The sequence below is a fragment of the Platichthys flesus genome, chromosome 3 (assembly GCF_949316205.1).
Source record: "Platichthys flesus chromosome 3, fPlaFle2.1, whole genome shotgun sequence".
In the NCBI taxonomy this organism is placed as follows: domain Eukaryota; kingdom Metazoa; phylum Chordata; class Actinopteri; order Pleuronectiformes; family Pleuronectidae; genus Platichthys; species Platichthys flesus.
In genome coordinates, this window is record NC_084947.1 from 16,721,790 (window position 1) to 16,792,054 (window position 70,265).

General features: G+C 41.7%; 7 protein-coding genes across 10 annotated transcripts; 4 read left to right on the forward strand and 3 right to left on the reverse strand.

The window, feature by feature from the left end:
• Positions 1–2,973: 2,973 nt before the first annotated feature.
• On the forward strand, positions 2,974–14,902 carry gda (guanine deaminase). The gene is made up of 14 exons (XM_062382225.1): positions 2,974–3,311; positions 3,964–4,052; positions 4,923–5,094; positions 5,369–5,456; positions 7,372–7,477; positions 8,779–8,806; positions 8,901–9,008; positions 9,344–9,451; positions 10,376–10,473; positions 10,683–10,750; positions 11,540–11,686; positions 11,948–12,066; positions 12,187–12,214; positions 13,135–14,902. Exons 1-14 carry the CDS (start codon positions 3,183–3,185, stop codon positions 13,206–13,208), a joined length of 1,362 nt encoding a protein of 453 aa, XP_062238209.1. The 5' UTR covers positions 2,974–3,182; the 3' UTR covers positions 13,209–14,902.
• Positions 14,903–16,619: 1,717 nt separating this feature from the next.
• si:ch211-214j8.12 (uncharacterized protein LOC100000539 homolog) lies at positions 16,620–21,171 on the forward strand. The gene is made up of 5 exons (XM_062384790.1): positions 16,620–16,744; positions 17,322–17,638; positions 17,952–18,118; positions 18,482–19,716; positions 19,895–21,171. Exons 2-5 carry the CDS (start codon positions 17,410–17,412, stop codon positions 20,277–20,279), a joined length of 2,016 nt encoding a protein of 671 aa, XP_062240774.1. The 5' UTR covers positions 16,620–16,744; positions 17,322–17,409; the 3' UTR covers positions 20,280–21,171.
• A 634-nt stretch (positions 21,172–21,805) lies between these two features.
• On the forward strand, positions 21,806–28,438 carry entpd4 (ectonucleoside triphosphate diphosphohydrolase 4). Of its 3 annotated transcripts, none has more exons than XM_062382227.1 (13): positions 21,806–21,956; positions 22,284–22,408; positions 22,520–22,717; positions 22,809–23,014; positions 23,187–23,337; positions 24,237–24,340; positions 24,632–24,691; positions 24,881–25,035; positions 25,557–25,723; positions 25,802–26,126; positions 26,559–26,644; positions 26,764–26,925; positions 27,417–28,438. In XM_062382227.1, the coding sequence occupies exons 2-13, from the start codon at positions 22,401–22,403 to the stop codon at positions 27,670–27,672; spliced, it is 1,878 nt and encodes a 625-aa protein (XP_062238211.1). In that variant the 5' UTR covers positions 21,806–21,956; positions 22,284–22,400; the 3' UTR covers positions 27,673–28,438. The 3 variants fall into 3 exon arrangements, with proteins under 3 accessions (XP_062238211.1, XP_062238213.1, XP_062238212.1); XM_062382229.1 differs by having other exon boundaries at positions 24,881–25,011; XM_062382228.1 differs by having other exon boundaries at positions 21,809–21,960.
• A 2,470-nt stretch (positions 28,439–30,908) lies between these two features.
• On the forward strand, positions 30,909–38,553 carry slc25a37 (solute carrier family 25 member 37). Of its 2 annotated transcripts, XM_062382231.1 has the most exons (5): positions 31,082–31,222; positions 33,366–33,478; positions 34,378–34,606; positions 34,941–34,997; positions 35,631–38,553. In XM_062382231.1, exons 2-5 carry the CDS (start codon positions 33,440–33,442, stop codon positions 36,125–36,127), a joined length of 822 nt encoding a protein of 273 aa, XP_062238215.1. In that variant the 5' UTR covers positions 31,082–31,222; positions 33,366–33,439; the 3' UTR covers positions 36,128–38,553. The 2 variants fall into 2 exon arrangements, with proteins under 2 accessions (XP_062238214.1, XP_062238215.1); XM_062382230.1 differs by lacking the exon at positions 33,366–33,478 and having other exon boundaries at positions 30,909–31,222.
• Positions 38,554–43,928: 5,375 nt separating this feature from the next.
• nkx3-1 (NK3 homeobox 1) lies at positions 43,929–45,979 on the reverse strand. Its single transcript, XM_062382024.1, has 2 exons — positions 45,754–45,979; positions 43,929–45,503 (listed from the first exon to the last, which is right to left on the reverse strand). The coding sequence occupies exons 1-2, from the start codon at positions 45,947–45,949 to the stop codon at positions 45,100–45,102; spliced, it is 600 nt and encodes a 199-aa protein (XP_062238008.1). The 5' UTR covers positions 45,950–45,979; the 3' UTR covers positions 43,929–45,099.
• A 5,698-nt stretch (positions 45,980–51,677) lies between these two features.
• nkx2.7 (NK2 transcription factor related 7) lies at positions 51,678–53,510 on the reverse strand. Its single transcript, XM_062384679.1, has 2 exons — positions 53,228–53,510; positions 51,678–52,337 (listed from the first exon to the last, which is right to left on the reverse strand). Exons 1-2 carry the CDS (start codon positions 53,508–53,510, stop codon positions 51,775–51,777), a joined length of 846 nt encoding a protein of 281 aa, XP_062240663.1. The 3' UTR covers positions 51,678–51,774.
• A 13,247-nt stretch (positions 53,511–66,757) lies between these two features.
• Positions 66,758–70,066, reverse strand: stc1 (stanniocalcin 1). The gene is made up of 4 exons (XM_062380301.1): positions 69,886–70,066; positions 68,101–68,243; positions 67,751–67,962; positions 66,758–67,276 (listed from the first exon to the last, which is right to left on the reverse strand). Exons 1-4 carry the CDS (start codon positions 70,022–70,024, stop codon positions 66,976–66,978), a joined length of 795 nt encoding a protein of 264 aa, XP_062236285.1. The 5' UTR covers positions 70,025–70,066; the 3' UTR covers positions 66,758–66,975.
• Positions 70,067–70,265: the final 199 nt, after the last annotated feature.

Sequence of the window (70,265 nt, forward strand, 5' to 3'; positions counted from 1 at the left end):
ATTGTTGCTGTCACTTGCAATGAGCCTCTCATAATGACACTGATAAAGACTGTTGTTGTGTATTTGTTAGAGTAAAACATGTTGGCATGTGCTTACAGTTTTTCACAATTGTTAACACACAAAAAGCGATAATTCGGCACAATTTGCACAACCTTCACTTCATGTACCAATCGCTCTACCAAATTTGGCACTACTTCACACTTCCTTATCTGCATTAGACTTCCACCTTATTCTCCTTTCCTGAATCCCATTGAGGAATTATTTATCGCTTGGAGGTGGAAGGTATATGAACGGAACCCACAGGACCGGGTCCCACTGCTCCAGGCCAGGGAGGAGGCTTTTGGGGACGTGAGTGTCTGTCAGCATTTTGTGTGTAAAGTTTTCAGCTGCCTGTGTGCAGTTTTGAGAAAGCCTTTATTGTTTTGAAAAACGTGTGTTAACAATTGTGAAAAACTGTAATTTCTGTGAAGGGGGGGGGGGGGGGGGTTGAGCAGGCCGGTTAACAGTACTGTTCTCTGTGTGTACCGAAATAAAACTTTTTATGCTGCATATTTGTGTGCTGTTTTATGTTTGACTATGAATAAAGTGAGCCTACACTGAGACATTTACAAAAGGAGAAATGACTCATGCTCCAGAGTCACTGTCATTCATATGGTGTGATCTATTTTGATGATTGTGTTTTCAGTTTTGCACTACAGTGTGCTGTAAATGCTTGGTAGTGTGCAAGCAATTGCTTAGTTGTGTGTAATCAATGAATGGTATGTGTGTGTCATTTGAAAATATGGCTGTGTGTACCAAATGAAAACACGAGTTCCATTTTGTGAACAGGTAAGAGATTTGATAGCAAAGAGTCATCTTGCAAAGGGAGTGTCAGGTTTAGCATTTTGTGTGTGAGGTTTTCAGTTTTCTGTGTGCAGTTTTGAGAAAGACGTTATTGTTTTGAAAAACGTGTTTTAACAATTGTGAAAAACTGTAAAACATTATGACAGGCTTACATTTATGATGCCTGCCCTCTGGACCCTCAGACAATCTCAGAGAGTCCCCTAGATGTTCATCTTATTTGCTCTCTACCTTTTTGGGATGACCTTTGACCTAGGGAATTATCTCAGACCAGCTAATGGATGGGATCAGACTATACAGGTTTTTTCATCTTTAGGTACAAAAAAATATCCTTATTTCATCAGAAATCCCATGTGGGATGTGGTTTACCTGAAGTCATGGGCGGAACCAACCTCCCTATATAAATGTGCTTTCGACCCCTGCAAGTCAGATTTCACTTTTGGCTTGTGTATCTCCGGGTATCTAGATGTCCGTACCGACCTGTAATTTCTTGTAATAAACGTTGTTATATTGAAAGTACTGGGTCCTCGGAGTCTTTCCTCCATCATCAACAACTTCAACAACAACACCGACCTCTCGGCTGCATAGAATATACCATACTGTCAAGAGCTGTCACATGCTTAATATAAGGGAAAGGTCTCAAACAACATGTTGAACTGCAATATTCACAACATATATGTAAACTGCATTACAACAAAGAGGAACAAGCTGGTACGTACAGGGATATGACTGGTGTGTGACCTTGTTATTGTGAAATTCGAATCCACTTTCAGGAAGATGTCACTTATTTTAGGCTTATTTTTCGACCCCCTGCTGCCACTCAACATGCTACAGAATGTCTTGAAGTTCTACTCATAGACTTCTCATACACTACCCAAAATGAAATTTGATGATTATCAGGAACCCAACTAAAAAACATAAAGATCCCCTTGAAAATTGAAACTCTGGATTAGAAAGATCCCCGTGTGACGATGACAGGGACCCTCACTGAGTTACTCATCATCCATAGAGTAGACTCACTAAAAAAGGAGATTCACAAAATAAATTTTCACAGATAGATGCATGGATACAGAGAACTTTTTATTCAGAGAAGGTTTATCACAGCTTCATACCAACAGAGGTGTTGTCTTCAAAGACAGCCACTCAATATTTTATTTTAGATACATAAGAAAGGGATAACGAAAGAAATAATAAGAGACAGTAAGAAAGAAAGAAAGAAAGAAAGAAAGAAAGAAAGAAAGAAAGAAAGAAAGAAAGAAAGAAAGAACAATTTATTATTATTAGCGCGCGAGCACTGACAGGCACTGACAGACAGTGAGGCCCTATTGAAATTGTAAGGATTATTATTATTATTATTCATGCGATTGAATTGGCTTTTGCTCAAATTCTGACCAAAATTTGCAGAAAATTTGAAAGTGGTGAGTGGAGAAGCGAACTGTGCACATCCTGCGCAGGATTCATTTTATTTAATTAATTTTAATTCAATTAAATTTTTTTAATTCCCTTTTTTTTATTTATTTTTGTTTTTAGATTTAAAGAATGTAAGATATTGTGCAATTAATTGGTGATTGATGTCCTGTCAATTTTAAGGAATTCATTATCTTGCATGCAGATGGAGCAGGGTGGGAAATGAATTGGCTTTGGGAGGGCTTTAACATGCTCAAATTCTTACCAAAATTTGCAGAGTTAGAAAGTGGTGAAAATGTACGTATTCTGGAGGAAACAAACCTTCTGCTTAAGATTGAAAGGTCCTTTATTATTTGATTAATAAATTAATTCTATATGGATCTGGAGTGACTCTGCAAAAATGAATGGATTACCGTGCACAGACATGTTTGTTTATATTAAAAATGGGGTCTTTCATTAGGCCACATACATTTACGCAGGAGTGCTGGACAGCCAGAGCGCAGGTTCCCTTCATTTGACCTGAAGAGATGTGATCATATAAACGCATGAGAGCTGATTAGTTTCTTGGCACAAGAGGAGCAGCATGGTAATCCTGCAATATTGACCTCTCTGTGATTAAAACTGAACAGCCACAGTTCAAAGGGTAACTCGATGTAAAACGTCTGGCACCTGCGCGTCAACATTTGCTGTAAAAGAAAAACTTGTACCCGCCTCCTCTCAGTCTTGGGAAATCTGTGACCGTGGGATATTTGAACCTATAATGACTAGTGTCTTCTCAACACGCACGCAGAAGAACACCCTTTCTCCTCATTGGCTGCGGATGGTCGATGCAATCAGGTGGAGCCGTGCGTCCTGCTCAGCGAAGCTCAAAACCCCCGTGCGCTGCCGCCGCTGCAGGTATCCGACTGCTGGACTCGGGCTGATCTGCTGGAGGGATGGCGCACGCTTACAGACCCACCGCCGCAATCTCGCACGTCTTCAGGGGAACCTTTATCCACTCGACGCAGAAAAAGGCCGTGCAGATTCTGGAAGACGCGCTCCTCGGAGTGAACGCGGAGGGAAAGGTTTGACAGTCTTTTTGTAATATCTGATTATATGATCCGTATTTAAGAGAAGCCGCGCGGTCACCTCTTGGTATGTCGTTTTTTTTTATTGAATTCTGTTATCTGTTGGTTCACTCACTGGTGACTATTCTGTCTGTGCGTGAAAAACACGAGTAGGCAGACGGCTGAGTTGGACGGACATAGATCTGTTACTTCAAACTTTGTCTCCCATACAGTGAGCTGTCGTTGAGCAGCTTTCACAATTTATCCCAAAAGCTCTGACACTTACAAAAAAATGAATGATGGTCTGAAGTAAAGCCTCCGTAACCAGGCTATAATAAAGGAGATTTAAACCAATAAAACATCATTAAAAACCAAAGGGAAATACATAATTAATATATATGGTAAGGGACATTATGGAAATCAAATCAATCGAGACTGCAAATGAAGTGAAGCATCAACACAGTGGTGTATAGGCTGACATAAGGAATATATTTGAAGTTAATGATATACTATGAGATTAATGTATGACAAATTAATGCTCCTTTAAGTAGACCGGTGTTTTCATGCTTCACTGCTACGTGTGAAAACGTGTTTGCAGTTGTCTGCAAACACGTTTTTGTCATTATGCTTGATTCCAGCAACTGTTGGCTTCTTTCCATTCCACCTTCAGATCGCATTCATTGGAACAGGTGTCGAGCTGCACAAGCTGTCTCAGGCGTTTGGATTCAGTCCGTCTGAGGTGACGCAACTGACACAACAGTGAGTATGATTAGGGATTTAATCACTGGATAAGCACACTTGTGTTTCACAGCAATTATTATGCAATGACCTCAGGCAGTCAGTGAGTATAGCTAAAGATAGTGAGGACATTTGGACTCAAAATTTCACCTCTCATCCAAGAGGCTTCTTCAGTCCAGACTGACTGATGGAGAGCTGCTGTTGAAGCTCTGTGGCGTCAGCTTCAAGAATGTCCCCTAGTTGGTTAGTGATGCTGTCTGTTGGATTCATTGCAGTCATTTAAATAAGTCTGACTCATCCATTAGGGTGTATGTAAATTACTGAGTCATGACCTAAGGGGGGAACTTTCATTGTTGAGCCATAGGTTTATGTAATGTTGGGATATTTTCACTGTTACACAAGTCTGTGAATCCGTCACTGCTTTGGACTGCACACTTGCGGTTTTGTAGGTGTGTGATGGTTTGCATGAACCGGTTTTTGTCTCAGGGTGTTCACTGCATGGGTGTGAAAAACACAGGAATGTGATGCTTGTTGAAGATTGAGGCTCCAGACATATGCACATTTTAAACCTGCCCATCCTGCAGGGATGGTGTTCTTCATAGATCTTGCTGCCATTATCACAAAGGTCCAGTTTTGGTATCCGCAGGATTTAAGTGCATCCTTCAGATGTTTGTGCTCCTGGTGCATATGTTAGAACATTCTCTGCCGGGTGCTGAAGGGCGGTTGTTCCAGTGGGTGATGACAGTCAAAGTGTTTATCAAGAGAACTGAATTTGTTACACCACTTGAGTTCCAAAGATGCAAGTGGATCATTTCCCCATATGATGGTTGTTTATTGCATTGGACATAAAAGCAAAATCATTAAACAATTTCCATACTTGCTCCACTGCAGTGAGTTCTTCATGCCAGGAATGGTGGACACCCACATCCATGCATCCCAGTACAGCTACGCAGGTACGGCGCTGGACCTGCCCCTGCTGCAGTGGCTCAATACCTACACCTTCCCTGTGGAGTCCCGCTTCAAGGATTTGGACTTTGCCAACCGGGTCTACACACAAGTAGTGGTGAGTTTCCTGGTTTCATGAAATAATTCATGTGAATTAAAGCCACACAGTAAACCCAAACGGAGCCTTGCTTGTGGCATAATGCAATGATTATGATATTGCCAAAGGGGCAGTCACCCTGTGCTGTGGGAAAAATGTCAAAGCGGTTTCTCTGACAATTAGACGCTAATCCCTGAGTTGACAAGGGTGTGACCAACTCAGTGACATAACAATGTACAAAAGAATTGAAGGAGTTTAAACCTTTAACCTGTAATGTGATCCCTGCGCATTACAGAAAAGGACCTTGAGAAACGGAACAACCACTGCATGTTACTTTGCTACCATTCACAGCGACGCCTCACTTCTGCTGGGTCAGATTGCAAGTAAGACATCAAACACACACAAGCACACACACAAGCACACACACACACACACACACACACACACACACACACACACACACACACACACACACACAAACACAAACACAAACACACACATTTTGACCTAAATCTTCTCCGGAGTGTTTTCTATCTGTGATGTGGACTTCGGACTGAAATGTTGATTCATGTTGTGAAACCATTCAGGTGACATGAGGCTGGTAAAGGCTTCAGTCCATACATAAAGAGATGTCCCTTGAAATAAACGTGATGTAAGCCTGTCAACCCAAGCACATCGTTTTCTACATATGTCAGTTTCTCCACAGTACAAGTTATATCAGGACCTTTGTCTTTTTCCAAATGTTAAGCTGGACATGTGGTGTTATAAGCAGAGCTGAAATAACAATGTGCCGGACAGAGGTTGTGGGTCCTGTATGATCACTTATTTTGTTCACCTTTATGCCTTGTTCCTTATCATGTGAGGTTATGCAACATTGAACAGACCCTAACCCTAACCCTAACCCAAACACACACACAGGCATGCACGTAGACATATGCATACACACACATCTCATTTCCTAGACCCTTACCCTCACCTTAACCATCACAACATAATGCCTAACCCTAACACTGACCTAATTCTAACCCTAAAACCAAGTCTTAACACTTGAATAAGACTTTGTTGTGAGGACCAGCCAAAATGGCCTCACAATTATGGTATTTAACCAAAATTGTCCCTTATAACTATAGAAAGATGCATACACACACACACACACACACACACACACACACACACAGATACAGACTATTGTACTTTTAGTGAGGACTCTCATTGGCATAGTGCATTCCCTAGACCCTAACCCTAAAACTATTCCTAACCTAGATATGACTGTAGGGACTCCACAAATGTTTTTTAAACACCCACGATCTCCTGTGCCCCTCGGAGTGCTCGTTCAGACTACTGTGCTTTTTACCTAAAATAAACCTAAACCTAAGTTTTTACCCAAATCCTAATTCTAACCTAATTCTGACCCTAAAAGGAAGTCGTAACCCTTTGATAGCTCTTGCGAGGAGCAACAAAAATATCTTCACTTTTTCATAATAACACAACCATACTGAGCACTGGCAGGTTTACGTAGTCCTTTTGTGTAACCAGGTTCATTGAACCCTCACCTTTGTCCTGTTCTGAGCAGCTGTTCCATTTTGCAGAGGACTGTTGCAATTCAATGATCATAAAGTACGTGTGCGTGTGTATATGTGATTATATTCAAGTCACATCTCTTTTCTGTGTGCGTAGCCTTATGTATGCAGTATGTCACACCGAAAGAGATTTAACAAGAGTATTTGTGGAAGGACTGAACACAAATACACTATGATTCAGTGGGGTTTTTTTGTGAAGCACTTTGTAACCTTGCTTAGATAAGTGCTATACAAATGAATGTATTATTATTATAATGATACACACTGATATCCGAGAACTCTGAAGTACACACAAGACACATATGATGTAAAGGTGTTATTGATCTGCATTTAGCAAAGGATTGTTGATTATACTCATACAAGGTCAAAACTGAACAAAGGATTTAATTGATGGGACCTTATAAATTGAAGAGTGCTATTGAAATTTCCATTTCAATAGCACTCTTCAAAACCAGTTGCATGAGATAAAAGAACAACATTAAAACACTAACATAAATAAAAATAAAATGGAACAATAGAAATGGGATGTTGTATATCAAACATCTCTCAGATACCTAGTTCACATGTTATGATCATGTTATCACGGTCAAGTTAAGTGGTTAAGTGAAGCAAGTCGTATTTTCATGCTCAATACGTCCAAAGTGAAAAAAGCTGTGACACGTTGCGCGATTGTCTTTCGAACTCAGCGTGATCTCAATCATCCTTCTTTTTCCTGCAGACGACTTTGGACAGCGTGCCTTGGTGGGTAAGGTGTGCATGGACAGGAACGAGGGTGTGAAACACTACAAAGAGACCATCCAGGAGTCGCACGAGGAAACCTCTCGGTGGGTATATGCAACCCTACTCCACTGTGGAAGGGCAGATCAAATATATACGTGTCGGCTCAAGCTGTAAAAGTAACAACAGCATCACTCAATTTAGTGTTATTGACATTTTGCTTTCATTTTCTTTTCTTGGTCCTTATGTTTGACACACATGCCACTCTAAGGTTACACATCTCTTGTGAGGTTACGCCCTGTGGAAGATGATTTATCGGTTCTTGTCAAGAACGGTCACGGTCAATAGACATGCATACCTCAGGATATTCTCTGTACAGAGGCTGAACACTTTCCATGCGTGCTACATACATGGAAGGAAAGAAACATGGCTTTAATTCCTCATGAGCTACATCTCACGTGTAGTGTGTGCTACCCCAGAGAACTGCAGTGTATATAAACTCTGCACATCTCTTTGTCTGTGACGATCTCTTCTTGAATGCATGCTGGGAACAAACATTGACCCAGCGCTGTATCAAAGTGCCTCAGCTGAGAGGCGCCCTCAGACCTTGCTGACCGAGATGAATCCTTCTCAGTGTGTTCTTTAATAACTGTGACCGTCAGTCAGCGCCTGACATCTTCTGGACAATATCCTGAAGATGTGGCGAGGTGCTGTATATAAGAGCACAAATTTGCTGCTGAGATCTTTTGAATCTTTTCCTGCCAGCCCCCTGGTGAAATGTCAGCGTGAGCCCATGTGAGAACACAGCGGGACATTTTCCAGAACGTTTACCGCAACAGGCAAACAGGCAAACAGGCAAACGTCAGGAAAATTAAAAAAAATATCTAAATCTAAAGATGTCAACATAGAAAGACGTGATTTGAGGTCTTTTGTCAATTAAGCCCGATACCGGTGTCGATGTGTATAAACAAAAAACCCTCAACTCGACAGCAGAATTTATATGTTACATCGTCGTGCTGGACAATTCCAGCTGTTTTAAACACAGAATTTGTTTGTCTAAAAACAGCTTTATGATGAGGCAGTTTTTAGTTTACAATATGTTACAGACACAGATATGCCACAGATATATGCTGTGATGCTCAATAACTGCCACCATGTCTGAATAAATAAGAGAAAATCTAGTGGGAATTCATCAAGTTTCTCTGAATGGGGAGCATCAGAATGAAATCCATGGTTTCAGGGCATCTGAGTGGCATAAGACCGAAATTAGCATGGTCTTGATGTTTAAATTCCTATCCTGTTCCTATTGACACTTCCTAGTATTACCTCTACAATACAGATATGCTCATCACAGAGAGTGTACCCGTCTCTGACGACCTATTTTTAATCGTTGTTTTGTTCCCTCAAGGTTCATTGCAGAGCTTTTAAACAAAAAGGTAAGGTTTTTATATTAAGATAACCAGGACAATTCAACACTGCAAGTTAAACGATCAAAGGTCTGCATTATATTCTTCTATTCTCCCCTCCCAGTACCCCCTTGTGAAGCCGATAGTGACTCCTCGCTTTGCACTATCCTGCACAGGAGCCTTGCTCGGACAGCTGGGAGCAATCGCTAAGAACAACAACCTGCACATTCAGGTGAGCTCACTGTGGCAACCAAAACCAGGCCGTGTCCACTGGGGACTGTTGCCATGGAGACGGTTTATTGTTTGGACCTGTGGGGGTTTTGAGCAATGACATAAAAACAGACTTACACTTCAGATGAATGAAGAACTTACTTTCAGAAAAGCATTCGGATTGAGTTCATCCTGTCACCTCAGTGCCTCAGGCTCCATGTAGATGCTACAGCTTTATGGAGTTGAATTTGTACTTAAATTATATTTTGAAGAGATATTGTATGCAAATGAAGAATATTTAGATAGATCCAACGAAAACATGTTTGTGATCAATAAATGTACTTTTGTGTTTGACAGAGTCATATCAGTGAAAACGTTGAGGAGGTGAACCTTGTAAAGGAGCTGTTTCCTGAATCAGAGTCGTACACGGACGTCTATCACAGACACAACCTGCTCACAGACAAAGTGAGAACACATCACTGCCTGCACACACACACACACACACAGACACACACACACACACACACACACACAACTTACCAACATCTGCCTACATCTATCTTAGTCCTTTGACTTTTACCGTAACAATCACCACATTCTAACCACAACCCTAAAACCAAGTCTTGACTCTGAATTGGTGGTTTTTGAAGGTGGTTCAAAAAGTGAGGACACACACGCACGCACACAAACACAGACACACACACACACATCCACACACACATTTCTGTGCAAAATAGAAACTGTATGAATGCTTAAAGGGGACATATTATGCCCATTTTACCACAGACGATATGGTTCCTTGGGGTCTTAATGAAATGTCTGTAACATATGTTGGTCGAAATACCACAAGGATCATTTAAAACAGCACCCTTTTTACCCTGTCTAGAACAGCCCTCCTCAGATTGACCTGTTTTGAGTGCCCCGCCCCACCCACCCCCGTTGAGCCTGGCTGCGAGAGCCCCAGCTCCCCAGCGCAGCCCCGCAGTGGGAGCAGTGGAAGCTTGAGCTGGTGCAGCAGCAGCATCCTTCCACACTGTTGAGTCAACGTTTAGAGGTGTCTCGGGGGGTCCCTTGTTTATAAGACCACTTAAATGTCTGACGGGTAGCAGATCGTCCAAGGCCATGTAGCGAGACTCCCTACATGGGCATGGTGTGACTATGACGTTTATTTCGGTCGTAATCCCATTCGACGCACTCTAGTGTATCGTTTCTGACATAGAGGAACCACAACAAATCGCAGTATTGCTTTTTTCCAGAGGTTTACGGACGGTAGAAATGCCAGATACCCAAATTAACGTGTAGAAGCACTACAAAAGTGGAATTTTCATAATATGTCCCCTTTAACTGCTGAACAGGGTTGATTTTAATTGTAACGGGAATGCTTCACAGACAGTGATGGCCCATGGCTGCTACCTCAGTGATAAAGAGTTGGATCTATTCAGAGAGACGGGAGCCTCTGTGTCTCACTGCCCCAATTCCAACATTGCGTAAGTATCCAGGTGTTTCTCAAGAAATTGACCTATGCCCATGATGATTGACATAACACAGATTTAACAGTAAAATAGCACTTTAAAAGTGTGAGGCATTATCAAGAATGCCTAAATGAAAATATGTAATACAGAGGAAGCTTAATGGATCATTGTATTAGTCATCTCTCTATCTATCTCTCTCTCTCTCTTTCTCTCTCTCTTTCCAGATTGTGCAGTGGTTTGTTAGATGTCCGCAACGTCCTGAACCACAAAGTGAAGTTGGGGCTGGGAACAGGTGGGAAAAGATTCACTTTTTGCACATTTTCAAGTGCCATGATGCTTTTTGACAAACTTTTGACCCGCTTCATTTCGAGAGCTCCTCTGCTCTGCGCACACAAGCATGCGTGTGAGCATCACATGATAGCATCATCTGGTTTTACAGAAGTCTGGTTGTTTTACTGACGTAGGGAGTTCAGTCAGCTGATGTGTCTGACAGCCTGGTCAGCTGATCACTCTTCATTTAGCTGGTTTTGTCATCCATCTTTGAGTAAATCTTAACATCTGAGTTCAGGGTTTCTGTAGGGTCAATTCAATCATTGAAATTTTTGGTTTTAAATATTTTTTGAATATTACATTTAAGAAGTTATTATATTATGCTTGGGTAGGTCTCAGTTGTGTCAACATTTGTGTAATGCTACCGTAGATACTACAAACAAGATCAATGTGGAACTCATATTAGTCTATAAGCATCACCCTGCTTAGAATGTATCACAGTTCCCTCTGCCTGTCTCTGGGGAGGATAAAGGACTCTCTCTGCTTTGGGGCAAAACATAGCATTTTGAGGGTAATTCTCTACTAGACTACTTCCCTTTATCTTCAGTAAGGGGGAATCTTAAGGAATTATGTGAAAGTCTTAACTTTAGGTTGTTGAAACATGCACATCGGAAATTTGAAAATGCACATTCTGTATTCATATTCCCACAGGCATTCACAAGTCTGTGAAAAAGTCTGTGAATGCCTGTGTTTGTGTCTTTATATGTGCCTTTTTTCATGTGACCCACCTGTGTTTGTGGTCCTACATCAGACGTGGCGGGGGGGTACTCAGCCTCTATGCTGGACGCTGTGAGGAGAACCTTGGACACATCCAAAGTCTTGACCATCCAAGACCCGGAGTACAACACACTCACCTTTGAGGAGGTGTTCAGACTGGCCACACTAGGCGGCAGCCAAGGTAACGCACATAACCAACGGTCACTCAATATGTAGAAGAAACCATGAAAACACTTGAGTGTTCAGCCCCTTTTGCTCCTCACAGTTTCAAGCAGTGCTGATTTTCTTGCTCGAGTGCCTGCACCCACGCCAAGTGACTCAGCAGAATCAAAATACCAGTCGCTTTCAGAACATGATGTTTTTGTTGATGATGGCTGATTGCAATTTGACAGAAGTGCAGAAAGAGTACAACAGGGTATTTGACTGTGTGTTTCGTCTACAGCCTTGTCCTTGGATGACCAAACAGGGAATTTTGAGGTGGGCAAAGATTTCGATGCCCTGAGGGTGAACGTAGCTGCTCCTGGTGCACCCATCGACCTGATCCAGTGTGAAGAGCCAAAGGTTGGTGGATGAGCACCTTCTTCATCCAGCACTCAACAGAAACCAACACATTCACGTAAAGATTTATAAAAGCAAAAATACACCCATTTTCAGACTAATTTATCTTCATTTTACTTTCAGATTCTGTTGGAAAAGTTCTTGAATTTGGGTGAGTGTCCATTTCAGTTTATATTTCCTAGTCAATTTATTTGTGTAGCCCATGTTCACAAATCACATGTTGCCTCATAGGACTTACCAAGTTGTGATATCCTCAGGCCTTTAACCCTCAGCTAGAGTGAGGTAAAACTACAACAAAAAAATTGAAATGCACAAACTTAGGGGAGAGCTGCAAGTGAAGGAGATCTCTGCCAGGCCACAGACTTAAGTGCAATAGATGTAGCCTGTAACAGAGCACATCAACATAATAATAATATCTATAGTATTCATGAGAAAAGAAGAAGAGTCTACTATAAATGGAGAGGTACACAAAGTATTTCTGAAAAATAAAAAGTCTGACAAAGAGGAATTTGACATTTAAGCAATCTAGTTGTCGTCATAATCCACAATCACCTGCCACCATGATTAACAATGTGGAGGCAACAGTGATCCTGGATCTGCAAACGAGAAAGTACAAGGACTCTGGTAAATAAGTCAATTCAGTAGCATGTATTGATGAGAAATTAATGTGATTAAGAGGGAGAGGAGGAAAGAAAAACAGAAGCTCTATGTGTCGTATGTCCCTGGCATAGGCCTATAGCAGCATAACTGGTCCAAGGCAGTCCTGAGCCAGCTGTTACTAAAGGCTTTATCATACAGAAAGGTTTTAAACCAACTCTTAAAAGTAGAGAGGGTGTCTGCCTCCCAAACTAAAACTAGGAGATGATTCCACAGGAGAGGAGCTTGACATCTGAAGGTTCTGGCTCCTACGACAAGTAAGCCTGAATTCTGCGAGTGCAGTGCTCTAGTGGTGTGATACGGTACTATGGGCTCCTTAAGGAATGATGGCACCATGTCAAAAAGAGCTTTGTAGATGAGGAAGACTATTTCAAATTCGATTGTAAATGCATCTGTGTTGTTCTTCTGTTCTAGGTGACGACCGTAACATAGTGGAGGTGTTTGTGGCCGGGAGAAAGGTGGTACCTTTTACAGAGCCAGCGGAGTAAAGCTTTTGGATTCTCTGCACATTTCAATCTGTCTCGCAGCTTAAGATACTCTGAAAGTTGTGATATACTGTATGCAGCAAAGGCCTGATCAACTGGAACTACATATGGATGCAAAATAGTGTACTTTGTATTTTATCTGTAAAGACGAATAAGTCAAAAAGGAAAATTGATGATGAATATTTGAATGTTAAATCCAGAGGTTAGAATAGGTGCGATTAAGTGAAGGTCATACAAATAGTGTTAGTCTGAAATGTAGACTTATCCTCAAGAATTCAAAGTAGTGACTGATCAGTACAGGGAATAAGGGATTTATCAAGTGCACTTTTACTGTTAGTTATTACAGAGATAGTTAGTTAGTTGCTCATTTTTGCATAATGAAATACATTTTTAGGTTCTCTTTGTTTATGTTAACACGATTGTACACTAACACTTTTTACATAGACACATTCTAACTGACAAAGATCAAACTACTGGGGATTTAAGCCTGTGTAGGGTATTAACAACTACATATTTCACTGATTCATTGATTGAATAAAGTGAAGAAACTAACTAACTAAGTGATAATAGCGTTGGACTAACGTAGACTGCAATGATTACTTACTGTGGGTTCATGGTCCCATTTTCATTCTAGTGTAGCTAGAAAATGTATTATTATATAACTGGTTTTGCCTAGATTTGAATGTTCAGAGATGATTGTTTGTTTTTTTTCACTGCACACTCCATTCAAATGCATCCACGAGTGTTTAAAAGGACACAGTACTAGACTGTGTTATTTGCTGCGTCCGCTGTCACCTTTCCATTTGTCGGTCTGCTCCGTGCACGAACTGAAACTAGAATCATATATTATATTTAGCTGCATTAACACATTTCTGATTTGGTCATATCCATCTCCTGAGTTGACCTTAGGGAAAAGAGAAACGAGCCTGGTTTGTTATTGTGAGAGTCACGACTATAGTTTTTTATACTAACCTTATATTTACATATTAATTCTAATGGTTTAACCACTGTTATGGAAAATTCCTCTGGCCAGTGTCTAAGGTTATGGAAATCCCCGGACTAGGTGTCTCACTGCTGTGACCTTGGCAAACAGGGAGTTTGCCTCAGCGGAAATAGCAGATAGACACAGAGGAGGAGTTCATATCTTTTTTCATATTACGTTTTATGAAGCACCTCTTTGTATTAGTTCTGGCATGACTTTTTTTTCATATTATGTGTTATGTAAAGCCTCTTTGTATAAGTTCTGGCTTTTGTGAACCTGCGGCCAGTTGTTCCATTTTGAGCATCCGTGCTTGTTGTGTAAACTCTGCAGAGCTTACTATTATAAAGACTAAATGGCAATTCCAGTCTGAGCATTTCATTATTCCAAATCTCAAGATGAATTTCCATCACACCACTGAGATGATTTTAAGGACCACCCATATTAAATACACTTTATTTATACACAATATTTATAGTCCTCACTGTCTCATAATTGTCAGGAAATCAAGGGAAATGAAATGCACACACTGATGAGTATGTTTTTGTCTTGATAAATTAGGATGTATTTAAGACAAGATTCCTTTTTTTTACTGAAATATCACTAATTATTTTATTATCAGAAAATATAACAGAAAGATCAGCAAATTGTATATGTTAAAGATTCTCTTCATGCGTCACATCATGGGGGATTGAAATAAAAAATACCAACAAGTCTACTTTTTTGTTTTGAATGCAGTTTTTTGTATTAATTCTGCAGTATGTTACCAAGCAGCTACTGATCAATGTCGATGGAATGATATATATGGATGAACAAACTGCCCTTGGACACCTCCAGACGACTAACAGAGCAGCTCCGCTAATAGTCCATCTTCTCCATCTGGCTGAGACAGCTCAGACAGGGAAGATGGCAGAGAGACACGAAGATACTCACGTCCTGCTGACCCCAAGGGCCCTACTCCTCTTCTTCAACTAGACCATTGGAGACTGTGTGCACTGCGGGGGTGATGTTAATAGAACAAGAAATATTCTCTCACTTACCTCTAGTGGTAAAGAAGCCATGAAAATAGTTTCAACAGTCATATATTTTAGAATTGTTTGTGGATCAGCAATCCTACAGGCCAGATCTACCATGTTTAACCAACCTTGATAGTTTGAAGCTATAACATGTAATGTTAACCAGAGTGAGCAATAATAAATTATAATATTATTATGCAACAAATAATGGATGAATGGGTAGTTATTATCAATACAAATATATGCACATAGTGAATACATGCAGTCTGTACTTAACAGAAGCCTCATTATGAACTTAATTAAACGTTACCCCAGATAATCATGATCCGTTAATTTCAAGTGCCCCTTTTCCATCAATTGGTTTCTTCCCCCTACTTTTTTATTAACTCGTCACTTACAAACAATCCTTACTATGAATATGACAATTTGTTTCAAGTTCACAATGTACTTAAACAAGGAACAATGCTCAAAGGCCCTGTCAAAATCCACAATACAAAAAACACAAGCTAAGTGAGAAACGCTGCAAAACTGGCAGCTAAACAATGCTAGACAATGCAAAACACTGCCGGTTCCCTGAGCGGACGAACACAGTGCTCTACCCACCAAGAAGGAATCGACTGCCAAGCCTTTATAGACAGGTTGATGAGCTGAGTGGAAACAGGTGAAGCCAGCCTCGCCCCCTGGAGGGGGAGGGAGAGAAAGAGAGAGAGAACACAAAAACCTACAACAAAACCAAAACACAATCCTCTCAAGTGTTTTCAAGTGAATAGCTATTTTAATGAAACTCTGCAGCGATTCAGTTACATTTTCATTTGCTACTGGATTAAAACAGGTTATTGTGCTGGATAAAAATAAAATGTCATGGTTATTTTGCAAGATATTGTGTTCTCCCTCCCATTTTTGTTTGTTTGTACCGTGACCATGAACTTATTGGTCGCCATCTTGATTGACCCATCTTGACTGACACATAAAACAAGGGCTAGGGCCAAGTGGTCGGCTAATGGGTGAATTGGGACCGGGCAAGGAATATATATCCAATGATGTGTGACTTTGCTCCAACCTAAAGAGACAGCTGAAAAGGAATAACTTAAATGTGCACCTTGCTGAATCAGGAATTGTGGCCCCTGTGGCCCCCTGATTTAGAAAAACCCTTGATCCGCCACTGTATCAAACCACTGAAAAGTTTCCGAAGCAAATGTGTTATCTGCCGGCCCTGGTTTACTACCCTGATTTCTGACTTTCAGGAAGACATAAACTACTCGGGTCACGTCTTGCCGCGTCACCTATCAACTTATCAATATGTTCAGACTATTTGCATGTGGTTCATTCAGTTTTCAGTCCATAGCTGGTGTTCAAATCTAACCCTTGATTCATAACAAGCTGACCGGATGTGCCTGCGAGACCGAACACAGGGAGAACAATTCCACGAATTGCAACCAGGAAGTGCTGCGGGGAATCCCGTATGTGAACTTTGAGGTTGTGCTCTCTTCTGCACGTCTGGCTCCTTCTTGTGTGAAAACATCCAGCTCCTGTACAGCTGAGAGGTAGGAGACAAAGAAACTCTTTTTATCAATATACTCTCTCCATATAAAACCCTACACTCTGTTTATACGTGACAATATTTATTTAATGGATTAAATACTGGCATTGTACGTACACACAGTAAATACACATTCTAGTATATTTTGTGTATCTTCTTAAATGGAAAAAAGACAAAACAACACAGTTATACAGCTGGTTAAGAAACAGTGAACTAATTTCAGTGCTATGCAAAATCAAAACAATACACGTATAAACTGGTACATGAAGCAAGAAGGACCAGGAAGAAGAAACATCCTATATTACCTGTCCCATTACTATAAATACAATACAATATTCAATACAGGTGACCATTTGATTTCCTTTCTTTTCACAAATCACATAACAAATCAATTATAGATTAATCAATAACCGCCAAAATAACGTAAACATTACTCAACAAGATCAAAAAGTTTCAAAACGTTTTTTCATAAATTTTATATTTTCTTAAATTGAGTAATGTTTCAGCGAGATCAGCGTTTTTTGTTTTTAGATTTCTTTTATTCTTTCTGTCCTCTCAATCTTCTCTTTGTTTCCCACCAGCATCAAAAGCCTCAGAAGCCTCCTCCTCTCTTACAACCCAGCATCCCACTTCAGCACCGCAGCCAGCCACTTCTGCTCTGCAAGGCCAATGTTCGCCCTAAATTTGAGCAAAACCCTGCCAAGGAGGTGCGTAAGAAAAACAAGGAGCAAGGGGAGAGGCGGGAGGACGGATGAAGACGGCTCTGTCCTGTCACTGACACGCCTTTGTCTGCTCAGCCTCGCCGACAACATGAAGGACGTGTGGGTGAAAGACTACGCTGACAAATACCTGGATCAGTATTCATTCAGGCACATTATGGGACCTTTCAATTTACTCCGTGAGTTTGCGAGGGCTTATTCAACATTCCTCTCTCACCTGCCTGCTCCCACTTTATGGCATTTAAATTTGGAACTGTCATTACATGACTGTTACTGTGTGTCGTTTAAGTGACTGTGTCATAAATCAGTGATCACACGTTTTGTTTATCTCTAACCATTTGAACTTCAGCAACTGTCATTCACCATGTTAGCAAAATGTCTGAGATGTCAATACAATGATTGCCCTCGACCTCTCTGGCCCGAGAATAATAGATTAACAGAGTGATGGATCACTTCTAATGCCTCTCCTTCCATCTTTTACTCCCCATGTAGCTGGAGAACTGGTTGAGGAGCTCACGCAGATGCTGTGCACCAGAAAACAATTGTCCCGAGCGGCCCTCCACCTTCTGCTGGTCCCCCAACTCCGTGGCCTGTCACTGGAAAGCTGTCCTGGTCTGGTCACCTCCGCCCTCTGTGCCCACATTACTGCACGTTGCCAGGTCAGGCTGAAACCAGTGTCTCCTGAAACCAGTGTCTTATTTTACAAATACCTGTGGGCATATTTAATAGTTGGGAGTCAGCGTGAAAGATAACGTGAAGCATCAGTTGCCTCATTGCTTGCTTACGTCTTTACATCTTCAAAAAAATTGTTCTTCACTGAAAGGCAATGAATCATTTGATATATGGGGTCGAAAATTATCCAACAGTCGGAGTATTTGTTTCTTAGGGATGGAAAAATGCATTAGTCGGCCGTATTCGAAGTCTAGTCGCGCCTCTGTTACATAATAGGTCTTCAAATGCAGCCTGTGAAGGATGCAACCCCTGAATTGAGACACAGCTTGTGTTTGTTTTTTTTGTCCCAGGGTCTGTGTAGACTGGATCTATCTGGGGCCCAGCAGCTACCCTCAAAGGTCCTATGTGAAACCATCTGCTGCCTGCCTGCCCTCCGCTCGCTCTCGCTGGCTGGTATGCCTTGTGACGCATGTGTGATCACCACGATTGCCCACCACTGCCGTTTGCTGCGCCACCTCGATGTATCCTGCTGTCATTTCCTTTCCCCTGCTGCACTACTTCCTCTTGGAGGTGGTGCCTTTTGCTCATCCCCTGCTCGTCCTTCAAGCTCATCGTTTTGCCGCACCTCTACATCTCCACCTCCTAGTTCCTCTTTCTCCTCTGCCCCCTCACCCTCCGTCTCTTCAGCCCTGCCTCCTCTCCCCCTCAGTAGTCTACTGGCTCTGGATATTGGGTTTGGGGAAGAAGATGGAGACAATGCGGGGGCTGCAGCCTACCTACTACTCTCTCTGCCTGGGCTTGAGAGAGTGGCCATGGAGGGCCTAGCACAGGCCTGCTGTCTCATTGAGCACAGAGAGTTTAAGCAGACAGATGAGTTCAGTTACAGAGAAGGAGTTCCGAGGCTGGAAGAGGTGTGGAGGGAGAGGAGGAACAGGCAGGGGATCGATAGTTGGAGGAAGAAGAGAGAAGACGTAGCAGCAGGGGTTGAGGAACATGATGATGAGGAGGAGATATTGTGGGAAGACTATTGTGGTGAGAGTGAGAAAGACGCATGTACAGATGAGGAGCCAAGTTGCTCTCTGAAACAAGCAGAGGAAAAAAAGCGAGGGAGAGTTTTGTCAGAGTCGGGTGATGAACACCTGATCCTGCACCTAAAAGATGTCAAGGGTGTTACTTGGGACTGTCTGGAAAGTTTAAGCCGTTTATGTCCAGACATCTGCTCCATATCCATGAACGCTGATGATGAATCAAGTACGGGGAGAAGGAGTGGGTCTGTGTTAGCTGCAGCCCTCCGGACATGGTCAGCCCAGCTGCTGAGCCTCTCAGTACAATTCCCTGGCCCTCTGGTGGATCTGCTTCCTGCCATCCAAGTTGTAGGCTCCTCCCTGGTCTCTCTCACCGTGGAGGGTGTGAAAACCAGCCCCCAAAGCCCTCTACTGGAGGTCATCAAGTCCTGTCCAAGACTCAGAGACCTACTCATCTTTGCTGAGCCTCCAATCATGCCAGAGGAGGAAAATGGGGAGTGGGATCGGTGGGATGAACGGGATCTGCCACAGCTGCCTCACCTCTCCTCTCTCACACTCAAGTAAGGCTACTGTTGAGATGCAAAATGTATTACAGCAGGACTCACTCTGGGGAAGGAGTATATTTGAACTATTGCAAAAGATCAGTGACATATACATTTGATAGATCCAGCAGATTAATTGAGATTAGATTGACTACCTATATCAAATGTATCCTTTGTTTCTCCCATATGTCGACAGATTCTCTTACAGTCACAGCCAAATGAAACCTGCCATGTCCTGGAGGTCCCTGAGGAAGACGCTCAAGTGTCTCCTAATTGGTTCTCCTTTACTGGAGAAGCTCACACTGGTCTCCCTGCCGTGCCCTCTGGACTGTGTTTTAAAGTGTGTATTGGGCCCACACCTAAACCCCCGTATGGACTCTACAGACGTACCCCCCGTGCCACTGAGACGAGTACAGCACATTACACTGCAGCGGACAGATGTGACGATGGTAACAGTGAAAAACATAATACAACACAGCAAGAGACTCAAGCTTGTGGATGTGAGATACTGCTGGCAGATCAGTAAGGTTGAGTGGCTGAGCTGCATGAAGTCCAGCGAAGTGCAGGTGGTCTGGGTGTAAAGAAGAAAGTTTGGAACTCAAATAGAAATGTAGCACAATGCAAATGGACAGTGTAGTACATTTGACACAGTGGAACTATTGCTGCTTATAGTTAGAGCCCGAGCAGCGACCACTGTGTGTAGACGGTATTGAATTTCGTATTTTTATCCTTCCAAATAATCCCAAATTTGGCGTAATAAACTTTTGAAATCACACAACAATCTTGCATGATAACACCTTGATGATGAAAAGTTGTGCCCTTGGTGAGTTTTTGTTTCACCTTGAAAACAATAAGTTGTTGTAACTTCAGTGTACACTCTCCAATCTGCTCCAAACGTGTGTATGAATACATGTTCCTTTTTCACCTGGAACACTTGAATCAGTCCAAGATTTGATTATGTTTGATCAAAAAAGATTTTTCCTCGTTTGATGCTGTTAAAAATGAAAACAAAATTGCGGGTGGCCAACTGTCAAATTACAACCACACCAGGAACACAATAGTTCACAGTATCATTTGTAATCATCATCATACATTGAGTTGTTATTGATGCCATGCTTAGAATCACGAAGAGAGAGATGGAGAATTAAGATTTTTTGAGATTTAATATATTTTGAAAATGCAGTTTTGTTACCGTCACTGTGCTTATTGCTGAATGTGACGAGAGGTGTATTTGTGGATGCATGTTTTTTTTTTTTGTCAAAGTATGTTTTTAAATGGGGTGTGATGACGACTGACATCCCTCATTATGACCACAGTGTTTGCCAAACTCAGTGCAGACGTCCTGCAGAAAAACATCTGACTGTTGCTAAGGGAAGAGGCCTTTAATGTGTTCCACAAACACTCTATTACACACTACAATATATTTTTGCTCATTTCAAAATATAAATTTAAAAATATAAATGATGAATGATACTCTTTTGTGTGCATTTTGATGCCTTGTGAAATGTCATCGGTTCCTCTTATTTGCTCTTACTGATTATAACAGTTAGAACTTTAACTGTTGACTTGTAAAAACCATATTTTAAAAAAATGTAAAATTCTCTCCAAAATGTATAAGAAATGGAATCCATAAATAGTTCCATTCTAAAAGTACCCAACCCTAGACACGGGTCTCAAACTCTATTGATAATGATCTTACTATGATGAGTAATACAAATCTTAAACAAATGACAGTATATTACTCTAAAGTCAGTATTTATATGAAAATGTGAATTAAATTGAATCCTCTGTCTGTGTACTTATTCAGTGATATTCCTGACAAATGTTGATTTAATAATAGAGTTTTATCAGGTTTTTACATCAGTTTTAAATAATCACAATAAAGTGACGATTTAAATAAACAAACTGAATCTTAGGGCGGTTCCGTAAAAAAAATAGGGACGTAGAAAACGAATCTCTTGTTGAACTCTACGGTCAATGCCATAGATTTCATAGATAGTGTCCGTGTTTGGGTGCATGTCGCCGCTCGGGTTGCTGTTGGGCGGCGTATTGGATCATTACACCGTGTCTGTAATCTTCCCCTCACCTCCGGGCGACGCGGAGGAGCAAAGCAAACACACCGCGCACGACACGAACACGTCACTCGCCGGAGACGTTCTTCTGCCACATACTCGCTCAGCGTTTAGCCAGCGGTTCGCAGCTGGCTGCTCAGAAATGTCACGTTTTCGGGGAAACGGGAGACTTCCGCTGGTTTGTTAGTAAGTATCGACCCAGCTGAACGTCGCGAGGTGTAAAGCTACTGCGTTTACACTGTCGACCCGTGGAACTACGTTAAATTCTTGTGTTTTAGCTAGCTCCCTCGCAGCTAATGCTAACGCTACCTGCTGTTTTGGTTTTACTGCAGCGTTTCCCTGCGGTTCCAACAACTTGTATTTATAATTTAAATACATGAACCTGCACCCGTACAGCATCGACAGCGAGGAGAGGACATCCGCGTCCTCTTCGTCTCACTTGAGGCCTTTGTCGCACTGAGTTTTTTTTTAAGGTCAACTCTTAAACCGACTTGTTTTTTTTTCTATCGGAAGATCATGATGAAAATGTAGCAAAGCGGAATGGAGCCGTGGAATAAGCCCAACCCGCCTCCCTCAGTCTGATCAATGAAGTTCGTCAACTGAAGCCTGAAGTAGAAGACGAATTGCACCATGGGAAGGTTTGTTAGATGTCATTTGTGGTATTTTATCTTAATTGTCCCATCTGTCTCATATCTGTGACTTTACAGATCGTCTGTGCTGATTCTCTTCTTTCTTCTACTTCCTGGCAGGATCAGCTTTTCGTGCCTATTCCCGGCCTCTTGGCACTTCAGCCTGTCGTCCCAGGTTCTTCCTCGGCTCCTCGTCCCTTCCCTCAGACAGCTGCTCTTCATCGGCCTGGTGCTCTGCCTCATAGGACTGCTCTACCTGCTGCTTGTCACGGGAAAGGGCCACGCCAGCTGGATCAGGAAGGAAAATAATTTCCACAGGTAACCCAACAACCGCTGTCTCTAAGTGTTTATGTCATGAGGGTCACCGGTAAATATTTTGTCATTGAACATTTTGGTTGCTTTCCAAAAGGCACTTGGCAAGGGTGACTGATGTGGATGCGACGGATACCAGCAACCCCGACCTGAACTACGGCTTGGTGGTGGACTGTGGCAGCAGCGGCTCTAGAGTATTTGTTTACTGCTGGCCCAGGCACAATGGTAATCCTCATGAGCTGTTGGACATCCAGCAAATGCGAGATCAACACCGCAAGCCAGTGGTAATGAAGATCAAGCCGGGTAAGCACCCCAGAGCTAGGCTTCTCATTCATCAATTAATTATTTAAATGAGAGGTTGTTAAAAAAACAGTGCTTATTATTGAATTTTCAAAAACTCAAAGGATTAAATATAATCTAGTGTACATTTACCTATTCTAAAACCAGATGTTTGGTCTTTGTTTTTTCCCTTTAGGTATTTCTGTATTGGCTAAAACACCAGAGAAAGCCAGTAATTATATTTATCCACTGCTGAGCTTTGCAGCCGGACACATTCCCAAAAATAAGCACCAGGAAACCCCTTTGTATATACTCTGCACAGCTGGAATGAGAATCCTACCTGAAAGGTACAGTTATAATATTATTAGATCTAAATAAGACTGCATGAAATGTTTAGAGCTCTGGTATATCAGCACTGAGGAGATTTGGGCCAGACCACACCAGTTTACAAAAGTTTACAACTAAAGCTGCTCTCAGATATGCACTGAACTCTGGATGATCTCCTGACATTATCCTTAGGGGATGTATGTGAGAGCGCAAATGTCTGACTGAGAGGCTCTGGACTTTCTCCTGCCAGCTCTCTATAAAAAAAGTCTTGATAATGTCAGAATGAGCCAATTTGAAAACACAGCAGGAGATCCTCACCCTTCACCGTGAGTGCATGGGTGTTGTTGCTTCTATCATGTTGACACAAAGCTTTTTTTTATATGTGCCTACGCTGTTGTTGATATGCTGTAAACAAAAACACATGATCCCTGCAGTGAAATTTCTGCGTTACTTCCTGCCTCTGTCTGCTGCAAAACGCCTCATGTGATACTTTAGAGATTTATGTGATCTTGTGAACGCGTCTGATCAGAGAATCTCCTGCTGTGTTGATCATGTTTGGAAAGCAAACTACGGAAAACGCGGACATTCTCATGAGTTCATGTCTGAAAACGGCTTATGTGTTGCACTTGACTGGATTGACTCACTTTGAACATCTTACACCCACAAAATTTAGAAATTGGAGCTCCTCCATGTTGTTGACCTCTGCTTGGCAGTAAATTGCACACAGCTCGTCGGATACTAGGACACTGCTGATCAATTTATAAATGAAGAATATGTCTTACTTTTATTGTTTTAACCATCATTAAATCTAATGGGTTTAAACTCCTACACTTGACTGCACTTGCAAAACGGACTGTTTTGTTTTGAGAAAAAGAAAAACTGACCCTCACGATGAAGTTTTGTGTTTGTTTAACCACAGTCAGCAAGAAGCTATTCTCGAGGATCTGCGCACTGACATCCCAGTCCACTTCAACTTCCTCTTCTCCGACTCCCATGTCGAAGTCATTTCTGGAAAACAGGAAGGTAAATACAAGGAATAATGAAATAGAAAGCAACAGTCTCAGCTTCAATCTACTGCTGCAAAACTTCTTGACTTAATAAACCATTGTTTATAAGCAATTTTATACAACACAACTGATTAATTTAATCATGGAGACGAACAGACTTATTGCCAGTGGTTTGAACTGCTAACTGGAACTCTCCTTTTTTATTGTTGATCTATTTTTAATTAGTTAACTAATTAAAAGTAGTGCAGCATTGGTAATTCTGCAAACATTTAATATGATAACTCTGAAATTATTTGGTTTGTTTTAGGTGTCTATGCATGGATTGGAATAAACTTTGTCCTTGGAAGGTTTAACCATGTGCACAATGGTAAGAACCCAAGCAGGTAATACACTGAGTACATCCATGCTTTCCCTTTTTGCCATTCAACATCTAAAGTGCTACAGTTCACCTAAAAATCGTGCACTTGTGTGGTAAACAAGTCTGTAATTACACATTATCCATGTGATGTATCTTCCCTGCCTGATGGTCTCACATTTCCCTTGTCCATCATTGAAGATGGGGAGGCTGTAGTCGAGGTTCATGTCCCGGGCAGCGATCAGCAGGAGGCGCTGGTGAGAAAGAGGACTGCCGGTGTCCTGGACATGGGCGGGGTCTCCACACAGATTGCATACGAAGTGCCCAAAACTGTAAGCTTTGCTTCTCCACAACAGGTTATTATCCACAACCAATTCTCTTTTTAAGCTGTCTTTGTTTTTTTGTCACTCACCCTTTGTTCTTCTCCCTCCTTCTGACATTCCCTGATTAAACCTGTATGCACCATTTTTGTCCCCCTGGAGATGATCTGCTCTCCATTCATCACTGTTGAACGCATACTGTAAGCCTGCTGTGTGACTCCTTAGCAGGATTAAGGACCGAGAACATGAAGTTATCTATGTAGAGATCATCACGTATTATGGAAGTTGTCAGTGTAAAGATGTAGAAGGTTTAGTATTCTGTCCTCTTTGTTGTCACTTATTAGACAGTTTTATCTTCTGTTGTATGAGTTTTTTAAAAACACTTAACTGGACATAACACAAGTTAAACCCGCTCTTGTTGTGACCTGCTTTAAAAATCAGTTAATCCTTGAATGTCAGTATTTCTGTCATCTAGATATGATAAACAGATATGGATGTGTGTGGGTTTATTACAAGGTTATCCTCATTCCTAGGACGATTTTTGTTTGTTCCCATAGGAGGAAGTTGCTAAGAACTTACTGGCGGAGTTCAATTTGGGATGTGACGCACATCGCACAGAGCATGTTTATCGTGTTTATGTGTCCACCTTCCTGGGTTTTGGAGGAAATGCAGCACGCCAAAGATATGAAGAAAGCCTCACCAGAAATACTGCCACTCGAAACAAGTGAGACCCAGTTTTTTTTCCACCTTTCTCTTGTAAATGTTTTTGTGCATATTCACACTATATTACTGGTTTGTTCAGGTTCTTGGGTCAGCAGATTGGTGAGACAGCAGAGTCTCCCCTCCTGGACCCTTGTCTGCCCGCAGACCTGCAGGATGAGATTGGTCCATCTGCACAGAAGCTCCATCTGCGTGGCACAGGAGACTTTGACCAGTGTCGCCAGATTCTCCAGCCGTTCCTCAACCACACAAATGAGACCCACACCTCCCTCAATGGTATCTACCAGCCGGCCATTGACTACAGCAACAGTCAGTTCTATGGCTTCTCTGAATTCTACTACTGCACGGAGGATGTGCTGCGCATGGGCGGGGATTATAATGCTTCAAAATATACACGGGCTGCTAAGGTAAGTGCCACATAGAAAAATCACTCAGTAACTAACTCAGTATTCCTCTTATCTTCTTTATCTGACTAGAAATAAGATGTTCTTTCTCTTAAAAGCATTATTTCTTGGAAGTTAAGTTCAAAGTTGCCACAAAGCTCATCATCACACTAAATTCTTAATTTATCTTCATTTTATCCAAACAGTGTTTTCTTTCTTTCTGTTTAACTGACCATTTAAAATAAATATTTTGAATCCATCATGCATTTAATGTTTTGCAAGGATATTCATTTACTTACCGGATGTGCAGGATTTGATTTAGGACAGGGCGAGGAATGTTATAAATTATGTTTGCCCCCTACTATTTACCATTCTATGAAAACATATGAATCCCTTATTGGCCTGTGGCATGCAATGCTATTGCTGATGTTGTTGGTTGATGTTTAACCTTTTCAGAGTTACTGCGCCACCCAGTGGAAGACTCTGAGAGAGCGCTTTGACTCTGGATTGTATGCGTCACATGCTGATCTCCACAGACTGAAGTAAGTCATACAGGATTATTCTAAAGCTCAATTAACCACTTGCTCACACCAATAAAAAAAAAAGCCTGGTGGTTTGTGCAAAATGTTTTTAATCAATGTCTTCATGTTTCTGCCTCCAGGTACCAGTGTTTTAAATCAGCTTGGATGTATGAAGTATTACACTCAGGCTTCTCTTTCCCGGCCAATTACAAAAACTTAAAGACGGCACTGCTGGTCTATGATAAAGAGGTCCAGTGGACTCTTGGCGCTATACTTTACCGAACACGGTTTCTGCCTTTGAGGTAAGGAAAAGGTTTTAAAGGCTTTAATCAAACAAGGGTTCATCCCATCTAATTAAATACAATTTTCAGTGTAAGTGCAGGAGGGATTGTTTGTCTTCGATAAAAACACACTCTTATTTTGAGCATAAGTGGGGAGTTGAAACAATGTCATATTTTCAGCAATTTCTCTGATCTTGGTGACTTATTATTACACCTCTATATAACATTTTTTATTATATATATATTTTGTGCACCCCGCATACAGAGTCCCAAACCTGTCCTCTCAATAAAGGCAAAAATTACTTCAAAAGATAATAAGTTTAAATCTGAAAATGAGTTCTTATGTGTGTAACCTCTAGAAAGAGTTTTGAGCATTTTGTTGCTGAACATAAATTTAAACCAAGCTTAAACATTATCAGGATTTGTATCGCATCATCTATCAAATCAAACTATCTTAGGTCTTAACACATTATCTCTTTGTTGAGAGCTGCTTTGTTTTCTGCCTATTTCAGGGACATCCAACAGGAAACCTTGAAAGGAGCTCACTCTCACTGGCGGCACAACTTCTCCTTCGTCAACAACCACTACTTATTCCTGGCATGTTTCTTCATTGTGCTGTTGTCTATTATGTTGTACCTGATGCGACTCCGCCGCATCCACCGGCACGCTGCCCAACGCTGCACCCCCTCCTCCGTTCAGTGGTTGGAGGAGGGCCTCAGCTCACCCACACTTCCATCACCCTCTAAACTATTCAGTACTGAGATCTAGACAAAAGAGGAACATTGTTAGTGAGCCCTCAGGCTTGGCTGAGCCAATATTTGTATTTAATTTATTTAGTTTGACATGAAAATGTATTTTTTAAATGGATGCCCGTCACTCCTTTGCAGCTGTCTTAAGGTGTCTTCTACTTAATTCATAAAATGAATAAAGACAAACACATTGGTACTTTTCTCGTTAGGGAATCTTCCATACCGGAATAAATCATCTAAACTTTCACAAAGTTTGACAAATATACCACAGTGGCGATTTTTTTCTTTATGCCTTTTTTATGTGTTCAACATCACATGTTTTTCTCTTTTTTCAAATACAGAAACCTGAAATGCAATACCGTTCATAATTAGTGGAAGAAGAACTTTGCAATGCAGATAGAAATGAGAATGCACAACGCCTCTCAGCTAGAATGGTCTTTTTTTTGTGTGCCTGTGACCATCACAACTTTGTTCTTCCTCTAGTGCAATACATGTCTTGACACTGTTGGTAAATTCTCCAAAACCTATCCATTCTTTTTGTATAGTATCAATCTCTCTTGAAGCCCTACTGAAATTCTCACATTGGGTGATCTGATTATCATGTTGGATGCTGTTTCATAAACTGTTGTTTACGTTGGGCTTCATTTTTCGGAAGCTATCATATCACTGCTGCAAGGGGATTGTTAATGAGGGCTCATTTATCTGTCCCATTATTTATATGAAAATGGTCTATTGAAACGTTTGCACAGATGAATGCGAAATAAACATTGTCAAATTTCAATTAAGTTATAAAGTTTTTTTGTGTGTTTATTGCTTTTTAGCAATAGTGTCAACAAAAAATCCAAATGGGAACAAACACAGAACATTGTGGTAGAAACAATAGCCATATTCAAATTTAACACGAAGCAGTTTAACTTTAACTAGACAGGTGTATTTATATATAGAGAGATACTTTTAAGATAACTTATTGAGATGGATTCATGATCTCTCAAATTGTATAATCCGGAACAAATAATAAATAACACTTCAATCAGATCATATATTACAAAAGAAAAACAACATGTCACACACACACACATGGAGTTTAAAAATGAAGGACCAGTGAACCGTCCTCCGCTAGTGAACATAAAACCTGTCTGATCCCCACTGAGACATAACAGCTTCCAGGTTACTGGTCAGGCTGTAGAAGGTGTGTTTGAGCCTTTGACGGACTTCACCACATCTACCAGCCCCTACCAAACATTTGATTCTTCCTGCTCTTCCAGGTGGACAGTTTAGCCATACCAAACAGGAAGTTAACCAGAGAGAGAGATAAAATAAAAGGTAATACACAGCAAGGTTCTTTACATCAGACATAACACACTAGTCCTCGTCCTAAACATTTTTAGTACAGGGTCCATATCTTATCAAACACCCCTCTATCTTCATAGTTATAAAGGTTTTGTGGTAAACTTCTCTGGCTGTTTATTTAATGAGGGAGAGATCAGACCAGTGAGTGTACTTGGATCAGAATAAACAAATGGTGTCTTTCCTTGAACTGAATCTGAAATTTGTGGTTCTCCAAGAATAAACACTAGCTCCACACTTGAATGATAAGTTTATCTCAGTTTACTGTAAAAAGCTATAGTTGTCTTTTGCGTTTGAGTGCTGCATGAACCAGAGACAAGGTCATGAGTTGTGAGAAAGGCAAAAATGAGACGCTAATGCTGAATTTAGATAAGAGAGTTTCTTCACCAGAGGCTCCTTCTGTTCAGGATAATACCTGATAGAACTTGACACTCTAAATGGGTCTTTGCAGGGAGATCTAAACCTTTTTTTCATACAATTTCACCTTTTAATCAAAAAGTTTAATGTGTGAACAGTATTGTTCTATAGAAGAAAGACGCTATTAATTATCTTTGCAGCGACTGAGTAGAACCTGATCCATTATCTAACCTGTGGCACTCACCATTGGCTGAAACATAAGCTTTGCACACAAAGTGCACAGGCGAGTCTCTATGGGTGTGTCTGTGAAATGAGACACATCAGTGACTCAGCATTATAAGAGCCTGGCATTTTCAAGAGCACCTTGTTTCCAGCAGTTAGGTTAAAGTTGGTATACCCTTGTAACACAGGGTTGTCCAGCCCCCCCTTCTTCATACCCTCTAATGCACATGATTGAGGTATGATTAATAAAAGACTGTTCTTAACTGTTGAGCCATAATCCTCCATTTGGCTGTGAAACAGACCAAGTATTCGGTTCAAATCCAATGTACGAGTTGCAGAACAAGTGAATGTGTGGGTTGATAAGTTGGCGGTGTGGAATGTAGAAGTGTATGAAATATAGGTAGGCCAGCGTATCTTCCATGTTTTAAGCGCAACAATAAATTAATTTATTTTACTCATGAAGTGGCAATGGATGATGGCCACAAACACTGCGTCATTGAGTTCACACAGGATGTTCGAATGTGTACCACATTTAGAGGTCATCAAGTATTTACACTTCCCTCACACAGAACATACAGGGGCATTCTCTGCATCATGTTTGCAAATGGAGTTTTAAAAGACAAAATGGGCCCGCACACCAGTTCAGAGGATCACAGTGTCCCACTTTGTCAATCATTCAGAAAGAACTGTCACCATGTGGATTCAGAGAGCCCCTTTTGGTTCCTCAGTTCCTTTTTCAATTGAATTTTCCACCAATGTTTCAATAAAAATCTTAGTACAAAATAGGTTGTATACCAGAAGTTGTGGTTTCAGTTTGAACACTGACCCCTGGAACAACCACTGCCATAGTAGCATCTGCATGTGCTTCCATTGATTTAAACTCATTTTAATGCACAAACAAAACAGCCGACATTGTCTTATATTAGTAATATTACTCGTATTTGCTTTAAACTTATAAATCAAATCAAAAATATTTGGACTTACTTGAGGACTTTTATTTGTCACAATAATACTATGATCTGAATATTTCGCACCATTCAGTGGCACAAAGAGATAGATCGATAGGAACAGATGCTGCCTGATAAAGAGACCAAACCTACTTATCTATTGAAGCAGGACTGTAAGATTACACTTTCTTGTCAAACCCATCGAAACCTCGCAGAGAAGCAGGGACGCGCTGACACTGCATAGGGGCTGTGTCGCGTCAGAGGAATTGGCTACGGAAAAACTTCTGATTGGCCGCCTCAAAGCGAGAGCCCGCCCTGTTGCTAAACATCCGGAAAGCGATTGGTCCACATGGGCCGAAGACGCGCCCCCCTCGGCTACCGACGTCACGCCCAGGGCGCTGGAGCTCTGGTGCGCGCGGAGATGTTGTGGTCGTCCACGCCGCCGCCGACACCTTTCTGAGCGCGATCCCGCAACGCAGAGCCCGCAGCGAGAGCTCGCCCCGAATGGAGCTGAGCTCGGAGCGTGCGGCTGCAGCGCTGGAGATGCCGCAGAGCCAGAAAGACGACGGGCCTTTCACCGGCGACGGCGACTACGAGAGCTTGCCGCCTGATGTCTCGGTGGCGACCCACATGACAGCGGGAGCCGTGGCTGGCATCCTGGAGCACACGGTGATGTACCCCGTGGACTCCGTCAAGGTAACACTTCCCGGGTGGACCCCGCTCGCCACGCCGCCTCAGCTCCGTCATTAATGGGCTGCAGCACCGCTGCTAACCGCAAACACGGTCCACTGCCGACTGCTAACAAGCGTTAGCTTTCAAACAGTGGAGGTGCCCATCACAGCGGCTAGCCTCGCTGTTAGCTAATTCAAGCTCGTCAGCCTGCCTTTGCTAACTAATTAAGCTCGCTAGCATAAATTAAACCAGGAGTAAAACACAGCGAAACACAGAGCGAACCAACAGCTTTACTCATTCACACTTCTGTCCACGTGTAACTCGTAACTTCGCTAACGCGGTGAGGGGTTTGGACGCCCACTGTTGCCTCACCACTGTCACTTCCAAGTTAGCAAGGTTAGAAGTAAGTTATGGACGTTTACATTGGTAATCATTAGCTCCTCTTTAGCTTCCCCTGTGCCTGTCCAGCCTCAGCTTTATTTAACAGAACTGAACCAGTTGTCCCCACTTTGTTACTGGTGTGGGGTTGGGTGAAGGTCAAGGAGGTGGTGTGGCAGTAACGCATGGCTTTGAATTCAAATCCACAGTCTTACTACCACAGCGAGGCTGCCCCTCATAAAAGGTTAACTTTAACTTGTTGCTGTGTTGCCTCACTCCCGAGTGTAGTTGCGAAACGCAGCGACCACTCTATGGTGCACAGATGACTCATTAACTAAATACAACTCTGGTCCTTTTAGATGAAAAGCATCTTTATTTATATTCACAGGATTACATTGCTAAATCACCATTAGATTAGAGTTCCTTTCACTGAGACAAAGGTTGTTTTTACGGTATTCAGCTTCAAGATATAAAATGAACAACAATCCAATATATAAAATGTTAAGTGTTAATGTTAAGTATTTTCCCGCGAGCGTTTAATGCCGCACACTGTAGAGCTGAAGCAATTGGTTATAGATTAAGAACTGATTTAAAAGAAAATGAATCTGCTGCTGTCTCTTATATCTTAAGTTATTGTATTAGGTTTTGGACCCGGCCACTTCAGCAAGTCCTCTTTGGTTTTTGGAATTCATGATGAGAATTGTCATCATTTTTTGACACATTAATGGTTAAGAATCAACTTGGCAGCTGCAGCCTCAACACCCGGTAAATAAAACATGGTTTTGATATTTCGCCAAGGGCCTATGTCTTCTTTCTTCATGCTATGTAGTTCCTAAATACTGAAAACAATGATCACAAGCATGTTTCTCTGTTACTCACGTTAGTAAAAAGATAGAGAAAATGTATTATTGAGTACATTTTCCCAATAAAGGAAATTATGCTCCACGTTAACTGCTAAAGCTCGCTGTAAAAACTAGTTAATGAACTGAGTCAATCCTTCTGACTCCAGCTCTTTGTATAGCTGGTGTTTGAAAGAACTTGTTCACCGATGAGTGCCCTCTTGAATTTCAACACAGTAGATGAAGTTAAGAAACTCAAAGAAGTGGTTAAAAATTGGCTTGCGTCTGCACAAGTAAACTGTGGGGCTGATTGTGATCCTTGCCCCTGAAATCCTCCCTCTTCTGCTGTTTCTAACAATGTGGTGTTGTGATAATTTGGTATGCGGCTCTACTCGAACATTAATCTTGATGTGACACAGAACACTGCAAACCTCCTGCCTGGATAAAAAAGTCTTTATATCCTTTTTGTTTCGTATTGACAACTGGCTAATTTAACTTACGTTTATCAGTGTTGTTATTGTTATTAACTTATTTGTTCTTTTCCTTGAACAATTGCAGCTTAAAGTGCTAAAAAACTGAAGTCCCCTTCACAGGGTACTTCTTAAGAAAATAGATATTTATTACACAAACAACTGTTGTCATTTCCTCCTGAGGTTACTCTGCACTTTTCTGCTGTTTGATCAGTGTGTGTCTGGCGTTGAAACAAAACCTGTTTGGAAATATCGGTGGATCCAAACTGATGAAAGAGTAACTCATGGTTCCCTTTTCCTTTTCAGAGACACACTCAGTGCATTTGTTTTCAGCAAAAGATCTAACCCAAGAGTGCCTGTATAAAGTAAAGAATTGAAGTCTCTAGCGAAACGATTGTTTTAAATAAGACGTGATGTGTTTGTTTTTTTAATCTCAGAGCTCATTGGATACGATAACAATCTACTTACTGTATCTTTCAGCCTCCCATAAAGACGGAGACATCGCTCGGACTCTGGGAGTAGCCCATGCTAATGCTAGGAGGGGGACCTTATCGATGTTGTGCACATGTGGAATCAGCCTCACACAGCAAAGGGTGTGTGTTTGCGCTCCATCTTCTGTTGTATTGATTAGTTAACGTCCATAGAACCACAACTGCCAAAGCTGATTTATAAAGATAGGACACAGAAAGCTGTCAGAGGTGAGAGCGCTTGGATACACTGGTGTTTGCCCCCTGTTCTGTGACCTCAGTTGACTGTGACACTGATGTTAAAGGCATCTAGATACATGAACAATCTTAGTACTCTATCTTCAGGCTTTCTGCAATTCCATCCTTGGAACAATATACAATGTGGCAATAATAATATACATTTTAAATGATGTTCAGTGCGTTAAACTGAGTTTGAAATTTAATTCCAAGACAAATGCAACCATTGCCATAAACTTGTAGTTTTAAGGTTGTCCACAATAACCTTAGACATAAGTTATGCCACAAGGTTTTGTGTGACCCCAGGATCCCAAAAGTGTATCAAACGGAAATGTAATTGATACTTTATTGTCAAGCCAAAGGAAGGAAACGCATTGACACATGCTGGGGAAGATAGACTCGCCGATCTCCTGGGTCAGCCCCAGATCTCGACGCAACTAAAAACATGCTTTGTACTGGCCAGATAACTTGGCATGGTGGAGTAAAACAAAGGGCTGCCACCGCCCGTACCCCCTCCACACACACACACACACACAAACCAGCCTTGTGAGAGATACACATCATTGTGACAGTAACCTCACTGCTGCCAAGAGCCCTCACTGTCAGAACAATGTGACAGCCTTACAAGAAACAATGCATAAACAAATGGTAATCGGGCTGATACCAGGTGTCCACTTTGAAGCCAGCCACAGCATTCGTGCAAAGACCTAACATCAGCACTTGTTGACCGATCTAACCTGGCTGGAACCTTTGAGCAGTGGTTAAAATCTATGTGCTTGTTTTTGCAGACCAGGATGCAGAGCCTGCAACCAGACCCGAACGCACAGTACAGAAGTGTGTATGGGGCTCTGAAACGGATCATTCGGACAGAGGGGGTCTTCAGGCCTCTGAGGGGCCTCAACATCACCATGATGGGAGCGGGGCCGGCCCATGCGCTCTACTTCGCCTGCTACGAGCGGGTCAAGCGCTCACTCAGTGACGTCATTCAGAGTGGAGGCAACAGCCATTTAGCCAACGGTATGAGTCCCTACGTCTTCACACAAATCACTTGCCTGTCATTTTAACTGTTGTACACGAGGCTGAGCAACAAGGCCTGGAGGAGGAGTGTTAGGATAATGCCTGTTAATGCCGTTTCCTGTTTGGAATGGCAAGGACAAAGCCAAATCCTAACATACAATCTGGGATGTGTGGGTACAAAACAGTTTTCTAGCATGTGAACATAAGGAAGAACTGGTTTATGACCCCGACCAATCGAAATGGGGATTGTATATGTGACCAGTGTTGTTAGAGTTTGTCGTTATGCTTCAGGTGACTGGATCAGACTTGACGAGACCGGTTTATGTTTTAACAGGTCTGGCAGGTAGTGTGGCCACTGTGCTCCATGATGCAGTCATGAACCCAGCTGAAGGTAAGAAGTATAAGTCCAAGAATCCTCGTTCTTGGCGAGCGGCTCGGGGCTGCAGCTGTTAGAACTGTTCTGGCAGGAATGTTCTAAAGCTCCAGCTTCCGGCTACCTCCCACAGGCTGGACTAGTTTGTTGGCCGTAGTTTGCATCTCTACATTTCCCATGGGTGTGAATGGTTTTACGTCACTATGACGGCGCCGTGCCATTGACTCTACAGGTTGTAACCTGCCTCTTGCCCAGTGTCTGCTGGGATTGTCTGCAATTCCCCTATGACCTTCTAAAGATTCAGTGGATATGGTTGTTATTATTTATTTTTATAATAATAATTATTATTAAAAGATATAGGTGACAAATTCTAGTTTTCTTATTGTCGATAAACCCCATGAATAATCTATGATTCTAATGCCTGATATACTTCATTCTCCTGTACCATAGAACTCTGTTGTTGTCCAAAACCGTCAATGACCTACTCTGTCTGACATGCTCCTTTCTATAAATTGTCTTGTTAAACTTATCATTCTGATGTTTGGGATATTTGTTTAATTTTTTTAGCAAAAAACAAAGTAGCATGTTAAAGTGAATGTATTTTAATTCAGCCTTTACCAACACTGTTCTCTGTTTCCTCCCATCACTCAGTGGTAAAGCAGCGGATGCAAATGTACAACTCTCCATATCGAGGCCTGTGGGACTGTGTTCAAACGATAACACGGACCGAAGGCATGGGGGCGTTTTACCGCAGCTACAGCATGCAGCTGACCATGAACATCCCTTTCCAGGCCGTTCACTTCATCACCTACGAGCTGATGCAGGAACAGTTAAACCCCCACAGACATTACCACCCTGGCAGCCACATAGTGTCAGGAGCAGCGGCGGGAGCCATTTCTGCGGCGATAACCACCCCGCTCGACGTTTGTAAAACGCTGCTCAACACGCAAGAGAATGTAGCGCTGAACTCCATGAAAATCAGCGGCCACTTAACAGGCATGGCCAACACCTTCAGGACAGTGTACCGGCTTGGCGGAATGGCGGCCTTCTTCAAAGGGGTCCAAGCAAGGATTATATACCAGATGCCCTCCACCGCCATCGCCTGGTCCGTGTACGAGTTCTTCAAGTACTTCCTGACAAAGCAGTAGCAGGAACAACAGCTAGGACCCTGCTGTCATGGAAAAAGTCCTGGAGCAACCCACACCTAGACAGATGAAAGATTTGCCCTGAAGCTGTGTGAGCTCAATGTATTGTGTCCACTGTGGAGGAAGTAACATCAGTTATTGTCTCACAGGGAAGGTGGAGGCTTGGCAGGGAACAACACTTCTTAGTTCCCATTTACTCACGTCTATGTGTGTTTTTGAACTAGGATGATGTTGCACGAGGAGGAGATGAAGATTCCTAACAGAACAGACCTAGAAAGAGAAGAGTGTCTACTTCTTCCCCCTCCACAGTCTTGTCGAACACAACTCTCCAGTCCCTCCTCTCTACATGTGCTGACCATATAATGAAGTTGTCCCGACTGATGTTTATAGTTCTTAATATTGGAGCTTTCTTATTTATTTTGTTAGCTTTCCGAGGCCTGTATTTTAAGGATGTTTGTTTTGTTTCGTGGAGTATTTATAAAGAACCATTACAACACATTCCTTATTTCCACTCCACAGTGGAAAGTACATCAGCGCTTTTAAAGTGCCTCATGAATATTAAATGCTGTTTTTTCCCCGTTCTATCTCATGCACCTGATTTTGACATCTTTCCACATTTCTTTTCCGTTTGGTCCAAGTCTTATCAAAATAAGCTAAGATTACGATCTTATTGTGGCTCTCTGTCACAAATGGTCAACTGTTCGTCATCGTAGGCCGTAATGGTCCGATATTTTGTTTGCCTTGTTAAAGTGAAGAACTACAACACTCCAGAATCACGCACAATAACCTGTTGCAGAAAGGAGGCAGCTTTTTTATATGTATTCAAACACCTGAATATATATTTTAGGGTGACTACTTCTGAGAAACTTCATTATGCAGGTCCACGGGGGATCAAATACGGCTGTTACTTGATCTGGCGGAAATGTCTCATGTGCAGTTATACTGTGATGTTTATATGTATAAATAATAATGACTTTTCAAGGTTGTAGATTGTATATATAATATTTTTCAGAGTATAAATTTAGCTGAAAGTTAGAATGCACACTTGGTTTGATCAAAACTTCAAGTGATTGATTTTGATTTTAAGGACCGACCAGTGACCTCAGGCGCTCTTGTTACCATGAGACCGAGCCTGATCTCATCAGCTGGTGAGCGGGCAGCGTCATTTCTTTTATTTCCACTCGTCCTGTTGAACTTCCACATTTCCTGTGTGCTCACTGTTCTCAAGCCAATTGTCTATTTTTGATACAGTAGTCAAGACATTCCACCAGATATTGATGTGATCCAGCAAGCGGCCAGATTTATTTGTTTTTTAATTATGGAGGTTTTTCTTTTTCTTTCTTACTGTGGAAAAGTTCAGAGAGTTTGTCAGATTCCAGTGGAGTCATGAACCCGTTAGCAACAGATTCTTCTTGCTTGTCCACGTGGGTAATTATTAATATACCAAAGACATGCATTCTATTCTACACATCACATTTTGAACCTGTAATCCTGATGCTGCGTGCCTGCCTGCTGCGAAATGTCCTTTCATGTTCACACCCACACAGCTTCCTCTTCAGTATCTGTTAGTTCTGTCTTTATGCTTTTGGAGCTTGTTGGAGGGAAAGAAAATATTTTCCACCGTCACATTTTTCATTCTCCTATGACAAGTTTTACTAATGGCTCCAAAAACAGCAAAAGCACTTAACTGTGAAAAAGCTATGATCTTATGAATATTTTGGATAGATTTCCGTAACTTTGGAAAAATTACATTGACAGCTAGTTATTGACAGGTTATTTCTTTTTGACTAGGCTTTATGAACTGCTTATATTGATCAAAGTTACACGTGCAATATGAATTTCAAATGAAAGGATACGATGTTAAACTTGAATTATAAAAGTGGCTTAATTAGCATTTAGCTTCATGAAGCAGTTTTATTCTCCTGAAAGTATCTAATCACAGTAACAGTACATTTGTCCACATTGTGTTTTCACATTTGGATCCACTGACAAACATCAACTCATCCAATGTTAATCTCATGATCAACAATTGGACAATTCAGTCAGAATAGGTTTTGATTTATTGCTTTATGCCTGTAGTCAATGCTGCATTATTCCTTTGAGGTGTCGGGGCAGAATAGAGAATCATTATTCCCCAACTGTGTGTCCATGTGCTTTTAACATGTTAAATCAGTGTTTCTAATGTATCCTTACATCTTAAAGAAGATAGGAGAGCTTATATTCTCTGTGGGGATTTTCATGATGTAAATATGTATACGCTAATTACGCACAAATGATAAGAAACGGGAGCTGGGGGTAGGTTTTTTTCTGCTGAGTTCCATCTCCAGAGGAGGAGTATTTAGAAGTTTGACCATGCAAATATGAAATGATTGTAATAATGCTGCTACAGTATGTAACACTGGAGCTGAAATAAACATGCAACTGAGGAATACTGTGGTTGTTGTCTCTTCATATCCTGTCTCCTAGATCTGGTTTGACGTAACTTACTTTCCAGTGTAACTATTCTGTTTTATCCCAGGAGGAACAAAAAACATTTGTTAGATTCTTTTTTTAATTACAAAGAAATAACATGATGTCAGTGCTACTGATTTCAAACCAACAAAGATTTGAGAAAAACTGATGTGGATGATATGACCTTGAACTCATCTTTTTAAGGTAATAAAACTCATGGATATTGCAATACGAGCAAAGAGACCAGTGTCTCCAAACCACAGCTATGTTCACCAGTGATCCCAGTGGATTCTGTAGTAGAATATGCTGATCTGAAATTAGTCTGAAACGACCCTTCAAAGTTATATCTGTCCTCTAGAGGGCGCTATAGTAGAACTTAAAGGCAGAGCTGATGTTGACATTGAGTTGTCACTGTGACTCACTCAGATACATGATGACGTGATGATGAGTCCAGCTCTACTGACTCTGCCCTTACAACCACCAGTCTTGTAATATAATTAAATTAAACAAAATTTAATTTGAAGATTTTTACTTTGCCAACACTGTATGTTGTAAAATTGTATCAGATACAGGCTCTAAGGTTATTTCCCTCAGTGATTAATGATAAACCATAATAAATAAATACCTTTTACTTTGATTTTAGACTGTATGTATTTATTTATTTTCCTCATAACATCATCTTTTCATAATGTTAAAAAGAATCCGAACAGGAACAACTTTCACAGTAACGCCGCAAACTGCCACTTGAAAGTTGCATGACTCTCAATAATCAATTTGTTATGTTGCATTAAAAAAGATTTAAAAAGAAGAATCCACTTCTATCTAGTCTCAAATTAAAATTTGATTAGAGAAAGTGAATAGGGTTTTGACCGCAAATGCTCTCAGACAGAAGTGAGGGTGTGAACACAGATATCTGATGATCTTCTGCTAATTGGATTATGGATAACCTTTACAAACACAAGAACAACATACAAATCATTGTCTTCATTGTTTTTTAAACTATTCCATTTTTTATCTGAAGGTAAAGCACCGATATGTCCTGCATGGTATACTGACAGGAAATCAAGACTGATCTGTTTTCTTCTATTGAAATGCAGACAGTGCAGCGCTTCATTCCAAACCAACATGCCTCAGGACACGTACACTTGTGCTGCAACATCTCGTCTCAGATGTGTTTAGTTTTCGCCCTTGTCAACGAGCAGCTTGTTTATCTGAGGCGCACAATGGTCGGCCCCCTGTCCCCTGTCGTTGTCATACTTCTCTTATCACTTTCATCTGCAGTAAACTATCCCACTACTTTCTATGATTCTCATGTCACAGATAAACACATTGGAAATTTATTCCGTCTTCCTGTGTCTTTCCATCTCTCTCACACAGCCGACACAATCAACGCTAACCATCAGTTCAGTTGGATGCTGAGTTGCATCTGCTGATGGGAGAAGAAAGGCCGCTGCTCCACAGGTACGGTGACATGTGGGATCCAGTTACACTATGTGAGGAAGTTTACGAGTGTTCCCATGGGAAGAAAAGATTGGGGCTGTTTTAAACCGTCTTATCATCTTCAACAAATTTGCCAGACAGTCACGGCATATTGGAGCACCGACAAAGGCTGCCTTTGTGGTCAGGCCCTGGCTTTCCCCTCATCTGTTGTGAAGATCTGCTTGTTTTTCAAAGCATCACTGGCCACCTTGAAGAGCACGTCGACCACACGGCTCCCTGCATCTCACCAACCGCACTCCGGCATGCACACGGAAGATAAACTCTCGAGTCTTAACATTGTGCTTATTGGCGTTTATGGCAGCTTCAGCTACATATCCCAGAAAATCTGCACTGAGCCACGTACCAGCCAAATCTAGGATCTCCGTTTAAAGGAGGCGATAAGACAGTAATGTTTCCAACTCCTCCTCGATGCTTTTCATCATTTACTTTCGAAATCCAGTTAATCCAGGTGGTGCAGAGAAAGATTTAGCGACACTCCCCAAGCCTGTGGAAAGACAGAGGGCCTAAAGGACACGAGGACGTTAAATCCTCTTTGTTTGTGGAAACCGCGTCTCTTTGAGCCTCCCTCTTTAAGGAAGTGCAGGTATTACGGTTGCAAATACAATAATAATAGTTCTCCCAACCCTCGGCTTGAGCCTTCAACAGGCACCTTTATCTGATGAGCGTGTGCATATGCGGCCTGAGACACACTGAGAGATACTGTCAGGTTCTCAACGCCGTCAAAACAGATGCTATCTGCCCTCTTCATGTCTAATTACCTGTTTACTCCTAGGGCCCAGAGTGAATGCTGCAGCTGCTGGTATTGTTGCTAAAACACGTCTTCAGTTAAAGGAAACCATTAAGATTCATGTCTGTTTTCAGTTTTTAAGCTTCTACATTGTGAGACATGCCACAGCAGTATTATTGATTATTGATTTCTTTTAAAAGCAAACTCAACACCGTTTTAATCTGGCTTTCAATTGATTTTGATCATTTATTTGATTATTTGATTATTTATATGATATATTTTCACTTATTTTTTTAACGTATGAGCCCACAATTTTTTTTTCTATTTCAATTTTAATATTTTTTGACATTGTACTACTCGGGTGCCCTCATTGGTATCTCGGAGATGTGCAGATGAGTGTTGGCGGCTGGGCTTGCTTGACTGTCTCAGGAATGTTTTGTCTTCTTTGGTTCCAGTTGACTGGTCAGTTGTTACATAGGTAAAGACCCACAGAGGTTAAATCCCTGAGACCCCCCCTGCTGGTCTGCCGGGCCTCTTAGATGGGAGGTGGGGCAGCTTCAGGGGGCACGGGCAGGTCCAGTTGCCTGCGGGCAAGTGTACAAGTCCTGGGGATCGGTGAGATAGTGATTCCTCAGTTCCTGTTTTTGCTGAGTGTTTAAATTATTATATAACTAACACCAGATGCTTGTTTGAATGTGAAACAAGTTTTCAGATCCTTTAAGTAAGAGTACTAATTCTACAACAAGTAAAACTCCAGCATTCAAAATCTTACTGAAGTAAAAGTACATTATTAACAAACTCTCCGTAAAGTATGAAAAGTAAACGTTTTTTTTCTCACTGCTAAGTTTGAGCTGATTTGAGCGACTTTCTATACTGTTGGGTATTTTATTCAACAGCAAATCACGGTATCCTCTAAGATCATCGTATATCTTTGAGAACCATGTATCATCTCACTTTGCATTTTCCAGCTGATGAAAGAGGCACATGAAGGAAAACTTAGTCCTTCATTTGATCACAAACATCAACACATCTGAAGAGACATGGTTTACACGAAAAGTACCCGAAGCTGTAAAACATAATGGAATAGACGAATAAAGTTGCTTCAATTACAACACTGATGTTAAGTACCTCGTGTGTACATAAGTAAAGTACTCAAGTGAATGTATTTAGTTTTCTTCCCCTTTTCTTCTACAGGCAGAGCCCAGATGAGACGGTTTACTGCAGAGAGAGCTCTCAGTGCTCCCTCTATCACGCCCATCAGTCCACTGCTGCTCACACACTTCAGCTGTGCTACTACAAACTTGCCCTTCTTAAATATGTAAAGCCTGAAATCCGGCACGCCATCTTATCAGCAGTGTACTGAGTCAGCTCTGCTTGCCAACCTGCATGAATCACCTACTCACTTGTGAGGCCACAGAGATATTGTCATACTCTGAGCAGTTCACTGGAATCTGAAAGACTGCGACTTAGATATAGTTTTATAATCATTGATTCTCCCTCTCCACAATCATCTATAATACACACCCACCTGATTAGGCGGTCTATTTAAGGAGAGAACATTTCCCATCACTCCCTTTGCTTGCCGCAGGCTGCTGCGTCAGTATAGCTGCCAGTCGTTCAGCCCCTCCTCCATCCCAACATCCGCCTGTAGGCTAAGACGGGGGTTATGAATATTTGCTCATCGCTCTCACCACAGGAGCAGTATGGAGGCATTTTATGTTTTTCTTCTGTTGTTTTTATATGTCACCATTTACTTGAATTGTATTGGATTTGGCTGCGACTCTGTTTACCCCTGACACTCCTAAAGGGTTTTGTGGACTCAAAAATTTCACCCAACCCCTCCATCACTGTTGTGGTGAGTAGATAATGAGTAAACTTTCATTTTTGGGTGAACTAACCCCTTTTGGTCGGAGCCTCGACGCCAAACATTAAAATGTTCTACTGCTGCAATAAACATTTGAATGTGAATTGTCTGACTAAACTCTGAAAATTGCAATAGACTGACCTCAGAACACACAGTGAGGCTCCTGGTTGTGGAGAAACAGCATCATAGTGATCAGGAACTCACAGAAGCCGTCCATGGAGAGAGGAAACACAGCAGATTTGAAGCTGATGCTGTGAGCGGAGGAGACACTCACCTTGAGCAGCAGCATACAGATGAATGGAAAGGCTAACATTTTATTTGACCTAAAACCCAGACCATGAAAAGTTGTGATATAACTGAAATTATGATAATATTCCTCAGAAAAACATCTGTTGAATTTGGTAAAGAATAATTCCCACACACAGTCACAGCTCTGGCATATTCAGACTTCAGTGAACCTGGAGAACCTGAAGGAGGCGGTGACTTCACCTGCTGAGGACAGGAGACCATCTGATAACAAGAGGAGACAATGTCCTTAATTCATTCAGCCATGGATAATATCAATAATCTGGAAGATAACACACCGCCATATCTGAAACCTGTAGCAGCGAGGCTCAAGTGCATCCTGCATGCATCTCATACTGGCGCATGTGGGCGGTGGATACACAACCTATAAACTAAAGGCTAAACACAACTGCCAGGCTTCCAGATTATCTTCTTGAGGACTCTACAACCACAAGCTTAGAGCCAATGGCTGTGTTAAAGCCATTTTACCACGATGAAAGAATAAGGCCCGTCTTCCATGAAAAATTATACTCACAACTAGACTGCGTTGGAAATTTGACAACACTATTGTATTAAAAATAATAATATGCAGGATCAGTTTTAATTGCATGATAGTCAGGGGAGTTTAGGGAGTTTAACTAAGCTATATGATGCTGGTTGTTGTGTGGATGCAGTTACTCATTACAATCATCATTTTTAATGTATACATAAAACGTTTGATAACAAACATGTGGATCAATGCATATAAATGTGGTGCAGTTTCATCTCATGTACATTTCATGGCTTATTGCTCCTGTGGCTGAAATCAACATTTTTTATCCATCATAAAAATAAAATAAAAATGTTGCTCTCTATTTGGGTTTCTAATTTGAAATCGTTTTTAGTGTAAAGAAAAAGTAAAATGTTAAATACATTTGTTCTACATACATATATCTTGTGTTATAAAGTCTTTCTAAATATATCATTTGGTTTCTCAGGGTGTCTGCTCTGTACCGGTTGTCAGTGGGTTCAGCCTTGTTCCCAGCAGCAGTCATGTTAACAAACAGGTTTTGTTAATCGCTATCACAATCACGTGATGAGCTACATGATGCGTTCTCGACCTCATGCCACAGTCGCACAAGCAAAACTCTGATGCAAGAGACAAAGACACATGTTTGTTTTAGAAATCAATGCACTTTACACAGCTTTAGAAAACATGCACTGTAAGTATTTAAATACCTGGTTATTATTTTATATTTTATTCTTGTTCTCAGACCAAAATATGATTATCTCAAATTTCCCTATGAACTAATCAGTCTGAGACTTTTGTTTGTTTTCCAAACCGAACCATTTTAAGCTAAATGCCACCAGAAGCTCTCAGATAAGAAATTGCAATCTTACATCCATATTAATTTCGCATAATGCCTCCTGAAGAAAACAGGTGTATCTCAAAGTCATCAGCTCAGGGCGGTTTGAAGGTATCACCTCCCATTCCCATTCTTGCCCTCATCTCACTATTATCTTCCATTACCTCATTGACTGCACACAGATATTTGAAATATTTCCCATATGAACATTCAAGGAAGTATCGCAATGTTATTCTTTCATACATTGGTTAACATGATATCAAGTATTACTTCAACTACGACAAATCGTACATTTTTTTATTATTTACTGAAAACATTATATTATCCTTTGATACTTTAAGAGTTTCCCTTTTTTCTCAACTTTTGACAGTAATAGACTTTCTTTTTTCTGGGCTTCATGTCAAAATACTGCAAGTTAGAAGAATTGATACAGTACTTCAGGAGCATAGTTTAAATTCATAATTCATATTAATTATTTGCTCTATGACAGGTATTTTCAATTCAATTTATTTTCTGTACGTTTTAATACAAAGGCAGATGAAATGTATCAGCATCAGTTTATTAAACAATAAAATAATCAAGTGAATTCAGTGATTTAATGGTTTGCTGTGCAAAACCACATCATATTCATGCATACTGTAGATACACATTTCTTAATGTCATGCTTTTAGCCAAACTGGTGAAGCTATCACGTGAACACACGTACGATTCGGTGACACAGTGTAAGGAATCATCTTTGATAAGAAACATTGAGCCTAAATATCAGGAATACCACAAATGATTTAAAATCCCAGTGTCACTTTCACCATAATGTTGGTCCCCAGGGGCCACTATAGTCCCACAGGTACGGTCTGTACTGGTAAGCTTTGCAGAAAGAGGTGATCAGAGACGACCGCACTAAATCCTCTCTCAGGCCCTGCAGTCCCTCGGCTTTGTACCCATCCTTACTGAACTCTGACGTTTGCTGCTTTCGTTTAGTTTTGTACCTCCGGTTCTGAAACCAGATTTTCACCTGGGTCTCAGTCAGTCTCAGGGCGTTGGCCAGGTGACCCCGCTCCAGGGCTGACAGGTATTTCTGGTGGTTAAATTTCTTCTCCAGTTCCAGAACTTGGAGGTGTGTGAATGCAGCTCGGGAGCGTCTCTGTTTCCCTGTGGAGGACAAACTGCTGGACTCTGGGGTGATGGGACAGGAGTTGTCCAGAGACCCTGTGAAGTACAGATTTGGACACGACATGAAGGGAGACAATCAAACTCTTTTGAAGTAGTTGTTTAAAAATAGGTTAATGACTATGAATAAAAATACTTTTTCTCCTATGAGACCTTCAATACATTGCTACAACTTCTGATTATAAAGACCTATAATTTAACAGCTGTTTTCCCCCATCATCTAAAACATTGTATTGGATATCAAATACACATTAATGTAAAATTCCTGTTATGTATATCTGCAGCTCACCTGAGTGTTCTCCAGACGCTGTCTCCTGAGCATAAAGTTTCTCTGTCAACTTTTCAGACTCTTCCTCCTCCCACTGTGAACATCTCTCCATCTTCTGATAACTGGATTTTCCACTAAGGCCTGTGCTGTCCTTAACGGACAGAATGTCCTCTATGAGGAATGAAGTCCGAGGTTTAATTGTATCAGACATGTCCATCCAGTAGATCCACAGATCAGAGCCAGAGGGCTGCAGCTGCAGCTGGCCGTGGTTGAAGGAGTGTGAGTGCTCACACACTCACCGGGCTGAATTTATACCAGAGCAGAGGCGGGTTCACACACACTGCACTTACAAGATAAGAAGGCGGGACAAGTGGCTCACTATACTGCCAAAGTGTTAATCACCTCCTCTTGTTTTATGCAAAATAAATATGAATAATAGAGTTTCACCTTTAATTACAGTAAACCTGCCCTTTTTGAAATATGGCTAATTATTAACATTTCCCAAATTAAAGAAATTTGGCGTAAAATGCCTTTTTAAAAACCACATAGTTTTAATATACTGTTATCACATATTATATAAATAAAATAAATGGCTTGTTTCATACTATTTTAAACTGTGATATATCAACACAATTGGTTATATGTATTGTAACTTGACAACCAATAAACCAATGCTTAGATATAAACATTCATATGAATTATTATTCATACACATAGAAGCCAGATGGATTTATGCCTCGGGTGCCATGTCTCCCTCAGGGCAGTAACCCGGTTGTCTGCGGCTGCATGGAGACACCTCTGTCTGCACTGGTGGGTGGTCACACACCCACCGGACTAATGAGTTTGACACATTTGTGCTCACAGTCTCCTGAACGGACACAGTCGCTGTTCATTTGTTGTTCTCCGTGGTTTCCGCCTGACCTTTCCACTGAGATTCACACATTTCCTTGGTGTCTCTGCTCCTCTGGGAGTTTGTGCTTCATTTGGAAATGCATGTTTGACAAGCGTGCTCCTCTTGGTGCACCCTGGCCCCCCGACTCAACCAGTGTCGCTGCACCAACCCCACAGCGAGGAGTCACCAGCCCCTCACTGTTATGTTAATGACCCTTTGCTTTAATTCGATGGTAGTGCACTAACTCTCCTGAAATTTAAGTGCTGTGTACTTCATGTACCATGTGCTTTAAAACCACAGTGACTGATGTAATGTTCAACATGTTCTGTCCTGTGTTTGTGGATCATCATTTAGAAATACACATCCGTTTAAAAGATTCCTCTCAAGCATTAGCTGCTGTCTTGTCAACAGTGTATTAAGATCATCACTCTGATAGGCTTCACCTTGAATTCTTTGTCTGCAGAGGCACAGTGTGTTGGACTGTAAGCACAGAGAGCTTTTATCCCTCTGTCTAGACACAGTTTTTCTTTCTGTTTTCTAAACCCTTATGTGCATTTTGCAGATGCTGCAGACATGCAGGCCTTCAGGAGGAAGAAAGATGCCATTTCAGCAATGTTTTGATTCCATTGAAAATGTATGCATTGATTTCAAGTATAGAAGAACTCTTGGCGACATTAATCGCTTCAAGAAAACAACATCGTGTCGGATCTACGTTTTTTCTGAAACAGGGGCAATGAAGGGGCCACATTTTACACAGAGGGGCCAATTATATGTTCAACATGCATGCACATTTCCTGATTCAGTAAGATGTAAATTTAGGTTATTCTTTGTTTCGGTTAGCTCTGTAGATTTTAGCAAAGTCACAAATTATCAAATATATATTTATTGATATTGCTCCTTGTTCAAGCAAATTGTGTTAAAAGCTTAGAAAATACTTACAAATTCTCAACACATTGACATGTTTGATGTTGGTATTGTTAGTAAATAACAATTTTTTGAATACTGACAGGACAGGGACACTCCAGAGGCCAATTCGATTTCAGCTGGGGCCAGTGCCCCCCTGGCCCTCCCCTGAACCCGGCCCTGTCTGTGTTGTGCTGTGTGAGGCCATCATTCTTTTGTTGTAAAGATCTAAACTTGTTGTTGTCCTCCGCTTTTCTACATGATTGCTTATACTGAAAACAATCACATCTTTTTCACTCCTCACATGCCACGTCATCCTTTTGTTTTGCATGAGACATGACATGGTGTAACCTCTCACCTTTTAGCCCGGAAAGGCATTTGTCTTCCGCAGCAGGTAATGTGCGGTGACAACGTTTTCTTTAAGTCACAGAGAGTTGTTGTGCCATCAATCTTCTGCTGTTTTTCCTGTCATTTCTTTGTCTTGGACAGCGAGCAGCTTGTCCTAACAGTGGATCTATCTGCTCAGCATCAGCGTCATATTGTGTTGAATCCCACACCTGCAGGTATTGCACAAGTTCGCCACTCCGTGTGTTGCATGACATAACAAATATGTCATCAGGCTGGACAGGTAAGTTCACAGACAAAGCTTTATAATAACAATTAGTAGTGTTCTGTCATGATGAAGGGATGTGGGAGTCTTCAGGAAGCCAGCAGCCACTTGAAACTACAGGGAACCACACAATGAGCTAGTTCCCCAGAGATGCGGTCTGAAGAGAGGCAGGTTATCCACCGCCAGCCCTTATCTCTCATGGATAGTTTCCTCTCTCTGTCAGTTCGGAATCAACAGTCTCTTATGTGAGCCGGGTGGTTGGACAGAGAAGACCCTGATCTTGGACTGATGAACCGTCTCAGCTCTGTTACAAACACCAGATTATCAGAGGGACTTTTAAAAGATGTCATCACAGAGTCCAAAATGACACACCCGTTATTTTCTTTTTCTTTAAAAGTTGACGTCAGGCAAAATCTTTTTTTGAAATGAACCATAATGGGTCTCTCACTGATGTCCGGACTCACGTCATCCTCTGTTTAAACTGACCCTCATGAGCAGTGAAACAGTGTAATCAAGCATCTTTATTCTGGGATTTTGTTTTCGGTTATATCTCCCTGTCAGACCCCCCTCCGCTCTCTCCCTCTGTCAACAGCAGGAAACCTGTTATTCCACATTTCTCCCAGCCCACTTTCCCGCTCCATTAAGACCTCAATGGGCTTATTTGTTATCATCATGTTTGCAAATCTCTGGAAGACGACAGAAATCAATACACAGTTATTTGTTCCCCAAAGAAGGAGCGTTCCTGTGGAAAACCCAGCATTCTCGTTAAATGATGTTTGAGCTGTCACCAGGCTCTGCGGTGGACATCCGCTGGTGTTATAAATCTGTTGGGTCCCAAGGGGGGTGACATCTTTCTCTAGCCCCGACCTCAAGTACCTATAAACTGACATAACATATTTCCAAACTGGCTTTTAATATCTGCTGTGGCAATTGTGATCTAAATGTCGACATCCACCTATGCTCTCTTGGGTACAAATCTGGATGTCTGTGTGCAGCCTAAAATTTGTAATCACGCTTGTGTGCGTTAACGCTATGCTCGTCAATTGAATTTGTTGTTCAACCTTTTCCAGTTGTTTGTGGTGGCATGCTCTTGGTTTGAGGAGATCCACCGGGGCCCACATCTGTACAACCCGACTCTGAAGAAATATGTGTGTGAACTCTTGGAGGGGAGTCGTAACTGTGCTTGATCATGAGTACTTGCTGACAGAAGTGGCAGTTGACAAACAACCTGGGTGCGCATTACTACCACCTACTGGAATGGTATCTGGGATCAGGCACCCATGCGAGGAACACCAGACCACAGCGGACCCTCATCTAAGTTTGAATGGAACTGAGGGAAAGTGCATGTGGTCAGAACGAGTGTGCAACTCTCAGCGGACATGGACCATGAACTGCATATTTACCCTGTATCTGCCAAAACTAGACCGCTGTGGCTGCTCCGCACTCCAGCCATGATCCCTCATAATCTAGCTCACTATTAGCTAACAGTTAACACTCTCTGAGGTAATGCACATTCTTGGATCCTGTCCTGACCCAAGCAAAGAGTGGATACTTGGTTCACTGGGCCTTGTATGTGCAAATTGTATTTCCTCAGGTTAAACTACTGAGGCTGTGGCTGAGCCGACTGTCTTGTTAGACCACTTCATCTGAAGTCAGACAACCGTCACTGTGTAATCAATGATAGCCACCACTCTGAATTAGGTAAGAGCCTTTGACCTTTTATACCAAATAAATGGTGTGAGGGTGAGAGAGCAGGAAGGTCTACAAAAAGCAAATAACTGATGGGATATCAAGTCGAACTGAAAAGGCTTAAGTGTGTCCCTGCATCCCTGAAAATATTGATTCACAAAGGAATGAACTAGTTCATTGATTGAACACCTTTAATTATTAATGGGTCAGTAACCAAGGTGAAAAGGTACATTAACTTACATTAACTTTGAATTTCAATTGAGAAGTAAAAGTCTACATTGGAATTACAAAGGAGATAAGATCACTTACCTTTTAAAACCCGAGTAAGAGATGTAACTGCACACACACACACACACACACACACACAGACATACACACACACACACACACACACACACACACAGACACACAAACACACACACACACACACACACAATGGCATTATCTGATCTCTTGAAGGGTCTCTGGTCTCCTCTCTGTCTGCAGCCTCAGTCTTATCTGTGCAGAGAGGCTCCTGCAGCTCTTCTCTCCCCCTAGAGGTGTTTCTCCTCCTCAGGCCCTGTGTGCACCTCCGCGTCCGTGTCCATCAAAACTGACACACACACAAACACACACTACTTTTTGTTGTTTTGCTTCTGCTCAATTCATTAATTTATTATTAGGGTAAGGCATCACAACTGGCTTTGTTGGATTCTGTTCTGTTCTAAGCATTTGGTGTGACAATTTAAACTTCCAGGTAAATACACATTTCCACTTGAGGCTTAGGACCAGGACAATGAAGCTAAAGGAAACCGAGAGATACTTTTTGCAGTGCAAGTAAATTTGGGTCTTATCAGTTGCTGGTGGAGGAGTGAGTGACAGGTCAGACTGGAAGTGTTTCCAGTTTGATTGAGAGTTTGAAGGAGTTAAAGAGCCACTCTGTCTGCCGGTTTGTTTACCAAGCAAAGCTCCGGGATGGGACAGGCTCTGCAGCCTTATCAGCGGATTTGTGAATGGGACAATAATGAGCTGAGTTTGATAGAGCAGCACAGCTCAGGTCAGATGTCACTTCATCCATTAGCTGTTTGATGGCCCTCTTTGATAAAGTGCACAGAGGAAAGCTCTGTGGCCAATTAGACGCTAAAGAGTTCCGGATCAGGCATGTTTCTTTTATTTTATTTTCACTGGGACATTATATCATTTCAGTGGAAGCGATGGATTGAGGACTCTTGTTAAATTTTGATATCATTTGGTTGGACAGGGTGTGTGAAATGATGCCACATAAGTCAGTAAAGAAAATGATGACGATAAATGTCACATTATTATTTATTTTTAATTGAAAGCCAGATTTAGCTCCTGCATGAGTGAAAGTTGTGGCTTTAAAATCTTCTGTGAAAAAATCTGAGGTGGTACATATGTGTCATACCTTCTCACTGTGCTTACGATACATATTGAACTGTTATTATTGCAATTTATGAGGATGATATTGCCACGATTATTTATATTGTTTCATTGCCCAGCCTTAAAATTAAGTAACATTTTATAAGACCTCTGAAAGCTGGGAATTGGTTCTTTTTAAAGTAGGAAAGGTGTAAACTTTGTGAGATTGTGAAAAGCAGATGAACCAACATTTATTTGTTATTTAGTGTTTTATAAAAGAAAAATTGAATTGAATTTAGCCTATGAAAGCGAATTATTAAATACTTTTCAATCAAGCAAATTTTGTTGATTTAAAGTAACTCGAACTTTTTAGAGAAACAATAAAACACAAACAATAAGAAACGTGTGTATATTTACACTGTGAATTATAGCCTGTGACTGAAGAGAAACCAAAATTGAATATTATATCAACTCATTTTTAATTAACCACCGACTTTCTCAAAAGGATAAACATACAGTTCCATACAAAATATACAGTAAAAAAATATTTAACAGTTTTTTTCCACACAGATCGTGGATGTCCCGGTGCTCACCAGCCTATCAGTCCCTGTAACGAAGCCTGGAAGTGTCCGTGGCTGAAGGGCCCCTCGGCGGCTCCTGTTAGATCCAGCAGCTGGTTGTTGGACATGTGCGCAGCGCCCATGTTGGCCGCAGGAGACACGCTGTGATAACCGCACCCATACACGCTGCTGTTGGCAAACACTGGGTTATAATGTCCCACGGTCACATTGTAGGGGGACGGGTGCGAGCCGGCGCCGCAGAGTTTCCCGTCCCGCACCAGCACCGGCACCGCCACCCTCCTGGGCGCAGGTGGGTAACCCGCCAGCTCCAGGGACTTGTCCTGCCTCTGACGCTTGCACTTGTACCGGCGGTTCTGGAACCAGATCTTCACCTGCGTGGAGGTGAGCTTGAGGACGCGGGCCAGCTGCTCTCTCTCCGGGGCGGACAGGTAGCGCTGCTGCCTGAAGCGCCTCTCCAGCTCGGACACCTGCGGCTGGGAGAAGAGGACCCGCGGCTTCCTGCGCAGCCGGGATCTGCGCTGCTGCTCCGCGCTCCGGTCGCAGCCGGGAGAACTGTCCGGTCCGCTGGTGTCTGCACAGAACAGGCCAACGGGATTAATGGATTTCAATCATCCAAAATGTACAAATCATTTTTTACACGTGTAAAAACATCAACTAAAGGTATTTTAGGATAAAATAAAATAGTATTAATCTGCTGATGGTGTTTGATGATGTCATGTGTTTCTATGCCAACATTTTCATAATAAGGTTAAAGTTAACGCCAAATCTGATGAGTTTAACTTTTTATGGCTGCAAGAGGCCATATATTTACAACTGCTTTTATTATTTTGGCAATACACTGTATTTGTAATATATTGTACAGAAATAAATACGTATTTTGCTTCCTATTTTCTCCACTTACAAAATAAAATAGTAAGTGTAGAAAAAAGCTAAAAGGTGTAAAATTGGTTATTGTAATGTTTTCATGACATTACGTTTGAAAGACGACAGATCTCTCTAAATGTGGAAGTGGTAATATGAGGTTTTCCCACTTAAACAGACTTACAATTTGGTCTCGTCGTTAAATAGATCGATTTACGTTTAAGACCAAAATCAACAAACAGTGCATTAAACAGTGTGCACTGGGTTAATCACAGTAAACAAATAATAATAGTAACAACAACAATTAGTCACACTTCATTGCTCCTACTATTCCTCACGCTTGCGTAATCATGGGTGTTTGGTGTTCAAATATTACAAGTGAATGGGTCTCCCCATAATTGGTGGTTTATCTTATAATAATTAGATTTGCTTGAGCTTTTAAATTGAGAGATCTGAAGCTAAATGCAAATGTTACAGGTCTAAGGCCGTTTCCTCCCCGGGACCACAAGGCCCCATTCCGCCAGGTGGCCTCCATACAAACAGCCACAGTGCTTAAAGAGGAATAGGTTTGATGGTGATTTACAGGACGTGTCATCTCACCCTGCTCATTTATCTCCTCCTCGGCTGCCGAGTTGTGAGCGTCGAGATTCTCCTGCGTCCCGGGGACGCACGACTCTGACCGGCGGTCATAAAAGTCCCTGCTCATGGACGCAGCGAGCAGGAGCTGCTGTTGATGATGAGGATGATGATGAGGAAGATGATGTTGCATTGGAACAACTTGGTCCGTCACCAGAAAATCGTTCTCAAAGTCCCTGTGCTGCTCCAGCCTCAGAATATCCTTGACGGAAAAGGGCGTCGAGGTCGAGGTTGAACTGGGATGCATCCCGGCAACGTTCTGTTTTGCTGTAAATTACTTTAAAAAAAACTGTGCTCGAGCTGCTGGTGATGGTGACACTGCGCCTCTTACTAACTGACTGGTGGGTGGAGGGCCTGGGCAGATAGAAATCATTCAAAGGTCCGGCTGAAACGCAAAGGGAGAGATAGATCTGTCACCTCTCTCCAAAACACCCTGCCTGCCTGTGCGCACAGTCCTGCAGCTGCCTTTCTTCTTCTCACCTTACAGGAACTCCTCTCGTCATGTCCACCCTTCTCTGCCGGGGAGGAGGAGTAATTAACACGTTTAATCAAGAGATAAGATCTGAGCACCATACGAACTGGACCCAGAATAAACATTTGAACGAATGTAAACGTATTAAGGCGATACTTTCAGTCGATTGTCTTTTTTTACATTCGAATCTTAACATGAGAGGAATTATAACTTCTCCATTTCTTCATGGATAAACATTGCAGGTTTACTTATAGTGTGCATTTACATTATTGGCAATGAGTCAAAACTGTCCAGCCAATGTGAGCGTTTTAAAAGAGGTGTGTTAATTTATTCAGTGTAATCAATACATCGGATGAGCAAAAGGAAAAAAAGCCATCAGCGCTCAGGTCTCTGGGGTGTCTGGGGGTGGTGGGTGGGTTGAGTGATCCTGGGTGATGTTGAACAGCTTTACCATCAACATTGTTTTCCAGCCACGTTATTAGTGTTCTCAGGCCACAACAAACAGTAACACTACACCTGATGTTGTGGAAGTGGAGAGGCGGCGGCGCCAGCCCGCAATGCATGACTGAGGCCGAGGCGCGCGTCCTGCGCACAGACAGGAACCAGGACAGACACGGGCTGCACTGCAGGATGTTCGGAGGCCGCGTCCGAGCACAGGGGTTCAAAGCAGAGACTCAAACTGTTGAGTGACGCTTTAGAATAAAAGTATTTTGTTCTTTAAAACTTTGTTATTGAATGAAGAAAAAACACTTTAACACTCAAGATCACTAAGTTTGCGTGTATCAGGATTTCTGTCTCTCTTGAAAAAGTATATACCTATAGTGACTATATGTAAACAACCCTCCAGAAACCGACAAAAAAGAAAAAAAAAGTATTTTCTTTAATGAATGAATCGATCAATCATGGTAAAAGTATGATTTTACTCCTCTGCTGGTTAGACATGCGAATTAGCTGTTGATTTGCCATCTTCCCCAGTGAAACAGTGATATACATCCTCCTGAGAAGTTACCTGCAGGTCAGTAAAAGCTGTTCTCCGGTTCAATTTGTGTAGTTTACTGCAGGTCAGAGAAAATCTGAAAGGAGCCGAAGACAATAGAAAACAGCCAGTGAACATCCACACAGTCCTGACAAGAGTCTGTGTAGGTGAACCCTGTGATCTGGTTTGAAATTTCAAGCTAGATTTGAGACACAACTGATGCCTCAGAAGTCACCTGTGGGTTATATAAATCCAGATGCATATGTCCTGTAGAAATCCCCATAATGCCATTCAAGGTCTCTGTGTCTGGAGTTTAACTTCAACCTGCTGCAGATATGGCCTAAAAGAGGTTTAAGGTCTTAAGTTAAGGTCAGGGTCAGATGTTTACACCTCAAATAACTGTATTCATTACGTTAAATTTTATCAAGAGCTTTTTTTTGTTGTTTTGAAGCAACCTCTTTTCTTGGGTTACATAAATTAGACTTAGTGCCTTAATTTTGTTACATTTATTTTGCTATTATCCATTTTATAGTTGAATATATATTCTGAGTCCGACAGCACAACATTAAGATTGAAGGTTCCCTTTATGGTCATTCAGATCTTTCACAAGACAAAAATGAACAATATAATGAAAACATGTTGCATCCAGCTCATACATGTATACATGTATGAGCTGGATGCAACATGTTTTCATCCTTCTGAACTATAGTTCAGAAGGATTTTCTAAGCAGCTATAAAGACTATATCTGATGTAAAAGAAAGTGATTATTTGTACATATTCTAAACAAATTATTTTTTGAATTAAATCATTATGAGTCATTTATTAGTTGTGTATTGCTTGGTCTGTAAACACTATTATGGAGTTGTATTACTTAAAAATAGTATTTCAGGAGCAATAGAGACGTTAAACAGTTGGAATAAAAGTTAAACTAATGTTTTCCCTTGAAATTATGATTTTACTTCTTTTTACTATAATTTTACCATGTAAGTGCAAAATCGTTTCTAAGGATTTACAAACTGTATTGCAATAAGGGAGTCATATGAAATGTATGAACTATATTGACGCTTAAGTTCCATCATAACTATAAATGTGGGCATTCATTTACACAATTTGGATTATTTAAAAAAAATTAAGAGTAACATTTTTAATGAATTATTTGCTCACGGAAAATTAGAGAGAAAAAGCCTATAGTCATATGAGATCTAAGATTTTGTTAGCGTTAATGAGTCAATCCACTTCATTTCAGATCAGATAACTAAAGCGTTAAACTAGGTTCATGCTCTTTCATTTAAAAATGCTCAATGTTGTTTTCTTTGATTATTTTCAATTCATGATTTTACTGGAATACAAAACAGTGCCGTTAAGTTCTAAATTAATTTTCATAAATGTTCGCCTTTGCTAGATTGTTGTTGCATTTGTTTTGTGTGTTCTTCAACATCTGTATTTGATGTGTCTGTTTCTGCTGTACTACTTCCTGCAGCTGCTGGATAAACAAAACCCGAAAACCTAACTGAAATACTCAGGATTTCTAAAGTGGTAAGAAACCTGAACTTCAAAAGCAGAGGGGGAAAGAAGCCTCACATGTTAACTGTGAGTTGTTTGACACCTCAGGGATTTCAGGGTGTTCAGTTTGATGAGTAAATGACTTAATCACTGCGGCAGTGTTCTCTGAGGGCTCGGAGCAATGCTCTCTCTGACTCTCTGTCACTCCTTCAAATCAAAGCCTTTCCAAATGATTCCTATACGTCCCCTCTCTGTAATATAAGACGCCAGCTGAGTAGAGTTTACCACTAAATACCCCTAATTCATCATACAGCTAAATAGGAGGCTGATAGCAGCAGAAAGAGGAGAGAGAGAGAAGTGAAACTCTACCCAGCTTTTCCTTTGGCCAATTAACTGAGGACACACACGAAACATTATGTGACATTATAGACTCCCCCAGAAATATATGGGTTACATTCTCTATATGCAATGTGGTTTGTGTAGACACCCACTGACATTGAAACATGTCAACTGAAGATTCCTATGAAACAAGTGTCATCACTTTATCACACGACCACTCTTACCCATTGAGATCAATGTTTACAATTTATTATCTGTATTTAATATGATTTATTTACTCTCACCTGCACCGGCTGCCAAACTCTAATAATCTACTCTAATAAGCATCTGAGCAGATTAGTGACACATATCAGGTATCAGCTTTTACTTTTCTAAAATTTGTCTGACTTAAATTGTTACTTCCTCTGCCTATAAGGAGATTGTGTTCTCCCCCAGTCAGTCTGTTTTTTGGTTAGTTTGATTGTCGGCAGGGATAACGAAAAAACTTATTTCAATGATATTTGGTGCGGGTTGGGACAATAGCTGAGAAAGAACCCATAAAAGTTTGGTGCCAATATGGACAAAGGGGAGGATCCAGGATTTTTCATTATAACTTTCTTCTATGTTGCAAAATAGGGCTTTTTTTTTTACATTTTCACAGATTTCCCAGGGAATGATTAATGGATCTTGGTTAAAAAGGGGAACTGAAAATGTAGGGAACTGAGTGTGTGCTATTTAGTAAAGCTTGATCACATCTGAATATATCCTAAAAATGTATCCTTTATTGAACCGAGTAAAAGTCTCTTTGTGATATAATCTATTGTGGACAAAAGAGACAAAACATTGTTACAACAATGAACACGATACAAACCGATAGCTGTCATACACTACACTACAAACACAATCTTTAAAGAGCATCCACGTGGAAATTTAAATGGAGACATCAAATTACAACCCTAACCAGACAGTGGAAGCCGTTGGGAGAGAGACTGGCCGAGTGTCACCAGCTCACATGGTGCCGCTCGACCAGGTGAGGTGAATCTACCTGAAGATCAAACTCCTCCCATCAGGACCCTGCAGAGAGAGGCCTCCTCAGAGAGGGTCGTCCCAGTCACGTTACAAGTCAGAGCCAAACTGATCACATCTCATCTGAACTGTTTCTACTGTGCTTATTTGGGTTTGCTATGGGAGACTGTTATATATGTTGTTCAAAGAAGTGACATAAACATTTAAAGATGATTTTGGTGTTATACACAACATTGACCCTTGTATTCAGTGTCTTCATGCTTTACTCAGCACACTGACGTCTACAACAGAAATGTTGAGTGGTTGTTTCCAAAAATGATCTTGATGAACACAATTATTGTCAAGGAAGATGCAGTAGAGGAGTTCTGACTCACTAAAACTACATATTTGGACTAATCACTTCATTTTGCTATGACAGATATAACTGTTATCCATCTAATGGAATATTTGCCTAAAGTGTGCAGAACTTGTCATTTTATTGCGACCAGTTGAAGTATGTCTACTAGTTGTTTGCGACATGTATGAAGGAACTGGTGCAACTGGCTTTTAGCCACTAGATGTCTCTGTCCCCCTGTTTTAAATCCACCAGCTCCAATAAGAGGAGGATTTCATCCACGCTGGAGGATCAACGACAGAGAGAATGTCATAAATTTACTGTCATTCAGTGTCTCACAGAGTTCAAGTCCCAAATAACAGGACACATTGAACAAATTTATTGTCTCTAAAACATGAGAGGATTCTCAGAAAAGGAAAGTGGACAAAAGCAATAAATCCTTAATCTGTTCTTTGTGTACTAACTTCGTTTAACTTGAATACCCTGTGAGTTTCTCTTCTACGGCCCAGTCTTATCGTATGTCCCTCCATGTCCTGTCACAGAAAGATGTAGTCATGCAACGCAAGTGGAATTTGGCACAAAGGAAATCACAGGTAACAGCACTGTGTGGAACAGGGCTTCCTCCACACTGGTGAAACCTGCCTGGCTGTTATTTAAAGTTCAGTGTTGAGCTGGAGAGCTGTTAAAACAGCCAGAGCGAGCAACATTTGAGAGTTGGAGTGCGTTTCGGCTGTAAAGGGACTGCACATGAGGCTCAACTGGCTCAATCAGTCTGATTGCTGAGGTGGTGCACATTCGGTGAACAAATAGCTTGGTGTTGTGCAAAGTGAAAAAAAGATAAATGTTAGGTGATAAAATAAAGTGAACCTATAACTCACTGTTCATCTGTCCACCTATATGTTTATATGCAGCTGTGCAGTCCGGGGAAATGTTTAGTTAATTGTATTCAGCACATCCAGAACTTAAAACTGACAAATCTGGAGATGCTCTGGCAGAAATGGAAAACGCTCTGTTTCATCTCTTCCCCCTGCCACTCCGCCGCTTCCTTCAGTAAAAATTTGATCTAATTTTCTCTGCCGTCCTTGGGTATTTCCCCATAGAAATGAAGGGATAGTGATTGCAGGGTGAGATTGGAGTGGATCTAATCTTCCACTGCTCTCAGTCATACTCCATTTCACTGCACATCTAATTTGCCACACTGCTGATGAATATGCCACTAGTTTCATGGGAAAGAGAAGGACATAATGAATATAAAACACACTGGGAGAGGGGAGAGGCAATTGCCATATACCGCTCTAACCACAGTGCATTGTTCATTTGTCCCGTCAAATTGCTGACACTGTGCATGCACCAGGGATACGTAGCTTTCCTCCCTCCGAATGTGATCAAGTGTTATAACAGTGACAAACAGTGGTGAGGTTTTTTTGCTGGCCTGCAGATTGTAGGCAGACGCTTCGGAGTCATTTCTGATCATTGAGTGGAGGGGTGAGTGTTTGTGTGAGGAGATCGTGCACCCCACTGTCAAAATGCATGAATTTGTATCTCATATTTACGTGACATTGTGCGCAATTATGTTTGCAATGCAGACAGATGCATTTTACAAGCATGCACAAGCATAAGGTTTGTAAAAACCTCGCTGAGAAGCAGACTGTATTATATCGTTGTCTCTGAATAAAAAAACAAAACACACAAGCAGATGGTATGAATTGCATCTGCATAATGATATTCTAATTTCGTCATTATTCATTATTGCCCTGGTTGTGACTGTCAGGGTGGTGATACACTCGGCAGCAGTCCAAGCAACAGGCAACAAAGTGAATAGGCAGGGTCAGAAAATCTGTTCAAATGTTTCCTGGCAACAAGATGCCTCTGTGTGTTGAAAGCAGTAATTCCACCCTAATTGCTTTTTTAAGAGCTGCCCACTACATAACTGCAGCAATGTAACCAGGCAGACAGACTCACACATGCCTGCACTGACCGTGCAGAGGAAAACTCTCTCTCGTTCTGCCCATCGTGCTGCTGTTAAATCCATTGATGAGTGCAGAGTGAATGTCTCTTTAAAGAGGGGGATGATGGAATCAGTGTGCAGAGCTGCTGCATCACCTATCCATGAGACTGGAGAGCCGGCTGATGAGAAAGCCCTTCAGGACTCTTCTCTAAATAGGCATGAAATTATATCTCCCTCTGACTGAGATTAGCGTCCACGGAGCCTTCCGCGTTCTGCCCCCTCTTTTCCTCAGGCTCTCACAGCAAACAGGCACTCTGCAGTTTCAGCTCGTTTGTGCCCAAGTTTAAGAAAGTTCATTTTCACCAGGAGGTGCCCGCCGCGTCCTTCATCTTCCTTCGCAGGTCCCGCAGGATTTGTCACACACACAGAGCACTGAGGGGATGTGGTAAACCGTGTGATGTGCTGATGATTTGTGCTCAATAGAGCATCTGCTTTATCATTTTCAGCATGTGCACTACACAGTGAAGGTCCAAATCAGTGGTTCGACAATATAAAGCTCAAAGAAACGGATGTCGCAAACATCCGTCAGACAAATTGGATTGTAGATTTTTATTTAATATTACAATAGAGTCTAATTTGGGCTTTATAAAAACATTAATGTGGCCAAATGGGGAATCGTGCAAAAATCTACACCCAGGGCCTCCGTGGCATATAGAAACTGAGTTAAATGTGATGATTGGAAAAAGAATATTGACCTTCACCTTTTTAGATAAAGCCTGGCTAGACAGCGACAGTGTTTGGCACGCACTCCGTGGTTTGAGAAGCTCAGACTAGGAGGATGAGGATTGCTGTCACGTCGGCTCATCACCTCCGATGTCACCTCCTTCGCTGTGGACTTGGGGCAGAAATGGAGCGGGTGTCGATGCTGTGGACGACCTGTTTGGGAAACGGGTTCTTTGTGAGACAAAATGTGAACGTAAATCAAACTGTGTACCAATCGCAGCAGTCAGCCCGAGTCCACATGACACTTGTTACTCTCACTGCAACACACACCTTGGAATTGGATATGTGTTATATTCCTATTAAATGGATACGTACATGAAAGGGAAAGTAAGAATTACACACACAGCCCTGATAACTTGAGTCGTTGGGCTTGATTTTTCATAATGCCCCCCTTATATAACTATATTTAAATTCATTAGATCCGTATTTTTACTTGGATCTGAACCAAAATACACACACTCATAAATATCAGTCCTCTCAACCGGGAAAATGGGTTCTTTCCTGACTCCTACTGCATCATTATAGGTGTTTTCATGGTAATCCATCCAGTAGTGTTTGTATAATCCTGCTAAAAAACAAACAGACTAACAATGGATACGAAAACATAAGCTTCTTGGTGAACATAGTTATCAATAAACACTAATAGAATGTAGCTGGTGCCCAATCAACTTGGGTCAAAGGTCGATGATCAGGGCTGTAACGGCACTTTGCGTTCAGTGTGTTATTTGGTTGCTGATTATCTGGTTGAGAATAATCCAAACTTGCCATCCTGCTTTTTTTTATTGAGTTGTGGAATTGAAGCCGAAACCGAAACAGATGCATTTCTCCAAAAAAAAAGAAAAGGAAATCTGGTGCCAAGTGTCTGGTATGATGGCAGCACCGAGGACTGTGTCTCTGCTTCCAGTTTTTATGTTGCTGAGGAAATTAGAAATGGTTACAGCCCTGGATACTATTTTGTGGAGTCATGGTTGACACATTTATTGTAGATTTTGTGGTCTGGTTTAAGGGGCTGGTGATAAAGCGAAACCAGAAAATCCAGCATGAGGGTTTCAGAGAACAATCTCCACGTCTTGCTCAACAGGTCATGGCAGTTTACTACTTCTATTTTTATGTGTTGTGTGGTTTTTGAGGAGACCTATGAGCATGTTCTCAAACATTTCATTTCGGGGAGTGGGGTTGTGTTTGTGCTGCCATTGCAGTGAACCAAAGAGTCAGAGCATAAATGCATCTTTAAGTTTATTTACCAGCAGGGCAAAGAAACACTTTACTCGACTTCCATCTGCTTTTATTAAACACCACACTCCGTAGTTTGCTAAGAACTAAAGTCATGAAGTCAGAGCAAATATAATTTATTGTTTTAATGGGCGTTATCAAGAAACATCCGTCCCGTACATATGGGCTATAGGGGCTGACTTAATAACCTGGTATGTTCAAGATGCTGGTCTCGTCTTCTTGGCTTCACAAACTGGATCAATGAGATAAATGGGTGATAACAGCCTCCTGGACCTACTTGTAGGTTTACTGTGACCCTTTCTGGCCCAGATGCATTGGAAAGATGTGCTTTTTGATAGTGCCCATGGTGCGGTCACTGGTTCCAATCCCTGTCTTTCTGTCTGGAGTTTTATGATCCCTCTATGTAAGTTTAAGATTTCTCTGGTATATTCCCACCATACAAATATATGCAGACTGCTGTAAGGTTGATTGGAGACTCTAAGCTGACCATAGGTGTGAATGTGACCTCTTGTTGGACTGGTGACCTGTCCAGGTGGCTCCAGCTCCCCACATAACCCCCAATAGGTTAGGTGGTGTAGGTTATGGATGAATGGCTTTACATCTGGCACTACCCTTTGTCAGACTGACAAACTACCTCAATGTACTCTTTAAAAAATTAGATTAATAGAATAGCTTTAACTAGACGTTTATTTCATTGCTTTATTCTGTCTATTGTCTGTAAAGCTTTTTCAGTGCTATGTAAGTAATGTATACATAACCAAGTGTTTATTATTATTATAATGATTTGATCTGATAACATATATCTGGTAGTTAAGAACAACTGACGTAGAAGAATGACAAAGTATGGAAGGACTTTATATTGTTCAGATTTGATGTGAATCTGTGAGGACGGATCTAAATGGGGGAAAGAAGAACAAAGCAACTTATGTGATTCCATATGCCAGATATGATAAATATTTTATTTCTGATCAGCAAAAGACACACATTTGATGCATTTGTATCTTTCATGACTTTTCAGTACAGAGGAAAAACCCAAACATATACACAGTATGGGTATATATGTCTATGGGTATATTCTAAAGTGCAAGTGATTCACAAGGGTCAATCATGCGTTACATAGCATCTGAACTTCAGTAAATCTCCTCAAATCCTTGATAACTTTTTGAATTCAATAGTAAAATAACAGTCACTTATATATATATTTATATATATTTATATATATATGAATACAAAATAAACTTTACTAGTCACTGAAGCTTTTTGAATTTTGTTTTAAGCACAATAACATTTATCAATCTATTTCAAGTCTTGAGAGGAAAAGAGTACCATGAAGTGGCAGAAGTGAGGGAGTCTTTAGTCTCTGGTGTTGACAGGAGAAATGGTGACAAAAGTCACCATGGGTCATTTGAACAATACTGCAGTACCACCTTAAGCACCCTGTCGTTGAATTTTGAAAAACCAAAACACAAAGAAAGCGAAAGCCTTATTACTTTTTTTTTTTTTTAACCAATAGCCTTCATGGGTCACCTAACCTTGGGCGTGTTCTAGTCAAAGCAGACATTCAGTGTACAGGTACATTCTCTGAAATAACCATTACATTTGACGGTGAGGAAACAGTCAATTTGCCCTTGCCAAATATATTTGACACAAGGAATGTTCATAGAAAATAAATATGAGGACGTGGATCGACATTTAGAAAATGCCGAAATGCAAACGAGCGGCCGGTGCTGAGCTCACTGTGTGTTGTGACGGAGCCAGAGTGTGGCCACAGTGGATGGGCATCTGGACAGCATCATACAGGGAAGTAAGAGTTTAGCAGCAGCTGTTGGGTTTTGGATTTACCCATGGACAACAGAGATACAGACATATGTATCATTAGTACATGAAGAAGCCCCGACCCTTCAGGATGCAACTCATTCTGACTGCTTTTCCATTCACCGGCTAAATAAAACATGTTGCACATGTGCAGAATGTTTCAATGCCCTTTATAGTGGTTAAGTGCATATTAAACATAAAAATAGTAAGCTAGGATATACTACAGTGTGACTATAGCTCTCCCAAAGTGATTCCTTCACAACTGCCTTTCGCACCAAATGACACAAAAGAAACAAACAATGATCAGATTCACATAACAAAAGCAAACACAACTTTACAAAATACTAAAAAAACAAAAATCCACAGGAACAGAGAGCGATGCAGCGGAGCGACGTCTGCACACTGTGCGTGCAGGACGTGTTGCTGCTGCTTTACTCACGCAGCATCAGCTGGCACTGAATGAAATAAAGGTCAATTTATGTGTTGCTGTGAATCTGCTGTGTTCGAGATTATTGCATAGTTTGGAAATCTTAAAGATAGCTGTTAAATTGACACAAACAAATGAAACATCTCCTTTTCTGGTTTGTGCTTCACTCCCATCATCAATCCAATATAAAATAATATAACAATATAGAGATATTTTTTCCCCCATATACAGGACCTGATTCAGTTCTTTTCATGAAGTCAAAATAAAAGCTGCATTGGAAATAATAATTTGCTCAATAATTCTTTATAATTTCGTTATAAAGCAAACTGTAAGATGGCCAGTTTGCAAAGGGAATTGTTCTGAATCAAGCTGCTTGGTAGTGAACTGAACTGAAGTGAAAGTTAATCTCTATATTGAAGTTCACTGTGCACAAAGATTAGCAATTTACTGCAAAACAGAAATGTACGCCATCAATTTATCAACTGAAAGTATCAGTTACCAAACACCCATCTGTCCACCAGGTTGAGATAAAGCAAACACCAGCATGAAGACACTTCTCAGTGACCGAGGCTCTGCACTGATTTCGGAATGATTGTCTTGAAGATTTGCTTCATGAATGGAATCGTATGGGACTTATAGAGTTTAAGTGTATATACTGACCTTTCATTGCGTTATTTTTACTTAGAATTAAACTGTTAAATCTTGCTAATCAACCTTCTGTTTGTCTTCATACTGGATGACACCACTCTCTTAGAGGCCCTGAAAACGGCAACTGCTAACTATGAGTGTTGTGGTACATGAATCAGCATCTTTGCTTTTTCTGCATGTGTTTTTTTGTCTGCACTCTTCCTGCAGGTTTGAAGCGTGTGCTGATCATTCAGAAAATGAAGGTCACACCCTTTTCTAGCCTGATCAGGATTTGGCAACATCTAAATATGAATAAAAAGATCTCAGAAGATGTTTACCAATATTGCCAGTCGGTCTCAAATTTGATCAAACCAAACTGACACAGCCCTGATGAAGATCAAACACTCATAGATATCAGTCCTCTGAATGTGCCTGATTTTATTAATCGTATATCATGAATTATTTCCTGGTCAAGCGGTTAATGTGTTGAAAAAGACCCGATCAGAAAGTGAAGATGAATATTTCTGGATCCGCGTGGTTAGAATTTGTCAGCACGCCGCCAACCGTCATAAGGAAAATGAATTTCACACCAAAAACTAGTGCAGAACCATCACAAACATCACAAGGTCACTTTATGCTGGTGTCGCCTCAAACCTGCTCAATCCTCCGTGATGTGCACAAACCTCATTACGTCAAGCAGCTGCGTCCTTATTATCAAACCAGAAAGTGTGTCAAAATGACGCTATAGTTCTTGTTGTGGTCCCTTGTGACACCCACAAAGTAGATCACCTGACTTGAATGACCAACCGTGTTCCCCTATGTCCAGCACAGAGTCATGACATGGGCCTCATTCAGTCCCCCAGAGTGTCAGCTCAGCTTCTTTTTTTTTTTTGGTGTAGAGCTCACGTTCAAATAGGAGCCATGAGAGAACTGCTTGTTTAAAATCTGTAAACTAATCAAAACTATATGAATGCATTCAAATACAAACAAAAACATTAAATAATAAAGTAGGAAAATAAATATTATTCCGGACATGGCTTTTTTTTTTTTTTTAAATAGTCACTCTCTATCACCGGAAGCCAGTGTGCATGTCACATGATTCACCTCAGAGAGGGACGCTCATCCGCCCGAGAAGATGGCCGCTCTCAGTCTCAGCGGTGAACGTGCTAATCAGCCACTGCGCACACACCACTGCTTCACTCTCCGCTAAGAACATGGACACAGATTCCACTAAACATGCTCCCACATGTACTGTAGAGCTCAACAGTCTTATGCGTTACAAGTGTCTGGCTGCAAGATATGCAAAAATGGTTATTTTTTTTATTTCCTGATCGACAGACCCGGCACTCCTTGTGCAGGACGTGCAGGATGATGATCAGAAACACATGACTACATCCGCCTTCGGAAAAGAAAAAAACGGAATAACAAAACAAATTATAAGTGCTATAGCTATACACTATTTTGGTATTTTATGAATAGCATTCAGGGCAGTTTGAAGTTTTTTGGTCAGTTTAAGGTAACCTCTCAAAGGTTAAGATAGAACCTCTACAGACCCCACTCCGTGTGAGCACTCTCTTTTAGAGGGCGTGCTATGGCTGTCTCAGTAAACTCAGTATACAGTACATTTAACTGTTGGTGTTAATGTCAGAAAATAGATATGAAACTCATTTCCACATCTCACGCTCACAATTATTTGACTGGTCTCATTGCAGCAATATTAGACACATCTACCAATGATTTCCCTTTCCTATCAAGAAACTAAAAATAATCCAACTACTTATTTCAATTCATGAAGACATGTCAGGATTATGAGATTGTGTTTTTGTGCTCTAGAGGCGTCAGCCATCATGGCTGCTTCTTTTTTTTTTCCTCCTTTTTTTTTTGCTTGGCATCAAACGACGTCATTAAAATTCATCTCAGTTGGAGAAGGTGAAAAGGATCGAACAGGACCACGTTGCACAGAAGCAAACGCTACATGTTCAACACTAAATGTGAGCGGACATGTCTGGAAACAGTCGATGGAAGGGGGGGGTGGGGGTTCTCTCAAGCCTAGGATTTACAATATAACAACAATCAAACTCTGATATCAACTCTATGGGGCATTCCAGCTTTCCCTAGAGGGGCATATTTCTGTAACCAGTCTAGCGGAGGAATGGATTCTTATCACCCCTAGGGAACAGAGGAGCTTTCGTGATGTATCGAGGGGTGTGAGTGTTTTTTTCTTTTTTTCTTTTGAGACTGAGCGGAAGTTAGGAGCTGTCACTGGCGGAGCGCTTTTTGCCAAAATGACTGGCAGGGTCTCTGTTTCGCAGATTAGGCTGGATCTTGTACATATGGGGACCCATGGACCAGCGCCAGCTCCCACGGCCCTCCACTCCAGTTGGGATGGCGGCAGCTGCAGCCACAGCAGTGGATGGGCAGGGCTTGCTCTGCAGCAGCTGAATAAGCATGGTCATCTCTGGGCCCAGCCGCGACACCATGCTGGTTCGGACGCGGTCCACCGTGTCCTCGTCGCAGTCCATCAGGCTTTGAAGCAGCTTACCGTAAAACCTGAAATGACATGAAGCACCACACAAGGAATGTTTTAAAGGGACAGAAACCTGCAATGTTTTCTTGTTGTGCTGTCAAATGCTCACCTAACCTTTCTATATATCTGCACATGTGCTGTAAAGTCTGTTGAAATCCATATGGGAGTGACCATCCCGGCTGCAGTCCCCTTTAAGCCTTGTGCTCCCCCACCCTGTCCACACCCAAACCCTAATCCTACAAGTAATGCCACAAAAATAGGAACCAAACCGTCTAAACTTGATATTCCTGTTTCATTTTTCTTGCATTGTATGAATGACTGCATGGAGCAGATGATGAAGCTAAACATCAGTAGAAATATAGACATCTGACACGCTACATGAAGCCAAGACGTATATATTTGCACTACGAGCAGCATTTTGGGTCCTTGTGTCTTTTTATTAACTTGATAGCATGAATCAACCCGTGCGCGGGGGGGGGGGGGGGGGGGGGGCTCACCTATTCGGGAAGTGACTTGGCAGCTGTGCCACTTCACCAATGGCATCTGGATTCGATCGGGCAACAGTGCAGATATCCAGCTTGCTGTAACATTCCTCTTGGACCTCAGATATCATTCTTTGGAAGGTGGAGCAGCGGCGGATGGTGGGGAATGCCTTCGAGGTGATGCCATTGGCAATGCACTTAAGGCTCTCCTTCACAAACGCTTTACCCTGTAAAAAAAAAGAGAGAAAGAACCGCAGTGCTTCACACGTTCTTTTCCCTGCCAGCAGCACCCTTATACTACTACAGTGCTCACGTGCATCTAAATACATAACATGTCATGGCGGATATTGAATTGAAGTGTGTACCTGAGTGTCAAATTTAGCAGCACTGTATAAGAAGGACTTGCAGATGTCATGCATGCCATCTGTGTCACAAGTCGAGTTCTCCAGGCAGGCGAAGGCTCCGCAGCCGACTTGGAGGGCACTGTTGAGACAGCGTGCCACATCTGCTGTGGGCACAGAGAATGGACCGTCAGCGGGGGGAGCCAACAGTTGGGTTCACTGGGAATCGCTGCACACTCACTGAGCTCATTACACAAGGGGTTGCCGGGGCTCGGGCCAAAGTATGCGACAAACAAAAGAGAACTTTCATACTTTGGTGATTCACAAAAGCCATACTGTACATTCACTCTGGGTCAAACTGTGTCTCGGCCGCGGATTGGACACCTTACAACTCGGAGGCTCTCAGACACTGTTTGGCGCTGGTGGACTTTTCTCTTGGCAGACACCTATATTCTACTGTTTGGGTCTTTTCAGCAGAGCTTGGACGATCAACACCAGAAATACCACAGAGTTTCCTGAAAATTGTTGGCGTGCCTGCAGACACACATAAACGTACTTGTACCGCTGGCACACACACATACGAACACTCTGTCCCACAAGACTCTGTTTTCAATTATTTTACACAGGCCGTAATTGTCGAGCTGAATTTAAAGAGCCTGGTTCCAAACCGCTTTAATATTCGGAACCATTAACAGAGCAGGTGTCACAGTCCATATGCACATCCACCACTGATCCCATGCACATTTACGTAATGAAACACACACACTGTGAAAATGCTGCCATGTTCATCACATGACTGTCAGAGTTATTTGGCTTATTAACCCACTAGTCACCCTGATCCTCAGCTTTGTCAAAGCTGTAAAACAACCTGCAGCATTCAGTCGTTCCATCAATTCACCAAAAACCAATCTCGACCATACGAAACACACGCGGTCGACATGAAAAGTTACAACGGTGTGTGGCTTTAAAACCTTTTCTGTAAATCAGTGAGAGTTCTCCTCAAGTGAGATGGTGGGCGGCCTGACTCAGGTCATTGGTAGTAAGTATTAGGAGATGTCACTGAGGATCCTGAACCTGCTGGCAGACTTTGAATCTGGGGCCCCTATTTTGACCTGCGCACTCAGATAAAGTGGGTCTGCCATCAGGGACCAGAGGTCGCTCCCAAAAATACAGAGAGAAGGGAGCTGCACATCTTATGATGATGAAGCACTTCCTGCAGGAGGGAATCAGCCTCCCTGATACTGGGGCTGTAGCGTTTGTGTTGAGGGAGAAAAGTGAACATTTGAACGAAGCCGGGCACATTCGTGCTTTGCTGTGTCATTTTCTGGTGGTTTTTAAGAGGGATTTTCAGCCACAGCCCCAGAGGGTCTGTGGCTTTTCCTGGGGCATGCTGGAGAAATCTGCAAAAGGTGTACCCGCCTTCTTTTATTTCTGACTTGAATACACAGGAGGACTTGTGTTTCATGCATTGTAACCACCGCAAGTCCACTCTAATGCTGAATAGTTGGACCATTGCAGCAGCCAAAGCCACAGAGACAGCATGACACAGCCTGCACTCTCAGGTGCCAGCGCCAGGCTCCATGCTCATCTGTTGCCGGTAGGACACCGGCAAAATAAAAACCTACAGCCTCAATCCAGAGGATTTCTCCCAAAATCAATCCCCTCATTTAGACAGGAACAGGCTGCATAGGCCAACAATAAAACAAGAGAGGAAATAAAAGAGTGTTTGCTGCTGTGCGTTGCGTTAATGGTGCGTAAAAGCTGTGCGCCCTCTGAGATGTATGCAAATAGGAGCAGCGTGATACTTACAAGGGCTGTTGGCAGAGAAGCGGGCTCTCCTGGGCGAGTAGGACTCGTTCTGATCCAGTTCGTAAGCGGATGCGTTCAGCACCATCAGGAGGAAAAGTCCGGTCCTCAGAGGCATCGTCCTCCTCTCAACACAGATCATCACACAACTGAATGCAAAGGGACGCCTCCTGCTCAGCGTGGGATCAATGAAGGGAACGAGGCTCCAAACGCGAGCAGAGCAATACTATGTGGCACAAGTACAGGCTACCAGCGGAACGTGTGCACAGCGGACTCCTCACTATCCCTTTGACAGATGCCGATGTCAGGTCTGAGCGGGGTTTATATGGGAGCGCTGCGCGTTACCAGTGGCGGTTGGACCAATCAGAGCGCAGCATCCAGGA

Bases quoted from the DNA above. Each gene is read 5' to 3' on its own strand.
- nkx3-1 (XM_062382024.1), bottom strand. From the start codon at position 45,949: ATGGACATGTCTGATACAATTAAACCTCGGACTTCATTCCTCATAGAG. The intron at 45,504-45,753 runs GTGAGCTGCAGA...TGTACTTCACAG, and splicing joins AGCGTCTGGAGAACACTCAG to GGTCTCTGGACAACTCCTGT.
- slc25a37 (XM_062382230.1), top strand. From the start codon at position 31,031: ATGGAGCTGAGCTCGGAGCGTGCGGCTGCAGCGCTGGAGATGCCGCAG. The intron at 34,607-34,940 runs GTATGAGTCCCT...ATGTTTTAACAG, and splicing joins CAACAGCCATTTAGCCAACG to GTCTGGCAGGTAGTGTGGCC. The intron at 34,998-35,630 runs GTAAGAAGTATA...CCCATCACTCAG, and splicing joins AGTCATGAACCCAGCTGAAG to TGGTAAAGCAGCGGATGCAA.
- gda (XM_062382225.1), top strand. From the start codon at position 3,183: ATGGCGCACGCTTACAGACCCACCGCCGCAATCTCGCACGTCTTCAGG. The intron at 10,474-10,682 runs GTAAGTATCCAG...CTCTCTTTCCAG, and splicing joins TGCCCCAATTCCAACATTGC to ATTGTGCAGTGGTTTGTTAG. The intron at 11,687-11,947 runs GTAACGCACATA...TTTCGTCTACAG, and splicing joins CACACTAGGCGGCAGCCAAG to CCTTGTCCTTGGATGACCAA.
- entpd4 (XM_062382227.1), top strand. The intron at 23,015-23,186 runs GTAAGCACCCCA...TTTTCCCTTTAG, and splicing joins GGTAATGAAGATCAAGCCGG to GTATTTCTGTATTGGCTAAA. The intron at 26,926-27,416 runs GTAAGGAAAAGG...TGCCTATTTCAG, and splicing joins ACACGGTTTCTGCCTTTGAG to GGACATCCAACAGGAAACCT.
- stc1 (XM_062380301.1), bottom strand. From the start codon at position 70,024: ATGATCTGTGTTGAGAGGAGGACGATGCCTCTGAGGACCGGACTTTTC. The intron at 68,244-69,885 runs GTAAGTATCACG...CTGTGCCCACAG, and splicing joins CTTCTCTGCCAACAGCCCTT to CAGATGTGGCACGCTGTCTC. The intron at 67,277-67,750 runs GTGAGCCCCCCC...ATGTCATTTCAG, and splicing joins CCAAGTCACTTCCCGAATAG to GTTTTACGGTAAGCTGCTTC.
- si:ch211-214j8.12 (XM_062384790.1), top strand. From the start codon at position 17,410: ATGTTCGCCCTAAATTTGAGCAAAACCCTGCCAAGGAGGTGCGTAAGA. The intron at 17,639-17,951 runs GTGAGTTTGCGA...CTCCCCATGTAG, and splicing joins GGGACCTTTCAATTTACTCC to CTGGAGAACTGGTTGAGGAG. The intron at 18,119-18,481 runs GTCAGGCTGAAA...TTTTTGTCCCAG, and splicing joins ACATTACTGCACGTTGCCAG to GGTCTGTGTAGACTGGATCT.
- nkx2.7 (XM_062384679.1), bottom strand. From the start codon at position 53,510: ATGCATCCCAGTTCAACCTCGACCTCGACGCCCTTTTCCGTCAAGGAT. The intron at 52,338-53,227 runs GTGAGATGACAC...TGTTCTGTGCAG, and splicing joins GGAGGAGATAAATGAGCAGG to ACACCAGCGGACCGGACAGT.